Raw genomic sequence first — 60,948 nt, forward strand, 5'->3', positions numbered from 1 at the left:
TCGCAAACAACTAAATTATGCTTCTATCGCTCTGTACAACCAGAACCTCTGTTCTGTGTTTACACGTGCGAACATTAACTGGAAGGTGCATTATTGGTGCTGTTGCTCCGCTAGCAACGCGAGAAGCTAAAACATGCAATATGACACAAATTATTACGCACATATCTCCCTATCCGGCAAGAATAATATGCGTGTTAATATGCTTAATGGGCTGCACTTTTAAGTTACAACATCCTGAGATCGGCCACAAACTACAAAGACGCTGTCATAATACTGCACATCCGGGACCCCACGCGAAGGCAGAAGAAAAAAAACAACTGTATATTATGGGTGATCACTGCGCTAACGCTGCAAATGCTACATTTCTAGGGAACTAATTTCAAATTAGCAAAGTTACGCTACACAAAAATGAAGGTGGGAAGGTGACCACGTTATACAAAAGTCGATATAAAGTAGAGTCATGAAATTAACTTTCGAGAATGCGGTAATATTTGCATTAAAAATTTTAGAGACGGCCCCTGCTCACCTTTATTTATCTAGCAAGTTCGTGCTGCTGTGTGGTATTTCACTATTCTGTTTTCAATTGAGCAATTTTATACTTTAGGCACGATATCTGTACACAGAATTGGTTAGGTGCTTTTTCCGCCGCATTCATGTCATCATAATCATCATCATCATCATTTATTTTCCCTAAGGACCCCTAGGCGGGCACTACATAAGAGGGACAAGAATAAAAGGAATAAGAAACAAAAGGAACATAACATAATTGTTAAAAGAGCATTATAAAACGAAAAAGTGAACAATTATAGATGTATTGTTGCCACCGCGCTATATGAAGAAGAAAGTGGGAACACTGTTTTGCATACAAAGGTTCAACAATGTGAAAAAAAAATACAACACGTGCAGATTCGCTAATCAAAAGAGAGACTAACGAAGAAGATAAGATAAAAGCAGTGTTTTTAATTTATTTGAATCACGCTTATTTACAATTGCCCCAGAGTTCCAAATTCTTTCATGTGCAGATTTTTTCTTACTCAGTGGAATTACGTAACTTTTCCACCTTTCACAAAAGACGTAAATATAAGAAAACAAATTGCCTTAAAGTCGAATCTGTACGGTGTGCCTAAATAACTGAACACTTTTTCATTCACTGCGAAGCGCAATTCCCATTTAAACTTGCTTCAGAGAACTATAAAAACCGTTTTAACAAATTCGTTCACGTGCATTCTTTTGCTCACTCAGTGGGATTACGCAACTTTTGACAGTAGTTTTCCATATTGCTGACTGCTTTTGGAAAACGCGAATTTTGGATTACTATGTTAAACCTAAGGTGTTTCCCGGAATTTATTTTAGCATAATGGTGGTCTAACCAACGGACATTTAGGGAAAAAGAACTTTCCAGCAGACTGCCTTCCGCTAATGAGAGGGTGCCTATATTCGTCCCCCTTAGAGCTGTCTTTTTCTTTCCCTTGAAGATAGTGCCTTTCAGCAAAGGCTCAACGCTGTGTAAGTACCTGTGGAGTACCTTTCTTGTACATACCCAGGCGCGAAAATAGATCACTGATAGAAAATATCAGGGTAGAGTAGTTAGCGTACTATGCTGGGCCCACAAGTATTGTGGTATGAATTAATCCTCGCCTGTACACGACTCTTTTACAGTGATATTTAGCCATGTTATTTATAGCTGTAAGCGTGGAAAGCTTTTTCTCCAAAAGCCAGGGTCTCTGGCTCACACTGAGAAATCCGAAATGAGAACTCTGCTTGTTTTAATAGGGGGCTAGCCTTTACAGCAAACCGATGCACCAAATCCTGTACCAATGTTTTACCTCATTTTGTTGGGTTGATTTTCTTCTCGTAATCAGATGTTAGGTATTACACAAATGGACACCGAACGTCTTTATCTCCGGGCGAGTGGTAAGCATTGAGGCGCGCCAACGAATGCATTAGGAGCACAATGCTAAACCAACTTCGATTGACGAGGCGAAAACTTTCGCAGCTTAACCATCCAAACGACGTGTTTGTGGTGTGAGTCTTCAGTATGGCCGACCTCCTAACACCGAACGTAAATGAAGAAATGCCAAGCTGATCTGAGAGGGCGTCATAAATATGCGGAGATTCTACAAAGAGAAGCCGACGTGATGCAAAAGTGAATGGGTTAAAACCAGCAACAAGACGGAGAGATGTGGTCGCGATAGGCCAATGAGACACACCGCACAGCTGAGGATGAAGAATGAAGAGAACGAGAAGTAGAGGTAGCGTGTAATAGACAGCTACCAAGCATGCAAAAAAGAAAAAATATCCTTACTCACGACTTTTGTAATTCAGTAAATCTTCGCCGGAAATTTCACGTACATCTCACCATTCTCGATCCTGTTACACAGTTCAATAAGGCCTTTCTAAAGAATGTTTTAACTTATTTCAGCCAAAAAATAGGAAGCAATTTAAGTTTTAAACTGGCTTTCTCTTCACGCTCAAACATTCATCGGTGCGCCACTGCATATGTATTGTAAAATGGCGTTTATTAAGACACTGCGACGAAAGGAGCAATAGCCACAGCTCTGCAAAGCAGTAGCAATATCACTGAAAAATTGAGGAATTCTTTTTCGTCGGTAGAAGAATGTTCTTCGTCATTATAACTACCACAGAGGATATAAGGAGCCATCCAGGTGACAAACGGCATAGGCAAGTTGGTAGGGTCATGATGAGGTTTACGGCTCTGAAACAGCCTTGCGTGCACACCGGCGGAGATTGCAAGACAGTGTCAGTGGTGCCATCCCGAAGATGGCCAGGTATGTTCAATGATTCCGTGGAGGCCATGAAGTTTAGTACGATTTTTTGAGGAGCGACCTGGAGTATTGGATAAGTTCCGGAGCCAGATGAGGCTTCCAGAGACGTACAAAATCATGCCACGGCTGTGATGCGGTATTTCTGGCCATAATGAGCTTGGGTGTGATAGAGCAGGTGATTTGGAGACATTCTTATGCGTGTGGAGCTGTTATCGAAACAGTATTACACTCAGATGCATCAGGTTGGTAGGGGAAACTGGCATCTAATTGAGCAGAATGGTTCCGGCCGTAAAGAACATAAAAGAAGAAGCCTGTATTTGACTGTATTGCTGAATTTGCAGGCGTACGTGACATTAGAAAAGAATGAAATCTGATTTAGACCTTTTGGATTAGACGTAATTAGAGAGCATATCGCCGAAGATACAATTAAAGTGTTCTTTCATGCATTTAGTCTGCGGGTTATAGACGTTGCTGGTTCGATAAATAATGTTGCACTTGATGAACATGGTTTTCAAAACGTCAAGAAAGAACACTCGCCCTCTGTTACTGAGCTGAGGTGCACAATGGTGTTGAAAATAACGCCGCAAAATGAAGGTGACGTCTAACGTCGAAGACGATGTAAGTGCGGCAGATTCTTTATAAGTTCTCAAGTTATCAGCTGCGACGATGACCTAACGATTAGCAGCAACAGTGTAAGGAAGTGGTCCGTATAAATCAATGCCAAGCAAATCTCTGTAGAACGATGAGCAAAGGGTTTGTAAGATTCACAGGCATGGCATGAGCGGACGTATTTGACGACAAATTTGAACATTCCCCGCAAAAATTAACGAAGACTGGAGGCGGTTTTATACCTTGAGGTTTCTGAGCGGCCGGATTGTCGTTCAGCGTGGATGTAATCACAGCCTACAGGTGGCGTAGGTAGCGAGAAATAATTGAAGACTACTTTCGGCCATCTGCGCTGCAGTTTCGGCGATAAAAGAGAGTGTCCTGAATGGTGAAGCGGGAAGCCTGGGGCGCACAACACATGGTAAAGGCGCCGTAAGGTCGAACAAGTAATAAAGGAGAGAATCACGGGGTCTATTAGGTGCGCTAAAATTATGTCTCTGACGTGAAGCGAATGCAGAGGGGCTGTCGATTTCAACCGGAAAGGAACAGCGAGAAAGGGCATCGGTGTCTTGATGCTTGCGTCTGGTGCGATAGATGACACGGACTTTAAATTCTTGCAGACCAAACCCTAACTTGTGAGGTGGCGTGAGGGATCTTTCAAAAAGAATAGCTAAGAAAGTGTATGCTGGTCTATCAAAACGTGATAACAGCCTTCTAGTAGTTCGGCCGGAATTCGGTAAGGATCCAAACGAAAGTAAAACACTGTTTTCATTTGACTGTGTAATTAGACTGAGCCTTCGTTAAGGCGCCGATTGCCTCAACGATGACGTACTGAGCAAAACTAGGTTTTACCCCGCGAGTAAAGCGTTAGGGCCAAAATCACTGACGTCTGGGAAAACCTCTGGCGCCATCTCTTCATCTCCGCCAGCTCCTCCACCAAATGTAAAATAGCTTTTATTTCAAGCCAGTGCAGCCAAATACCAGCAGCGACTGCAGTCCGTGGATAGATATGTCGAGACTCCAGCATACAAGAAGCTATTGTAGTGCCACAGAGAAAACATCAAGTTCTTCGTGTTTTCAAAAATGTTTCTCGTCTTTATAATATATGTATATATGTATATATATATATATATATATATATATTCTGATCAACTAACAATTTTATGTAATTCAAGTATTTGTGAAATCTTATAGTATACCAGTATGGTTGGGAACGATAGCAAGAATTATATTCAAGGAATATAATTTTATTCTGGCAACCACTTTCCTCTACGAAGCAGTATGCAGCCGTATTTATTTTCACTTTGTTTTAGATTATGCTTGCTTAGGTGTAATCTTCCATCGCCACTTATAAAACTAGCAAAAATTTTAAAATTTCAGCGCGTTGAACAAGGCATTCAATGTCACTTACCTCTTTTAAAATAAAGTTGCAATTCTGTTACGAAAGAAAATTCACAAGTTGGTGGGACTATTATTGCGGACCCTGCTTCAGGTGACAGGTCTAGCATTTGCCATTTTAATAATATGCTGTTTTTTCTCTCTTCAGGAATAAATAACTGTGAACTAATTGTATTGGAAGGTCACATTCCCGGATCTGTAAACCCATTCAATTGCGAGAACAAGTACGACCGACTATGTAAAGGCCTTGCAAAACATCGTCTCTACGACCAAGACTGCTTGCTCACAGATGGAAGAAACTCGTAAGGAATGATAACCTGTCGTCTTCAGTTTAGACATGAAAAGAATAAAATGTTTGCAGTGCTTACTGCGTTTTTTTAGTCTACCTTACTTTGATGTAAGGGTAAGGAAAGAGGGTACTGAGATAATTGGAGCATTCTTTATGTTCTATAGGAGCAGGTAAAGAAGCACAACACCAAGAAAAGAGGTATGCGTCTTTATTGTCGTGCGGCGCCCTGGATTGTATCTCATGTAATGCTCATCGAAAATGCTATCACGTCACAAAGACGTTTCATTTTTTTGACTGGGAAGCGCACTCTTCTCTTCTTAATAAAATAAAAGCTTAGTAGTCAACTTAAATGCTTAGAGCGTTACTCTGATGTGCTCATTTACGAGTTTCGCAATATTTTGTGGTATTCATGGAGCTATTATCTGATTCATTCCACAGATCGCGTCGCGTACTCAAGTGCCGCTTGTTGTTTCATTCACAACCTATTCTGATGGGGCGACCTGGGCATGAGGCTTTGTGCCAGCTACGGTGATTTGCTTTTCCTTAAGAAGTTTTGCAAGTTCTTCAAAACGCCACAACGAACGTTCTTGCTCCCCACGCCCACACGCCACTGGCAGCTGTACGGGATACAAGTGTACCTGCCACCCGAGAAAGCAAACGAGAAGGTATGTGCACGAGCGTGAAACTGCTGAGGCTTAGTGCTGAGTGGTTAATTATCAGTTCGTTTCATTATATGTTAATTACAAGATTACATTTAAGATTCCCGCCGGCCTCTGCGTTTCCAGCTCTTTCACACTCAGTGGTTCACTTCTGTATTTTAAACCATTGCAGGGAAACTCTTTCGTTATCATTTGTTATCAGGATGTTAAAGTATTGAATTATTCTTACACTAAAGAAGGAACGAAACATATTAATAAGAAGAACTCCACCAACGAATTTGCAGCCCAGATCAGTTCAGGATCTCGCTAGAGAATAGATATTCAGGTCTAACCGAAGACGACGACATTAGCCTAAAAGCAATGAGCCGTAATTTCAGTGATATGATTACTGACTGCGCTGTAGAAGTAGGCGGTAGGACAGTTAGAGAGGATACTGGTACGCTATTGAAGGAGACGAAAGATTTGATGAAGAAGCGCCAAACTGTGAAAGCTTCCAATTGAGAGAAATATCAAGGCTAATCAATATTCACGAATATGCTGATATAAATAAGTATAACCTGAAGAAAATTGAACATGCTGTAACGAAGAAAGGAAGCCCTAAAGCTGTGAAGAAGAAGTTTGGCACAGGCAAAAATCAGATGTATGCGCTAAAGGACAAGGCAAGCAACGTGATCACGAATATGGACAATATAGTCAAAATAATCGAGTTCTATACTCATTTCTACGGTATCCAAAGTAGTCATCACAGAAAATGAGGCCGGCAATAGTCAAATCAGTCGGGCGTACCGCCAGTGAAGAAGGACGAGGTTAGAAAAGCGTTAGAAGCTATGAAAAGGGGGAAAGCAACTGGGGAAACCAGTAATCGAAATTTGTACTGATGTTTGCTTCAAACAGCACCTTCACTGAATACAACAAGACGATACTCGTTTAAGGTTTCTTTATAATGTCCTTCTTTCTATGTCGCAGTTTTAACACGTTTTTGAATGCTAACATCGCTTGGAGTTTCGCCGTTTTGATGCCATTAAAGGCTTTGTCTTCAGCGAATCATTTTCACTCTTGAAGATCAACACTCTGCCCTCAATAATGAACTGAGTACCTAAATGCCAATCGTTTGTTAATGTGCTTGCACCTAATCACAAAGGCTGGTCTTGGAAGGTCAGGTTAAGTTGAATGTGCTCTTAATACTCGCTTTCTGCGCGTTGAGGCGATGCAATCTTATTCCGGACATGAACGGACATAATATTTTGAGTGGGCTAGGCCTATCGAGCCAAGCGCCTTCCTAACAGCAGTTTCAAAACATTGAAAGCCGTAGAAATTTACTTTTGCATGTTAATTAGGCGAGAATGCGCTGTCTTGCCAAATAAAGTTCGTAAAAAATTTAATATTTTAAAGTAATAAAACTTTGTCCAACTACATGATCTGCCTCCCTGTATATTTCAACTCAGTAGCAACATGCTTATGAGGTTGCGGGGTAGAATTTATTTTACATTTCTGTATAAAATGAACTAATAAGTTGTCATATGTGTCTTTCTCTGGCAGGCTGATATCTTGGACATTGTGCACGCAGTATAGTGAAGATTTGTACTTGCTCTACGCATATTGAAACTGGTAATAATTGGTCATAGGTTTGTTTTTACTGCGAAAATTAGTGTCTATAAAATATTCATAAAGTACGCCATTGCCGGGAGCGAATATTTCGGAAAACTGTTAGAAGTACTTAGAAACAGGTCTTGTCTGTTCACTGCACCGTTGCTGGCCTCTGGATCATCTAGGATGTGCAGCATGGTGACCCGCATAATGGTTTGGAAATTTTACAGCCGTGTGCGTTTAAAAGTGTCCTAAGTCATATTTCAACGACGAGAGGCCGATCGGTGGCCGACCGTGGCATATCCAGATATTCACGAGACAACACCTCAAAATACCAATTATGCTATCCCGAATTAAGTTTAGGAAAATTCGCCACCGTGCGTGAAAAAGTCCTGATTTTGGGTGTGTCGCACCGCTCAGGTTATTTTCAATGATTACTACCCTGCTACCGATTTGGTTTATCATCAAATTAATGTTCCCTGGTTTCAAATAGGAGTCAGGATTTGGCCCGAGAATAGATCATCTGCCCTGTCATCTAAAGATGTCATCCTGTGCGCGACCATTCTGAATGTTTCAGAAACACTTCAAAAGTCATATAGCTGACTTGCTCTCATTGACAGCATTTTCTCGGCACTGAACAACTCTTTTCTTTGCCTAAGCTCAAAAAGTATTATAACGTTGTCCAGGGAGACAGTAAATTGCTATGGGCTAAACTAATAATGTATTTACAGTTATGAATTATATATATTCTCTATGCTAGCGATCAGACTTTCTTAGAGTTGAGAACTAGTAATGAATATGTTGTGCGCACCGCAAACGAAAGGACAAAAAATATAAACTAAAAAAGGCGCCTGTCTGTGTCCCAAAACAGAATTAACTGACCATGAAAAAACAAACACAGTGCACTTTGCATTCATCGCGCTCCCTGAAATGCTTAAGACAGACATGTAATTTTTCTATTCACAGGTTCGTCTGTTCATAAATATTATGGGAAGCCGTCCAGATGTTTAGCAGCGATTATTACCCCTTTATCGTCTATTACGAACACACGCATTCAGCCCGCCTCATGGAGTTACACTAGAAGAGGCGACTATTTTCTTCTGGATTTCTTCTTCCTGCAGCGGCACAGGCACATTTCTCATCTAGACAACGAGTCAATCGAAACAAATACTTCCTACAGGATTGCGCAGAAAGGAAGGTAACAGTATTGTGGTGCTACATTCCTGCCCCTACCCGCCGTGGTGGCGCAGTGGTTATGGCGTTCAACTACTGTTCCTAAAGACGCGGGATAGAATTCCGGTCTCGGCGGCCGTTTTTCGATGGAGGCAAAAAGCAAGGCGCCCGTGTGCTCTGCGATGTCAGTGCGCGTTAAAGATCCCTAGATGGTCGAAATTTCCGGAGTCATCCACTACAACGTCTCTCACAGCCTGAGTCGCTTTGGGACGTTAAAACCCACAAATCCAAACTCGACCCACATTCCCACCCCTAGATCACATACCCAGCCAATGACATTCAAATCGTTCCGATTGTGAAGATGACTCACATTTCACAAACTATTTTGCTTTCAGTGGGAATACTTGAAGCACTGAAAAAGTCTTTATAATACATTTACTGGAGCCAGAAAATGTTTATGAAAACTCGTTGCCGGTAAATTAGTTTCCTAGTCCCTCAAAAGCTGCCTTATAAATTGTTTGAAAGCGTTTTGAACATCGCAATAACCACACATATAGAACCCGAATTTTTTTTTCAATGCATGTGCATCCTTTAATGAAAGTATGCTCACTCACCGGTAGGTTTATCCACGTCTAGATTGAAGTTGAGGTGGTATTGAAAACAGTGATACCTGAATTTTATTCTGTCATATAAAAACGTTTTCCAGAAAACCTAAAATTTGATATATCCAAAGATTTGAAGGCTAGGGGCACCGAACTAGAACGGTGAACAATTTGATATCAACATCTTCTCAAGAGCCGAACGTAAGCAATTCTAACTATTTTCCTTTAAATGAATATTGCTTAGTAGGATGATATATTCGACAAATGTGTTATAAATAAATAACATTTTGTACAAAAACGAAAACACTTCAAACAATGTGCTCAGTTTGAATATGTAGTTGGTTTGTTTTGGTAGGTTTATGGGGTTTACCGTCCCAAAGCGTCTCAGGCTATTAGAGACGCCGTTGTGGAGTACTCCGGAAATTTCGACTACCTGAGGTTATGAAACGTGCACTGACATCGCAGAGCACACGGGCGCCTTGCCTTTCGCCTCCACCGAAAAGCGGCCGCCGAGGCAGAGATTCGATCCCGCGTACTTGGGAATAGTAGTCGAGCGCCGTAACCACTGCGCCACCCCGGCGGGGAGAATGTGTAGTGAATATACCAAACCGACTAGTACACTGCGTGTGCATGCAACAGCTTTGAAGCCTGTCAGAGACAGACAAAGATGTCAATATATTGGTTGATTTGGCAGGCAGAAAAGTCTTCTAATATTATCCCGCAAACAATGTAAGCGTCCGAGACATAAGGTATACAGGAATTAATCAAAACTACTAAGTTGTAAAACATAAAGAGATATATTTAGAGAGTCTATTTGAGAAGAGAGCATATTAACCTATAATATAATGTAAAAAATTAAACTTCCCTGTCTATCAATGTCTTGAAACTGATAGAAAATATTATAAACAGCGCGAAAACGAAGACGAGACCACACAAGACAGGCCCTGACTAGCAACTGATATTTATTTACGAACAGAACGAATTTAGAGGCACAAAAACAAGTCGGGCTGCTACCAGTCTGATTGAAGGTTGAGATTTCTTAACGCAGAATATGCGCGCGTGATAAAAGATGAAAACTGTCAGCAGAATATTTCTTGTTTCTTTCTTTGAAACAAAAACTGGGTGTCAAAACTGACGAAAAGGATGGAAAAGAACTGCAAAATCACGAATGAATGAGATGAGAGGTCTCTTCTTTATTAAGTAATCTCAACCTTGTATCAGATATTTTGAAGCCCGACTCGTTTTTGTGCCTAAAATTTTGTTCTGCTCGTAAATAAATATCAGCTGCTAGCCAACGCCTGTATTCTGTGGTCTGGTCATCGTTTTAGCACTATTTTATTATTGTCTATTGTGCACCAACTAGCCAGCCAATATTCTCTCTTGAAACAGTCGTGAGGATACCGCTGGGCAGAAAACGCCTTGTCCACTGTAGATTATGACTGTTCAGTGGGCTTTTGTTCAGAATATGGCTGCATCATGTCAAGGTACAGAGCGCAAGTCTGGAAGTGCATATTCATATCAACTCGAAATGCATAGCCCATACTGCTTTGTACTTAACGCAAAGTATTTTTTCAAAAATGTACAGCACAGCGGGTCTGCTTCTGAGCCACTTAGAGGGGCTTGTAATGCATTTTCGTTTGCGTGAAATTCCTTCATTTGGGCGCATTTGCCATTACTGTTATCCATTGCGGCTGTCTTCAGGCCAGTAATAGATGGAGCGATACTAAAACGGTGAGCGCTGAAAAACAACTGCACCACAACGGCAGGGCTTTCCTTACCAACACAATTTACAACAGCAGAAAACACAAATGCAATAGTTCCTACTGTTCCCATTTCTATCCCCATAAACTAGAGAAAAAAGAACCTTCTAGAGACAGGCAACACCATACATTACGATTCAGGAGCTACATGAGTGACTACTCCAAACGTGGCCCTGTTTTGTTTTAATCGTATTATTACGTTACGTTGATCGGTTAACAATTATGACGGCAAATAGCAGCGCTTTCAAGTATGAATTATTGCGCACTTTTCACCATTTATTTCATAGGCCACCCAAATATTGGCAGTTATGGCGAATTCGAGTGGGAGAGCAGGCACACTCGAGATTACTTCAGAAGTGCTCTCAGACAAGCGGAATCCCGTCAGTGGAAGAGCAGGAGTAAAATCACTGGCTTGCAATTGTAGAGGAGGAGAGCTTTTCCTCCGCTGAGAGCACACGAGTGCATTCCCGGCTGCTCCCTCGTCTAAAGCGAGAGTAGAGGAAGTCAAATGACATAAAGCGTCATATCTGCGCCATCGTTTTTTTTTTTTTTTTTGCTCTTGAGTCGGCGACGCTCAAAATGGCGGCTGCAAATCGTCGGTGCTCGGCGAACGAAAAACATTTCTCAGGTGCTGTATGCATGTTTGACAGTCGCCGCTGGCGTGGAAAGGGCCAAAGGAGGCAGATCGGCGCGCTGTGAGAACAAAGGCATACAAAACAAGCGGTTCTACACAGAGTGTTGTCCTCTTCTCGGGTTGCAACTGCGGCCACTGCGAGCAGGCGGAGAATGCAGGGGAGAGAAGTGCGCTCACGTGGTTGTAGCGCTCTGCTCTCGACACGCAGAGAGCGTTCTCGTAGGAGGGCAGTTACACCCTCGCTCGGCATGCTCCTGAACTGCTCTGTACTGCTCGGCACCTCTGCTCTCGTCCCCCCAACCGAGTGCGCCATCAGCCATACTAAACAAAAGAATGGGCTTAATGTCTCAATCTTTACCGAGATATTGTTTTAAAGTGTGTTAACTGATGAGCATCGGATTTTATAGATTTTATAACTACACCAGACATATTTGAAAGCCAGCAGATCCTAACTTGTTAGGATGCTAGTTAATATTATATAAATATAATAATAACTAGCATCCTAACAAGTCAGTGCGCAAATTTTCAATGCCAATCCTAATTAGTCGATGTGCACACAGGCCCAATATTAGCCACACAATGCAGGTATGGGCATATAGCTGAGGTTATTGAGGGGTCAGTGTTAATGGCCCCGTTCGTCATAATATCTGGAAACGTTGCAGAAGGCCTCGGTGTTCTTATGAAAAAATCACCGGCATGGGCTTTTGCGCTAGGAAGTTGGCTTGTGAACCTCTGTGTGCCTGCTGTTTATCGTGTTGTGTGCCTTAGGATCTGTGACATAGCCGTGTTGTCGTGCGCTGGCATCGTGGATTTCGAATTTTGGATCGGAGTTTAGTACTCACTTCGCCCTTTCACGACATTTGGATCAACATTAGTCCTGCTCTTGAGGCACGCAGATACGTTCGTCCTGTTTACTTGAAGCGGGTATCACGCACTATTTCATATAACTTGATACCCCGCACTGGTATGCAAACAGTAGGTACTGGATAGTAGCGGCTACAATAAAAAAAAAATTGAGGATGACAGTGCATTACGTGAACCAGTTTGAGCGAGGGAAGCCGTCAAGGCCCAGCACACACCACAACGTAGCGCTTAATTCACCCTATATGCGACTTTAAAAGGTAATATCACAGCTATCTTCCAGTATTTTGTGGCTAGCTCGTATTACTTAATATGAAAAAGATTAGCTTTTAAATGCAATCCTACTTACCAATTCTCAGGGAAGACAATCCCCAGGACTCATATTTACTGCGCATGGGACTGTTTAACAATGCTATAGATAAGAACGACAAAGTCTTACAATATTCCAAAGTTACCTAAATGTTCTATGAAAAATCAGACCATTATTTTCCTGTGCAAGGTTTATCTGCTCACACGTGAGCAGAAAAAGTGGGCAGGTCAAGGGTTGGCTGCTTATAAAATACCTAGACTATTCTCGTTAGCATAAGCATAGCAGTAAGTTAATAGGTCCTGAAATGCATCACATTTCAAAAGCGTCCATGAAAGCCAAACTTAATGCACTTGCCAGCAGGCTGTAAAAGTCTGAAAATAATGAAATGCACCTGTGGGGTGAAGTTATTGTATATATACTATTTTTCTCTAATCGAGCGTGCTTTGCGACTGCTTGGCTCGCTGAATATTAACTGCTCATGGGACATTATGGGACCGCTGTGTCTATCGAGAGTGTCCCCAAAGGTAACAACTGAATTGACATCGACAGATATGCTGATGTCGAAGCAGTCTTTGAGTGGACTGAGAAAGTTTTCAAGCAAAACAGGCGTCCAATGCAATTGCAGAAACACCTCGTTGCAGATTGGTACAACATCCGACGAACAATACATCGGTAGGAGCGTAGATTTGCTTCCAGGTAGTGAAACACCATGCGCAGTATCGGTCTTTTCTATAGTTACTGCGTCCCTACGCTGGCACAAATCGAAAACATCACCTATGAGAACATTAAATCAAGATAGACATGTGCTTCGACATCCTACGAGAATTTCAAAAGGTTTGATTAAACCGCGAAATATTTGTGCTAGTGAGGTATTTGTGATTTGTATCACGCAAATGTGAAAGGAACAATGCTTATTCGTGTGCCAAAATGAATCCACGCCAACCATAACTTGAAGAGGCCTCTTCACGTATGTTACAAGTTAATACGTTCTGGTTACGGGCTTCAAGCAGGTCCCTATGTTTCTGAGAGAGTTTCTGAAATGGCTAACTTCTATCTCACGCTTGGTCCTAGCCTTTCCAGACCGCATTGCTTCACAATGGCGCCTGTGCTTTATTCTCTTTCTGTGGGCTTCGAATGCCTACGCTGCAAAAAGGCCCGCGATACTTCGCTGCACATAGAATATTTAGGTTCTCATATAAATGAGCGATACGGCAAAAGAATGGTTTAGACTGGGATCCCAATTCTTCTCATTTCACGCCGGACGATTGGGCACCTAGGTGGATTGCATCTTGTTGGTAAACGCCTGCTGACACCAAACGGTTTTCGGTTCGATGCCGTCCGCTCCAGAACGCAAAGCAGGTTATCTAACGCAGACGCAGATCTTCGGTGTTATGGCATAATTAAAAGTTATTTTCCCAGTAATTTCATCGCAACATCTCAACATTGCAAAACATCAAACCGAGGTATATCTTATACACATATGGACACTAGTAACTGATTACATGCACAGGGTAGCGAATGCTGCACACTCCTGTAGGGAGACGGATAATATACCACAAAAAAACTCCTCTTCTGTACATACAGCCGCCATCTCCTGCCTTTCATGCAATTTTTATTGGACAGACATCGGTAAAAAAGAATGTCTCATTGCAACTCTGAGACGCCATTGCCAGCTATTTCACCCAAACCTCTGAGCAAGAGATTGTAGCACAAGTACTTTATAAATTGTGCTCAGTGGTATCAGATTACATCAGGTTGTCCCCTATCGAAGGCCAGTAACCAACCTAAAGGCGATGGTTCAGCAGTAAATCATGGTTCCTGAAAATGTTTCCAAGTACTCCACTTCATAAGGCTGAAGCACTAACTAGACGGATGCTTTATAACGATTTAAATTTTGCAGCGGTTGATCGGTGGCATCTTTTAGTCCGCTAAAAGTGGATTCAGTATAAGGTCTTTTAAAATGCTAAAGACAGCAGCACCGGGGAATAATAGCCTTATTTGCCTATTTAGATGCTATTGGTATATTAAAGAAGCTCTAGATTATCACAAACTTGATAATCCCACTATACAAGCACACTAGACTTCGGTCTTATCTAAAAAGGCATCCATCCATCTCCAATGACCGCTCTCTTGCCTAACCCTTCTTCCATCTCTATACCATATCCCCTACCCCATGAAGAGTAGCATGCAAGGAACATACGCCAGCTAAAATCAGTTGTCATTAAATAACCTTCTCTCTCTCTCTTTGTTAGCAATATCAGACCCTCCCTAATGTAAACCACGTGATTGTCACCAGGCGATCACTTCTTTTAAAAATTAGCAGCCGTGCTCTTATTTGTTTCACGTTATGTTTGTTTACTGAGGTCGAAGGGTAAAATAAAAAGCAATGGCAACGGACTTGCCCAAGATTTTATTCTAACCCACTACGACGCCAAAGAGTAAGCACTAGGCAAAACCACATCAACCTAATTAAAGGGACTACAATACGGCTAAGAAGGCCACTGATAAACGTTTTGAATGTGTAGAAGAAATGCTTGGAAAATCTAAATTCTTGTAACAAAGTCAGCTAATTATTATTGATATTTTAACACAGCGTATTTTTTTTATTTTCGCAGCGTGCTCGGTTCTCGCGTGAAGGTGTGATTTGTAACCAATCTGCCGTGATATATAAGTCACAAGACGATCACTATGTCATGGAAACTTTTCGGCGAAAGTTGTCTACTTGAGTTCTGCATTCACTGCATCTTTAACCCTTAGGCTTGGCGCTTCAGTTCGCGACATTAACCAAGAATGTGGTGGCACCTGACTGAAAGTGTGAGTCGGTGCCCAAGTGCACAAAGTGCAAAAAGTGGACGAGCTGGTTCAATTTAACATCGCACCGGTTGTGCAATACGCTTCAGATCATGTTTTTGGAGGAGCACATCAAATAGGCGGCGTCAACCTTCACGTACCGACAGACAACACAGAAACAGCATATTGTAGTCCCGTCTGCTCTTTGCAGCATCGATCATTTGTGCGGCGTCTTGATAAATAAATGAAACGTGCGTGAAAAGAGGTTTGCGCTCAGCTGCATCGCGAAAGTACACAAACTGGCAGCGGTTAAGAGCAGCACCGGATGCCACCAGGTTACCACAGAGATGCCATGTGCTGCAGCCGACGGCACTCCGGCCGAGCACGCGCTGTTGCCTGGTCATCGCTAGGCCTTGTTTGGTATCGAAGCAGAGGTAGGCGGCCGTTTCGAATCTACCTCTTCAATGCCTCTCAAGCGTGGTCGCTCACATGCTCCTGTAAGCAATTCTTGCATGTAGCTGAAGAAATCAGTGACAACCTGCACTGTTCAAATGTTTGCTGATATTTTGCGCTGTAGATTATAGCTCGGACGATGCGTACACATGAGATAAAACACGACACCACGTTACGTATTGGCCCTTTCTAAACGAAGTGTGAAAGAAATAAAAAAATACTGCACTACCCCTTTGGTAATCTAAATCCTTAAAATTCGAAGACAAGTAGTTCGTTCTTACCAGTATTAGGGTATCTGAAATCTCTATCGATCCTATTAAAATGAACAGCCCAGGCTCCCGCCGATGATCTCTACAGTCCATTAGCTTCTCATATGTGTGTTTTCTGTGCGCTTTACCTTTAGTCAATACTACTCTAGGTTTCGAGCCTTCAGCGTATCGCCGCGGTAGCCATGTCTTACCCACATGACGCTGTGATTTTGAAAGTTTTGAATTAACAATCTTTTAAAAATGTAATTTTATGCCAATACTTTTGTAGAACAATAATCTTCGTAGAAGTCCTATCTGTGTTAGCTGACCGATCAATAAAAACAAAATAAATACTAATATACCTTGATAACCTATAGACATTCTAAATTGAAATATTCACCTCGATTCACTTTAAAACAGTTCGCATTTTTGTAGAAGCCGCCGGCTCTTCTCGCACTTGGTCTAGTCATGCTATCCCATTAACCTTTGTGCAGACCTCCGTCCACTTGGTACACTACAGCGGTGGCGGTGTGTTTACGGCGCTTAACTTATGTATCCCATTATGCAGGATCTAATCTCAGCCAAAGGGCTGCTTTTTGATAGAGGTTAAAAGCAAGGGGCTGTATGCTGTAAAATGTCACTGTTCGTTAAAGAATTTCAGGTAGTCGAAATTACCGGAATCATCACCTACGGCGTATTCATAGCGTGGGTAATATTGGAACGTAAAACGCTAAATGCCAATCCAACCAAAGGCAAACCAGCTTTCCGTAGAATGATTTTATTTTAACAATAAGGATCTTTAACAAGTATTTCCTTTATAGCCGGAAGTTATTTTATCATGGGAGTTATTCCAGGTCGCGTGCAGTAATACATTTTCGTGGACATTTTTTCTTGATTTCTTTCTCATACTGTACTGCTTAACAACATTTTGCGCTTTCTGTGATACGAATATGCACGCGCTGATTGCTCTGAAGGTTTTTATCGCAAATGTCTATATATTCATCAAGAATTTCCTCCTCTATGACACGGATGGATTCTGATATAACTTCCACACCGCCGAATACGCGAAATATTTTGTCAGGTATGCCAAAATCATGCCTGAGGTTAAACAGGTTGAACGCCATCTAAGTTCTCTGCTTTTCAGTAAAAATCCAGGTATGAGTTGATAGAAGTAAGTACTGCCATACTAATAATATTGTTCGTTTGCGAACAAAGCAGCATTAGCAGATGGTCATTTATGTTATATCTAGAGAAAGGACGAAATGGTATTGAACTGGATTAATTCATCAAGTTGACATCTATTTTTTTAGAGAGGGGGGTAATGTAGCGTGTGCAACAGCAGCCGCTAGGCGGCTGCTCATCGAGAGTCTCGTGCATGGACTCGAAGAAGTGGCCCCGTGGCGTTCGAGAAGAAGCTGAAGTCGACTCCTGACACTCGGTGCTCTGGACCAGCTCTTCTGTGCCTGCTAGGTCAACCCCCTATTAAAAACCAACCTTCTGGTTACGGGCCTAAACGGCTACATGACAATATATCTATCTGAATAGCAGCTCATGCAGGTTTTACTTGAGTACAAAAACGCCTTCACGCTTTGCGAGTATTTAATGAAGTGTATGTTGTACCCGGGAGTATTATTTATTTTTTTATCACTGCAGTACCAGCTTTCCTGAGTCATGTGCATCTGATAACTTATACAGTTAGAACGAGGGGAAGATGGCTTGCACAGTATGAAAGAGCACTAAACAAGGGTAGTGACGGGAAGCTTCAGTTCGCTGGCTGAGCCAAGGTTTCGACAAGTGGTCTTGTCTTCGTCTGTGCAGAGCGATCATGACTCGCAGAGGTTTAAATATACGCTTTTGCTTCCGAAGTAGAAAATATAGGGATGGGGAGAGTGGGTGAAAAGAAAGTAGGTCAAGAAGTAAAACAAATAAACAGAAACATTTTTACTTTAGTAGTATTTCTTGGTCTTGAGCCGGTGGTCACGTCGTCTGAAAAACAAATAAAGCCGGTGGCACCAGGAAAACCTACAATGAGTGGTGTATGATAAGTTAGTATATAAATAAGGTTTGGTGCAGACAAGCGTTTCTTAAAAAAAAGACAAGAATTCCAAAAGATCCTGATAAACAATATTGACACATGCATTGGAGGTAGAGGAAGAAGGAGCGCAATCGAACGAAGTAGACAAGTTGAAGTGTCGGCAGTTCTTGGTGGCCTCGTTCGCTGGTTCAGCTGTCTCGGTGCCCTCGCTCAGCGGCCACTGTAGTCTCTCAGTGTAATACCTGTTACACATCTGGTGGAGTCGTGTTGGGCATACGCTTCCCGATCCGCGTACGCCTACGAGATATGAACACGGAGCTCACACCGGTTCATCAGCGCCCTAGCCGCCGCCTCCGCGGCCAGTCACCTGAATTCGGACCTCTTGATACCCCAACGAGGACGGCGGATCCTCGACCAACGGACCCATAGGAAATGGCCGCAGATAACAGGTCCCCGGCACCCATCCTGTACCACACTTCGCGAACACCGGCATCGTTTCGCGGTGATGTATACGAAGATGCGGAGGACTGGCTGGACACCTTTGAGCGGGTCGAGCGCTACGACTGCAGCGAATACCGTAAACTCCACAACGTGTTTTGTGCACTTGAAGACTCCGCTAGGACATGTTTCGAGAACCACGAGAGCAATATAATTAAACAAGGTTGACGACTGGGCAAGTTGGTCTTTGTTGTTTTCTTGCGTTCAATAAACATTCAGTTGTTAATCCGGCCTTGTCCTGTCCTCTTCTTTCCTGTGTCTCGTCCTTTGGCTGGTTAAAAAAAGAGCAATATGTCCACCTGGGAGACATTTCGCCGAAATCTCCTATCTACATTCCCCAACGAAGTTCGCAGGAAGAAAACAGAAGCTGTGCTTCACTTCTGCAACCACCTGACTAACAAAAGCGTCAGCATGCATGAGGAGGACATGACGCTCCTCTTCAAGTGTGCCGACCCCTTCATGGCAGTGGAGAAGCTTTGCCACCTCATTCGTGGGGTCAAGCAGGAGCTTTTAGCTGGTCTTGTTCGCAGTCCACCGTGTACTGTCGCCGAAGTCCGCACTGAGGCGACCACCATAAAAACAACGCTCTTGCAACGAGACCGGCGGTAAAATTGGCATGAAAGCACGCCTGGCCCCGCTGTTTCTTCGATGTCGCTAGGGTGCGATGTGGCCGCTTTACGTGACCTAATCAGGTCGATAGTCTGAGAGGAACTACAAGCCCTCCAGATACCTTCCAGCGCGCCTTCTACTACATCGCTGTCGGAAGTCGTCCGGGATGAGGTGTGCCTATGAGCGCAGACACAACTCCCTCAGGGCCCTAGCCAAACTGAGGTCAGACCTACCAATGCATCTGTCTTCTGCCGGTCACCTGGCTACGACGTCAATACCTGGTTCTGGCTACGACGTCAATACCGACAATACCACGACTCAAGTAGTGCAGCAGTGTTGTTTTGCCCGTGTGCCTGCACGACCAGCCTATCAGCCGCCACGGAAATGCGAAGTGTGGCGTGCACCAGATCGGCGGCCCCTCTGATACCACAATGGTGAGGCGGGTCATCTTTACAGGGCCTGCCCATATCGCCGAGTGGACCTGCGTGCTTTCGCGCCCGATAAACCTTGCCCACGGAACGGCGAACGACCATTCCAAATCGAAGCTCACCTGTCGGCCCTTCAGAGACCTAGGACATACGTCCGCTATGACTCTAGATCGTCGTCTGCTCAATGTTACCGCTCCTGAAGTCCTCGTCTAGACCCCGGCTATCCTGAGCGGCGTTCTCCCAGTCTACGTAGGGAAAACTAATTCCAGCAGTCTTCGGAGGCAAGGCCGCTGCTATCGGGAAAACGGCAGATCCTCCGCCGCCGATACGCCAAAACGCTGCTTTCTCACAGGGCAGGTTAACGACAGTATCCGACGCGCTACCTCTGATTTGTGTGTGACAATTGATGGTACTCACGCTATCGCTGTACTTCATACTGGTGCAGATTATTCCGTGATGAGTCATGCCCTCGCCCAGGACTTCAGCAAAGTTTCGACGCCATGGTTGGGCCCTAGCATTCGCACGGCTGGAGGTCACCTCATTTGTCCGGCCGGAAGGTGCACACCCCAAATATGCATCCGCGGTTTCGTCTCCGTCGGTGAATTCGTCGTCTTGCACAAGTGTTCGAGAGATTTCATCCTGGGCTTCGACTTTCTACAGGCAAACGAATCTGTGATCGACCTACATAAGGCGCGAGTTACATTTTCGACAAAACAAGCCGTGGCGCACAGTGACACAGAAGACCCAGGAGTCAACGCTCTGCGTATTGTCGAAGACGACGTAATGCTGCCACCACGGTGCACTGTGCTAATGTTAGTGAGGTACGACTGGTTTCACGACTACGAAGGTATTGCGGACAGTAACCCTTCGCTGTTGCTCGAGAACGGAGGGGCTATTGCGCGCGGTCTTGTCGACCTGAATGACGGCTGTGCGACAATTTTCCTGACGAATTTCACAAATGAAATTTAGCACCTCGCCAAAGGAACGCATGTCGCCTTCCTCCACAATGTGTATGGGTTGCCGAATCTGTGTCCCGTGGAGATGAATCTTCAAGACGATGCCGCACCACGTAACGCCCTTCAGAAGGTTAAAATCAACCCGGGTTTGTCCCCTCATCAGAAGAACCTTCTGTTGTCCCTGCTACTTGATTTTAAAGATTGCGTCGCGACGAGCTTCAAGGTCGGACGTACGCCGGTAGCCAAACATCGCATCGTCATCGATTCGGCCACGCCACCAGTTTGTCAGCGTCCATACCGTGTTTCGCCTAAAGAGTGAGAGGCTATTAGAATGCAAGTCGATGAAATGCTTGCAGACGATGTTATGCCGCATTACAAGTCCGTGGTCGTCCTGGTGAAAAAGAAAGACAACACATTACGATTCTGCGTTGATTACAGCACACTGAATATTGTTACTAAAAAGGACGTGTACCCAATCCCCAGGATTGATGATGCACTTGACCGACTCCGAGATGCCAGGTTCTTCTCTTTCTTAGATCTGAAAAGCGGATATTGGTCGATCGAGGTGGACGAGCGAGACCGCGAGAAAACGGCCTTCGTGACGCCCTACGGTGTGTATGAATTTAAGGTGCTCCCGTGTGTATTTTGCTCTGCACCCCCTAAGACACCTTTTAAGCAAATTGGCATACACCTCCTCGACCCTTTTCCGAAGTCGTCCACTGGAAAACGGTGGATTGCGGTCGTAACGAATTACCTGACATGCTACGCTGAAACCGCTTCACTTTCAAGTTTTACTGCTGCTGAAGTCGCCGAATTCTTTGTACACAGCATCGTCCTGCGTCATGGCGCTCCTGCAGCTAACGTTACCTACCATGGAACTGCATTTACGGCCCGCTTCAGTCAGGCTCTACAGAAGCTCCCACGCACCAGCCATAGACGTACAACAGCCTTCCACCCATTGACAAAAGGCTTGGTGGAACGCCTCAAAAAGACCTTGACCTACATGCTTTCCATGTATGTTGATGTCGAGCACAAAACACGGCACTAAATGCTTCCATACCCAACATTTGCGTACCATACCGAGCAACAAGAAACGACGCGGTTCACTCCGTTTAAATTAGTCTTCGGTCGCCAGGACACCACCTCCCTGTACGCTATGCTGCCCTATGCTATGCTGACAGTGAGGCTGAACTTGGCGTGTCCGCGTCGCCATTTATATTCAGCGCGCAGAATAAGCGCGGTAACTGGCCAGACTCCGTTTTAACCGTCAGAAGCAGATCCAGGCTGACCGCTACAACCTTGGACGCGGCTACGTTACCTACACCCCGGGTGACTATGTGTGGATCTAGACGCCCGTTCGTCGCCGCGGGCTGTCCGAAAAGTTACTGCACCGCTACTTCGGCCCTTACCTTGTCCGCGCCTATGCGAGGTAACGTATGAAGTGGCACCAGCCTCGCCAGCTCATTCATCGCACAGAAGTAAGCGCAGTGACATTGTGCATGTGGTGCGAATGAAGCCATACTACAAGCGAACCCCCGACTGACTTTCTGACTGCATGTCCGTGATGCCAGACTCGTGGTGTAACTCAACGCTTTTCCTCCCAGCTCTTCTTTCTGACAGTAACACCGCATCAAAGCGATGCTCCAGAGGACGGGGCAGTGACACGTACATTAGAGGTAGAGGACGAAGGAGCGCAATCGGACAACGTAGACGACGTTGAAGTGTGGGCCGTTCCTAGTGGCCTCGTTCGCTGGTTCAGCTGTCTCGGTGCCCTCGCTCAGCGGCCACAGTAGTCTTTTGTGTAACAATTGTTACAATATACCTGTAGGGGAACACCTCTCAACATCTTCATACCTGTAAGCATTCTTACAGGAACATCCCAACTGTCTTCTAGACATGTACGTTTATATGGCGTATGTTCGCGGGCTTTATGACACGAGAGGGCTAGAATCGAAATAAGCAAGTCTCAGGTGCCCTTCCCGCGGTTGTTCGGAAACGCCATCCAGATAAGGAAATATTTTTGAATATTGCATGGAAGTTTGAAAGTGCATCAACTAATATTTTGACGGCGCGTTCCCCAGTGATAAGTCTTAGTTCAATGTCAGGAGCACCTCCAGAACCGCAAAGCACACCAACCAAACAGCATCAGCCTGCAGTGTCACTGTTCAGCCCAGCTCCCAAAAAACTTCTTGGTCGGCAACATCTAGGATACACAGAGCAACACTATCCTCCTTTTCGCGGGGCAAGCACGACCGAGGTGCTAGCTGTCAAGGCGCAGGAATAGTTCGGTTAAAGACGAGCCAAGGATATGAAATGCCAAGGTAGGGAAAAAGCAGGCAGGATACTAGGCATGGGTGACTAGGGCGTTGGTTCTAGTAATAGCAGAAGGGAGTTGCTAGTTGCGTTTGCAGCGTGTAATAACTTAGCAATATGAATAACTTATTCAGCAAACGTGAGAACCTGAAGTGGTCATCGAAAAGTCCTAACTGGGAGACTTAGATGAAATTGACTGCATACTGTGTTCTAACCCCGTCATTATGCTGGATTTATAGGCAATCAAGAAAGTGCGATGAAGTAACCAAGAATAATAGGGTCTCGAAATAATCTAAATCTGAAGAGGGAACGAAACAGATTAGTAAAAAAGAAGTGCAACAATAAATTAGTGGTGAGGGGGTTGGCAGAAGAGTTCAGGATCTCGCTTCAGAATAGATATTCAGTTCTAACCGGGCATTACAACATTAGCTTAGAAGAAATGAACAATTATTTCAGAGATATCATAACGGAGTACGCTGTAGAAGTAGACGGTAGGTTAGGAAGAGAGCATAATATCTCCGAAGAGAAAGACTTGATTAAGAAATGCCAAAGTATGAACGCTTCGAATATTCTGTCTGCTCGTTTGCAGCTTGTGGCATTCAATTTATTAGGGCCACACCAAGTGTGTGGGAACAAAAGTCGTAGTATCCAAAATTATATCCATGTCGCATGTTCTCTGATACAGTGTCACATGGGGTCAGTCAAGTTGCCCTAATTCAGATTGATATGGCTAAAGCATTTGATAAGGTGCGTCATGAATTTTTGTTTGCTAAATTGGAGAGCGCAAGCATTGGGGATGTTGCTTAAAGGCAATGAACTATTTTATTAAGCGACCAATACAAGACTGATTGTTAACCAAAGCTTTACCCAACCTATTCTGTTTAAATCATCTCATCGACAGGGCTGTTCGATATCGTCTTTGTTACTCGCTGTATATCTTGAGAACCTATGCCCTAGTATATTTAAGAACAATGCAGCTCGTGGCTTCTCAATATCGCTATGTGAAATTGAGCTTTTTGGTTTACTGTGAGGCATAGCACGTTTCTGTTCTGATAAAGAGTGTGATCGAGATTTTGTGCATGACTGAGCGTTTTTGCAATAGTTCGGTTGCGTCTCTTAACCTCGATAATTCAAAGGGGTTCTGGCTAGGTCACCGCGGTACAAAACATAATTTTCTTGCTAGCATCGTATGGTACTCCGAATACTTACAGTATTTGTGGTTTTTTTGCATAAGTATCGCATAGAGGGCCTCCCTTGGATTCTCACATCTCATCTGTTAGGCGACAGACCCAGGTTCAGATGGGTAGGGAGATGTCTGTATTTGCACGAGCGCAAGTTAGCGGTGTCTTGACTTCGAAGCTTATATATGTTAACCAGGTACTGCATGGTGCAAGAAACAAGGTAGAGCCCTTGCATAGAACTTTTGCAACATTTGTATGGTGCTCTCAACGGGAGTAGGTCTTCAGCACTTGTTTGTTCATCAGCTTCTTTCAAATTTTTTCTTCTTTAAAATAGAAAACCACCTCTTCATCGCAGCCGAGTACATTAGATGTGTAAGTGCCCAATCGCCTAACTTGTTTGCGCCGACTGGTCATCGGAGTGAGGCTCCTTTATTGCATATACTTAATAAAATTGCCGACACAATTAACTTTTTCACCGTATGATTTTCTTTAGAATACCTATAAAGTCTATACAAAAAAACAGATTACAAAATTTTCTACCGAAATTGTTTTTTCTATATCAATGTATTGGCAGCCTTACCTCTCCTTTCTAGACAATACTGTATTAAAGCGAGTGCAAAGGATGTATATACGATAGGCACAAGGTCTCTTTTTTAAAGTTCACATATTAACCTTTCCCGCCAAAAAGTGGCTTTGTGCAAAAGGGACTTGTTTGTCATGGTCAGTGGACTGTCGCCTGAGTCTGCAGCCAGGAAGTCTAAATCATTGCTTTGTGTATTGCCGGGACGCAGTGTTTTTGACTCCCATGAGTCAGTGGACTCTTGGGACTCTTTACCCTGTGGAAGAGCCGCATGACAGATGCCGCGCGGAGCTACCACATTCGTCAATGTATTTTTTTTTAGAGAACAGTGTGCTATGGTGCGGGGTATATGTTGCACAGGACTAACTGCTATCTGGCTGCCTTTACGTTATGCATGTATGAGTCTCCCAGAATTTCGGTGTGTGGGTAAAGTAGAAACTTGATGCTGGTGCGGCCCCGTATGACAGGTTTCGGGATGCGACCTGGTTAACTCGGCTTGAAATATTTGCATGCAGTAAAGAAACAAAGACCGCACTGAAGCGGTCTAGGGCTTCCCTTTGGGGGTCATAGAACTTCCGAAGGCGTTGGTTTGAATACGACGCGATAAATTGTTTTAGATATTTTGTACTTGGCATGACAGGGAACTTCGGTACTTATGTAAAATCCAAATCGCGACTTGTGTTTATGAGTATTTTTGTACTTGCTCCCATTTCAATCCATTTTTTTTTTGTCTGAACAGCTTCATAGCAGGGCTAAAACGATGTTGCAAAAGTTGTCTTTATGATTCACGCTGTCTGTATGAATCGTTTTTGGTTAACGAAATGTATTGCTCCTTCCTCTGCCCTTGCCGCGGTACCGGGCGTGTCATGAACAATTTTGTGCGTAGAGCAGAGCAGAGGATCGGAATTTTAAGACAAGCCGGATTCACGTGCACTACATTTTGGAATAGCTTGATAAGCTACCTGTGAGCAGTTTGTTTTTTTAGATTCCTTGTTCCCATACTATTTTATTTATGTGTTATATTTATTTCTACCAAAAGTGCATGGTTCACTTCTTGTCATAAAGAAGATTTTCATTTTATGCAGTTAAAATAATGAAATTTTTGGCTGAGAAAGGGGCTTTTTACGCTATGCTCGAGAAGCTCTTCCTGTTTAATAGAAGAGGCAAATTTAGAAAATCTCGATTCCTGCAGTAACAAAGTGTAAATTCTAAGATTTTGGCATCTTGCATGCTGCCTGAAGAGAACCATCATTACTCCAATGCAACAACGAACAGGAGGCCAAGATTTGTTTTTCTTACTGAAAACTTTTTTGGGGAACAATAAGCTTCGGAAAGGAGAAAAGGTAGTCGGGTTCTCATTCCCAGACTGTGTTGGCGAACGCTGCTCGACGAGTGCTCGTTGCTTTGTGCTAGACGGAATGCCTTTTGGCTCCACTATAATAAATGACAGGCCCATACTACGTGAAATAGGTCCGTTATTTGAACACAAACATTGCAATGGGAAAACGAAGTAGCGTCCGTGTATTGTGCGATGGCAGGGCACGTTAAATATCCCCAGGGGGTCGCTATTGCTCCAGAGCCCTCCACTACGGTATCCCTTTCTCTCTTTCCGCTTTCACCCCGACCTTCTTTCCTTCTCTTACGGGGCGGTTGAGGGGAGAAAGGGCGAGGTGCGAATGGGTGGAGGGGAGAACGGGCGAGAAAGGATTACCAGAAAATAGCGCATAGTCTATAACAGTGGTGTATATCACGGTCATTACTGAGTGTGCGGTAGAAGTAGGCGGTAGGATAGTTAGAGAGGATACCGGTAAGCTGTCTAAGGAGACGAAAGATTTGATTAAGAAACGCCAGAGTATGAAAGCTTCCAATCCAACAGACCAGATCGAATTGGCCCAGATATCAAAGCTAATCAATAAGCGCAAGGTGGCCGATATAAGGAAGTATAACATGGACAAAATTGAGCATGCTGTAAAGAACGGGGGAAGCCTTAAAGCGGTAAAGAAGAAATTGGGCATAGGCAAAAACCAGATGTATGCGATAAGGGACAAGGCGGGCAACGTCATCACTAATATGGACAAGATAGTCAAAGTAGCCGAGGAGTTCTATACAGATCTCTACAGTACCCAAAGTAGTCAGGACCGTAATGAGATTGGCGCTAGGGAAAAGCAGTCAGACGTTCCACCAGTGACGAAGGACGAGGTCAAGAAAGCATTAGAAACTATGAAAAGGGGGAAATCAGCTGGAGAGGATCAGATAACTACAGATTTGCTGAAGGACGGGGGGGATATCGTGATAGAAAAACTGGCCACCCTGTATACGCAGTGCCTGGTGTCATCGACGGTACCGGAACCATGGAAGAATGCAAACATTATCCTCATTCACAAGAAAGGGGACTCTAAGGACCTTAAAAATTACAGACCAATCAGCTTACTGTCTGTTACGTATAAGGTATTTACTAAGGTAATCGCTAATAGAATCAGGACAACCTTAGACTGCAATCAAGCAAAGGATCAAGCAGGGTTTCGGAAACGATACTCTACTATCGATCATATCCATACCATCAATCAGGTGATTGAAAAATGCTCGGAATATAACCAGCCCTTATACATAGCATTCATTGATTACGAAAAAGCATTTGACTCAGTTGAAACCTCGGCGGTGATGCAGGCATTGCGAAATCAGGGGGTAGACGAGCCGTACGTGAAAGTGCTGGAAGATATATATAGTGGCTGCACAGCAACCATAGTTCTGCATAAAGAAAGTAACAAAATTCCCATAATCAAAGGTGTTCGGCAAGGAGACACAATCTCCCCAGTACTATTCACAGCTTGTTTAGAGGAAGTATTCAGAGACTTGGAATGGGAGCAGTTAGGGATACGGGTAGATGGAGAATACCTCAGTAATCTGCGATTTGCTGATGACATTGCCTTGCTAAGCAACTCGGGGGATGAACTGCAAATAATGATTGATGACCTAGACAGAAAAAGTAGAAAGGTAGGCTTGAAAATCAATATGCAGAAGACTAAGGTAATGTTCAACAGCCTCGGGAAGGAACAGCAGTTTACATTAGGTAGCGAAATACTGGAAGTAGTAGGCGAATATGTCTACTTAGGACAGGTAGTAACCGCAGATCCGGACCATGAGAAGGAAATAACAAGAAGAATAAGATTGAGATGGAGCGCATTTGGCAAGCATTTGCAGATTATGACTAGCAGCTTACCGGTATCGCTCAAGAGGAAAGTATACAACAGTTGCATCTTGCCTGTACTCACCTATGGGGCTGAAACGTGGAGGCTAACTAAGAGAGTTCTACTTAAGTTGATCACAGCCCAGAGGGCTATGGAACGAAAAATGGTAGGGGTAACATTAAGAGATAGAAAGTGTGCAGAGTGGGTCAGAGAAATAACTCAAGTTACTGACATTCTAGTGGAAATTAAGAAGAAGAAATGGACATGGGCAGGACATGTAGTGCGAAGAGAGGATAACCGATGGTCGCTGAGGGTGACAAACTAGATTCCAAGGGAAGGAAAGCGTAGCAGGGGGCGGCAGAAAGTTAGGTGGGCGGATGAGATTAAAAAGTTCGCAGGGGTCAAGTGGATGCAGCTAGCACAAAACCGGGTTAAGTGGAGAAATATGGGAGAGGCCTTCGCCCTGCAGTGGGTATAATCAGGCTGATGATGATGATGATGATGATATCATGGTCTGGAACCATTCGAGATTACACTTATGACTCACTCAGCTCTTTCACTGGTCCTTGAAACGTTTGTCTCTCAGGGCGGAGCTGCTGGGTTATGTCTCCATAAGTAGTCATCAGGGAAAAGGAGACCAACTCGATTGGGGCAAAGGAAGGCGGCCGAGAAATGCTACACATATCTCCATGTAATGTCTTTGTCAAAAGTGTAGAGCTCAGCGGGTCTGTTTCTCAGCTACTTCGTTCGCCTTATAATACATTGCCAGTATTGCGAATCTCTTGACGGTAAGATTTTTTGTCCTACCCTCTCCAATAGGAGGCACCTCTAGTAAGGCTAAATCAGCGTCACTATACGGTTCAGAAGCAGACCCGTTGGGCTCTACACTTTTGGCGAAGACTGTAAACCCTGGTAACCAAGCACCTATACTAGCTGCTTTCACAAGGCATATACGTGTGACCTGTACAAGGCGTTTGTGGGCTTGCGAGAGTACTGTGTTTCACTGAGTTCAAGAAGAGAATGCAAAAGGTTTCAGATGGATTTGGCGCTCAGGTTTCCGCAGAAGCAACCACACTTAGAGAGCCCATTGTCTCTAACAAGGGTCGATGCGTAATCATGCGCTTTTTGCAAGAGCTTGACATTTTTGTGCTTGACTTTGCCATTGGCTGTTGGCGACACTAGTATCAGGGGAGGCATTGAGGTTCCCATAGGTGAAGATGAGATTTATCACTGATTTGAAAGTTTTGTGCTTGTGGTGTCTATGATCCAATGCAGCCATTAGGGCCTCAGCCCACTAGATAAAGGTTGTGAGCAATGGAGTACTGTAAATATTTCCTCGGAAAACAGTCAAGTAGTGAGCTTGGCTTGTCCATAAAGCCGACTGTGTTTGTTGTGGCCGAGGCTGATTCGGTGGATGCAGTGATCTTTGCTAAGGATTTTTGAGTGTTCTGCCATTCGTTTTTCATGCATCTTTGGACATTTCTAGGTCTGAGCAAGTGTCTTACGAGACGCTATTATAAACATTTTGTCATAAATTTGCAACTGACTGATGCCCCACCGTGAATTTTCACTGGTTAAGGCGCATGCGTGCTGAACCCAAACATTCAGGTTCAAACCCGGGAACAAGGGTCGCTTTTCGATAGAGGTGAAATTTAAGGCGCCGTTTGATGTGCGACCTTAATGAACTTTGAAGATCCCCAGGTAGTCGCCATTCTTGTAGCCTTCTAATACGGCGTCTCTTATAAGCGTCTCTTACAAAGTGCACCTCGTAGGTTTACCTGAACTTCTCAAATGCTGTTCACAGCCCTGTTGAGATGGCTCAGTGCTAAGTCACTCGGCTGCTGTACCCAAAGACGCGAGTTCAATCCTGGGCACCTCATCTACTTTTTGATGAAGACCAAAAGCCGTGCTTATGTATACTGTGCGATTTCGGTGCATGTTTAAGAACCCGAGGTCGTCCAGCTCTCTACTTCGCTTTTTTCACAGACTCAGCTGCTTCGGGACCTTACGCCCCCAAACAAACAAGCACTTAACACAAATCACACAAGTTTGTCTACACCACAAAAATCTTCATCGCTAAAGTTAGCGCTTTACTCACAAAAGGAAGAATAGCGCGATTCACAGATATTGAATATAAGAATTTCCCTCTAGGTGCACGCAATAACGTCCCTTTTCCAAGCCGCAGCCTCAACAAGCTGAGCATAATAAGAATTGTTCCCCAGTTTTCTTTGGTACACACGCCTGCGCTTTTGAAATGAACGTTTCAATATCCGCCAAACTGAAGCATTTGTTTCTGCGTTGAGTAAAGCCCTTCATTTGACTCCAAACAAGTTCAATAAAGTTGAATTCACAGTGATATAGCGGCATGCGGAGAAGATCTTGGCAGTCATCTTGTATACAATGCCTGGACTGCTGACTTTTTGTGAAAACTCAAGTAACTGTGGCCTAACCACGTCAGAGTCCATGGGACCCCCTTTGTTCTCCACTAAAGCTGAATATGTGCTTTGCGCGATCATTTTGTAGTGGCCTTTCCATGTGCCGCACTCTGTTTTAGCTCATTCTTCAGGGCATTTATACTGTTGCTTGGGATGTTAGTTAGGATCTCCAGCGTGAATCATTTCTTAAAGTATTTTTCATCCGTCGCGTAGTGTTGTCAGCCTTGTTTCCTTTTTAGCTGAGAGGAAGTCCCCAGCTTCTTGGTTAAAGCCTGTTTAACTGATCGCTCCATGCATAAGGATGAATCGGACATCTTTCCCACAGGGTGCTGGTAGTCGAGTTATAATTTTTAGGAACGCATCGTGATGAGGACTACACATTTATGTCCTGCTAGACAGTTTTTCTTTTGTGCCCGCTATTCACTCAGATTACGTCCAGGTAGACGATGCACCTGCGCAATGCAAAACGTAATGGACAAGTTAATTCACTTCAATAAATATAGCCATGCCTATGCCATAGCAACGGTACCAGTTTTGGCATGAATATCACAGACAACATAGCGCGGGATATCGGACAAAATGTGAGTGTGAAATGTTAGTTATCGCAATTGTTTGGCTGTCAAATGATAGTCACGCGAATACTAATAGCTCCACCCTGTGCCCAATGGAAGAAAGAACGAAAAAAAAAAGCGGTGACGAAGCAGACAGGTGAAACTTTAGGGCATAATACCACGCATAAATTAACAGATGTGGTCAAGGTGCAAAAAAAAGTGAGACCGTAATGACTATCCACAGTCAAGCTGTCAATTTACAGGTTCCACCGTGTCTTCCAGAGCTATAGCCACCATTACACAACTTAAATAGCCTCCACAGGGTCTACATATAACTGTGCATGTTCATATAATTTCGATTCCCACTAAAAGTACAATAAAGATGCACATGTCAAGATACCTTGGATGATTCTATCCGAGGTCTCAAAAAGAGCGAATTTTTTTTTTCGATGTAAAACAATTTCGAGGAGGTGGTACGTCGGGATCTGCACCACAAATCGCTCCAGCCATTGCAACGCATAAGGCGAAGACAAGAGGAGACGCAGACACTCGCCGGGATTTTTTATTGCATAACATTATGCTGCTCTCGGAAGATCCTTTTTATTTTCTACTTTTCTTTTCTGGCATTTATATTTTGGTAAAACCTTTGTACCAATCTTACACAAGGTTACTGGCTAATGTCAAGAAAAACGCACAAGGCCAAAACGATTAATTTATACAATATTGTGCCAAAGCGCAGCCACGCATATTACTGCCTATCCAAGGATTATTATAAATTTCTGACTTATATAAAGCTTGCGTTTTATGAGAAACCTTGTTAACGATGTTACAGCCGGTTTTTTATTTTTGATACTGCCAAGCTGTTGTAAATTTAGCAATTAAAATCACAAATATTCCTTGGACGACCAGTTTACACTGTAGGATTCTGCATTTGTGTTAAAGTACTCCAATAGCATGACATTAGCATTCGGGTTTTGGCGTGACAGCGGTCCATATATTGCTAAGCATGCTTTATTAGCTTTTGCTTGCATATTTACTATAAACGAGGAAACCAAAAGTCACGAATTATACCCGCACAGCCTGCTTAACTTACTGCATACATAAATATGGTACAATGATTTGAGGTAGAAACGGACAGACCATTTCATTTGAATATATTCAATTCTGCAAATGACGATGCTATGATTTCTTTTCGTCTGAACTTGCTTTTCTTTTAGAGTGCTAGTTTAAAATATAATATTCATTTTAGCATAATCTGGGCGGGGTAATGCATGAAATAATTTGAGGTAGAAACGGACAGACCATTTCATTTGAATATATTCAATTCTGCAAATGACGATGCTATGATTTTCTTTTCGTCTGAACTTGCTTTTCTTTTAGAGAGCTTTATGGCAGTACTTTGTGGGGATAGAAAGCTATGTTCTTCCAAATTTCACGTAGCGAAAACTTGTACCTTGTCAGATAATGGGTAAACTTGAAGGAAATCGCAACCAAGCTAAATAGGAATACAATATTGCCAGTGAAGTGACATAAAAGTGCAGATGTCTCTAAAGTTCACACAAACATAATTTTTGAACAGTTAGCCTCACTGCTCATACATACTAATTACGGTATGCATTCTGCCTATTCACATAAAACCCTGGATGCTTGCAACGAGCGCTTTCTCGGAAAAAATGCAGATCACAATTTTATGGAATATAATAAAACAAAAGCAGTGCAAGGAATATCAATATACCAAATTTAAAACTCAGTCACATGCTCAGGGAATGCATATATATACAGGAGGTTTTCTCATGTACTACTACATCAGTGTTAGTACCGCTCTAATTTCATTGTCGAAAGCAATGAATTTTTTTAACCTAGCTTTATTTGCGACATTTGTAGCCATAGCTTTTGGTGAAGATGCTACCATGAAAAAACTACCAGAGGTAAGGAATTTTATTGGTGTCATAAGAAATCGCTCTTTGAAATATTTTAAACAGTTTTATGCCTTTTAAATCCCTTAACCATTGGCAACTGGTGATGCTCTTAGACTATGTAAAACAAACTCGCATTATTTCTGTGCGGGCTTGGAATTTATCGATAATATTAGGCATTACTAAAAAGTGCGATAAATTTATTATGAATAAAAAGGCTAGGCGCAAAACAAGCATGTTCATTCTCGACACGCTCTTTTAATAGGGATAATATCTGAATATTTTGTTTTGTATATGAATAATCCCAGGCCTTTAACTTTATATGTTAAGGGTACGTTCAATCTAAGCTATGTGTTCCCGTCGAACATTCAACTAGCAAGGCAGACTCTTGCGTCATCTTCTTTAGGCGAAGTTTTCTTTGTAAGCACGCTCTTTTCGACATAAGCTGGCCTTCTTTACGACAGTCACCGAGCGTTGGCGCAACACTACAATTATCCTCGGGAGAAAAAGGAGGCATCCTGCCGACTCATGACAGGGTCATAACAGCGCCTGAATCGGTCATTGTGCACCATTTCACGCCCGCAGCGACGCATATCCGATGTCGGTGCAAGCGGTACAAGGTCTGGCAAATAACACAATATGGACCGTGGTATTTGGTAGCAAGTTTGGTAGAGAGGCCGGAGGGGGTGACAGGAACCCAATGCTACACAACGGAGTCTGCGGTGTGTGAAGGAGCTGGACTGGTCGGTGCACGAATGAACTACTGTTGACCCTGCTTCTGGTTTGTAAATGATTGCGCCAACTGGCGACATTCTTCTGCAGTATGCTGCCGATTGAGAGACTGTGGTCGATTCGGAGGTGTCAGGGCGATAAGGGAGTACCGTGTCCATAGTTGAAGAGGTTTCACGGCCGTAGAGAAGGAAAAAGGGAGAGAAGCCGGTCGGGCTTTGTATGGCAGTATTGGCGTACGTGACGATTGGGAGAAGCCGGTCCAAGTTTGAGTGGTCGGACGCCATATACATGGTCAGCATGTCAGTCAAGGTGAGGTTAAAACGTTCCGTCATGCAATTTGTCTGCGGATGGTAGGCCGAGGGAGAACGGTGGACAATGTGCCACTGCTGAAGAAGGGATTCATCGGCCTCGAAAAAAAAGGCACGGACACGATCACTGAGCAATTCTTTAGGTGAACCGTGGCGCAAAACTAGATGGTGCAGGATGAAAGACGCAACGTCTAGCGCCGACACAGAAGGTAAAAAAGGTGTTTCTGCATAGTGGGTAAGGTGGTCGACAGTCACCATAACCCAACGGTTACCGGCTGGAGTGACTGGCAGTGGCCCGTAAAGATCAATACCCATACGGTCGAATGGCTGGCTGGGGCCGGGCAAGGGGTGCATCGGAACCGTGGAGTGGCGTTGAAGGTTTTACGACGTTGTCATTCCTGGCATGCGCGAACGTAATGACGCACGAAGCGGTACATATCGCAAGTAATAGAGGAGGCGAAGACGAGTGTAAGTTTTCAATACTCCAGCGTGGGCACACTGAAGATCGGCAAGAAATCCGCCTCATATTTCCGAACGCAGGTGCCGAGGAATGGCAAGGAGCCACTTGCGTCCGTCAGAAAGATAATTTCGACGGTAAAGCATACCGTCTCGGATGGTAAAATCACGAGCTTGGCGGCGGCGAAGCGTTCCAGAAGCTGGGCGCAGAGAAAGTGTAAATAGAAGCGTGAGAAGGGAAGCGATCCAAGTGTCTCGAGTTTGTTCAGTTGAAATGTCAGCAATTTCTAGTGAAGATGAGTCACCTATGGTGATAGCTGTCGAGTCAGAGCCGCATTGAAGAGGTGGCCTAGACAGGGCGTCAGCATCAGAATGCTGACGGCCAGTCCAGTAGGTGACCGGAATGTCGTAATCTTAGTGCCCGACGAGGACCACGGCCGGATGGGTCTTCAAGGGTGGACAACCAACAGCGTGCGTGATGGTTCGTGACAACAGGGAAGGAACAACCGCAGATATATGGGCGGAACTTTCCAATGGCCCAAATGATAGCCAAGTAGTCTTTTTCGGTTACAGAATCAATTTTTCGGCCTTTTCTAAGATGAAGCTGGCATAAGCAACAACGTACTCTGGGTAGCCTGGCTTTCGTTGTACAAAAACAGCGCCGACAGCTACACCGCTGGCCTTAGCGTGGAGTTCGGTAGGCAACCCAGAGTCAAAATGGCCGAGAATCGGAGGCGATACTAGAAGGCGCCGAAGCGTCGAAAAGGCCTCATCATAGTCGGACGTCCAAGATGAAGGAATGGCGTCACCGGCAACAAGGTCAGTCAGCGGCGAGATGATCGAAGCAAAACGGAGGGCGAAGCGACCAAAATACGAGTAGAACCCGATAAAATTACGGAGTTCTTTAAAGAATTTAGGCGTGGAAACTCAGCTACTGCACTGATTTTCGCAGGATCGGGACGAACATCGTCTTTCGAAACAATGTGTCCCAATATAAGAATCTGGTGAACCCCAAAGCAGCACTTTTTCAAACTTAGTTGCAGGCCGCGGGGTCAGTCAAACCTTTCAGCACACGCTCAGAAGGGTGCAAATATGACGTAAAATATTTTGAAAACACAACAGCATCGTCCAGGTAACAAAGACAGTCATGCCATTTGAGTCCGCGCAGAATTGTATCCATTATGCGCTCGAAGGTGGCTGGAGCGTTCCACAATCCAAACGCCATGATGTTAAATTCATAGAGGCTCATTGCAGGTGACAATCGACCAAAAAGCGCTTTTGTGACACCTGCCATGAGCACCTGCCAGTAGCCCGAGCGCAGGTCCAGAGATAAAAAAAAAATCAACACCTTGAAGACAATCGAGAGCATCACCAATACGTGGAAGGGGGTACACGTCTTTTCGCGTTATCTTGTTCAATCGCCTGTAATCAACGCAGAACCGAATACAGCCATCCTTTTTTTTTTCACGAGAATGACTGGAGAAGCCCAAGGGCTGTGCGAAGGCTGGATGACACCACGTTGAAGCATGTCATTAACGTGCTCGGTAATAATTTGACGTTCTGCAGCCGTTACGCGACAAGGGAGCTGGCATACCGGTGCGTGCGTACCGGTGTCGATGCAGTGAGTGATAACGGATGTTCGACCCAAAGATGTCTGAGGAAAGTCGAATGAGGATTGGAAGCTCCAAAGCAATTGACGAGCTGGTCGCGTTGATCTGCTGAAAGGCTGGTATCAATACCGTCAGAAAAAGAGAAGTGGGGTTTTCGTTGTGTACAGAAGCAGACAAGTCAATAGTATCGAGCCGAAGTGGGGCTGGGTTTTCTGAGATGTCATATGTCGTACCGTCATCGAAGAACGCCACATGACAAGTACGTTCACGACACGAAGAAGCGCTTACGGACAAGGAAACGGTTTAGAGACGTACATGACGCTGTAGCCACCACAGAAGGTGAGAAGGACGAAAGGCAGGACTAAGCAACGACGAAGATTAGCGGCATGAGTCGGAGTGAAAAGAACAGTCGAATCGGAATAGCAGGTGCAGGAAATGGGCACGAGGACAGTAGAGCAGGCAGGGACGTCAGTATCTTTGGCAACGATTATCTTATCGACGTGGAGCGGTGTGTTGGATGAGGCGGCAGATGGAAGCGGAGACAATTTGAAGCTGGCTCGGGCACAATCAATACTCGCATGGTGACAGGTAAGAACGTCGCAACTCAGAATAAGTGCGGGAGAGCTGTCATACAGCACAAGAAATTAGATGACGTGCAAAACACCTTGAATGATAATTCGAGCTGTGCACGCCACAAACGGTTAAATGCGATGTGAGCTGGCAATTTGGAGAAAACATTTCGAAACAGACGTCGTAAATTTACGAAGTCGGCGGCAAAGGATGGCACTTATACCAGACACAGCAGCGCCAGTATCCAGAAGCGGCAGAACTGCGATGCCATCCACAAACGCTTCTATAACGTGGGTCGGGGAAGACGGAGGACTTACCCAAATAGAAGAAAACACATTTCTTGCCTCCGGAACTGCGGCTATTAGTTTTTCTCGGGGCCAGCAGGAGAGCGTCGGCGCAGCGGCGAGAGGGAGCGACAGCGGGGAGATGGCGATCGGCGGGAGGAGTGGTCAGGATAAAATGAGTCTGTAGAGATATCCGCAGCGACAGGGAGGTGGGAAGGTACATAGTTTGAACTGTGCAGGCGGGGGCCATTGCAGTATGGCGGCGAGTGCTGGGGGCAAAGCTGTGCGATATGGCCAGGAGCACCACATGAATAAAAGATTAAGCATTTGTCAGAGGTCCGCCAAGGATTGTTGATCGGGCAGCGAGGAGGCAGATAACGAGGCGCCCTAGTACCAGAATAGGGCCAGCACACAAATCATCGCATTGATTACCAGATTACCTATGGGGCTGAAACGTGGATGCTAACCAAGAAGGTTCTACAAGTTGAGGACAACGCAGAGGGCTATGAAACGAAAAATGGAAGGGGTAACATTAAGAGATAGGAAGCGTGCAGATTGGGTCAGAGAAATAACTCAAGTTACTAACATTCTAGTGGAAATCAAGAAGAAATGGGCATGGGCAGGACATGTTGTACGAAGAGAGGACAACCGATAGTCGCATAGGGTAACAAAATGGATTCTAAGGGAAGGAAAGCGTAGCAGGGGCGGCAAAAGATTAGGTGGGCGGATGAGGTTAAGACGTTCGCAGGGGTCGAGTGGACGCAGCTAGCACAGGACCGGGTTTACTGGAGGAGTATGGGAGATGCCTTCGCTCTGCAGTGGGCATAAACAGGCTGATGATGATGATGATGATGATGATGGTTATCAGACAAACGTGTTTTAAGCTGTCCAGTTCAAGGTTGAGGCGCACATTGTTCATGTCAAATGTTTGTCAAAAACGCACACAATCGAGGAAGCGTAATATTGTCACGTCCTAGCCAAAGAACAGGACGATGAAAGCGACCGCAGGTCAGCAGGGCAGCAGCAGGACCCAGCGCGAGGGCAGCGGGGACACTAGAACACCGAAAAGATCGCCGCCATCGGCGTCTTCTTTCTTAACCGAACGCTAGCACTTTGTCTTCTTCGGCAACACTGCCTCCCTCCGAAAAGAAGCATCGTCCCGATACTAAACACAGAATGAATTAACCGCCGCGCAGAAGTACACATGGTCTCGGAACGTTTGCTAGTAAAAGGTAAGGTTCTCGATGATCACTGGTAATTCGGCTTAAGCCGCACTACGTGCACAATGTCAGCACGCCAAGAACGGCGTGAAAACGGTTGATTTGCACAGGGCAGCACCTCGCAGTTAGGTTCACCGATGCGACAAACTGTGTACGGCCCGAAATACCACTTTATGAGTTTTTCTGAAAGCCCTCGACGGTCCGCACCCAGACCTTGTCTCAAGGCCGGAAATTGTCATCACGTCTCCAGAGATTGTAGTGACGAGCATCGGTACACTGTTGCTGGCATATGTGAACTCTGGCCAGTTGCCGAGCTTTTTCTGCACGTTCGCATACTAGCCGAGCATCATCACCTACGTCGTCTGGCGGTGAGTGAGGCAGCATAACGTCAAGCATGGTGGTGACTTGCCTTCCATGCACTAGCTTGAAAGGGGACATACGGGTGGCCTCGTGGACTGCGGTATTATAAGCGAACGTGACATAGGGCAGTACCTCGTCCCATTTCCGATAGTCGACGTCCACGTACATGGCGATCATATCGGCTATAGTTCTGTTGAGCCTCTCCGTTAGTCCATTAGTTTGCGGGTGATACGCTGCAGTTGGGCGGTGGCTGGTGCAGCTTAGACGAAAGATCTCCTGAGTGAGTTGCGTCACAAACGTGGCGCCACGGTCAGTAATCAGCACTGCTGGGGCACCGTGCCATAGGACAATGCTCTCGATGAAAAATTTTGCTGCCTCGGCAGCCGTCCCCGACGAAAGTGCGCGGGACTCCGCGTACCATGTTAGATAGTCCATCGCCATAATAAAGTGCTTGTTGCCTGATCGCGACGTTGGAAATGGGCCAAAAAAATCCATTCCAATGGTATGAAACGGAGCCCTCGGTGGCTCAATTGGCTGGAGAAGACCCGCTGGTCGAGTAGGAGGTGTCTTTCGCCTTTGACACTCGCGACAGGCTCTTTTATATACTAGATTACTAGCGGTAGGATCGTCGTGGCCCGCTTCAGTGATCTTGCTGCGTAGGTCTTCCGGCACGACAAGAAGCCACGATATCTGGCTGCTGCCAAAATTCTTCTTGTACAAAACACCATTCGGGATCCTAAATGCAGAGAGAACACGCAGGAAACCCCGAGGTGCCCCACCTTCGTCTCCTGCGAGATACGCCATCAATTGACAAAGCAGCGGATCATGTCGTTGCCGATCTGCCATTTCTTCCGGATTCAAGACCCCAATTCAGCTGTATTCAGCATCCTCTGCGCCTGCTGACGACGGTCCCACTGGTGCTCTAGACAAGCAGTCAGCATCATCATGTCTTCTTCCTGATTTAAGTACGATCGTGACCTCGTACTCTTGTAGCCGAAGGCTCCATCTCGCAAGCCGGCGCGCAGGATCCTTAAGATTGGCTAGCCAGCACAGCGAATGATGGCCCGTACCACATGAAACGGAGACCACACAAAACAGGCGGTCGCACAGATAGGGCTGAAACTTGGCTATGGCCCAGGTGATGGCGAGGCACTCTTTTTCTGTTGTTAAGTAATTGCCTGCCGTTTTGGAAAGAGTTAGGCCTGCGTGCGCAATAACCCGCTCAGCTCTATCCTGGAATTATACGAGCACTGCCCCTAGTCCTTTGTTGCTGGCGTCCGTGTAAAGTTCAGTGTCGGCATTTTCATCAAAATGATCTAATATCGGTGGTGATAAAAGGGCTTGCTTTAGTTGCCTGAATGCTATCTCTTGTTATTCCTTCCACACAAAATCGACGCTGTCTTTCGTAAGGTGGATAAGTGGCGCTGCGATCTGGGCGAAGTAGCGAACGGAACTTCTGAAGGAAGCGCAGAGACCAAGAAACCTTGTGACAGTTTTCTTACCTGACGGCGGCGGGAAGGACGCCGTGGCAGCTGTTTTCTCGGGATCTGGTTTTACGCCTTTGTGGCTACCTATATGCCCAATAAACTTCAGCTCACCATACGCGAATCGACATTTCGAAGGCTTGAGCGTGAGTCCGGCGTTCCGTATAGCACGAAGAACAGCTTCAAGGTCCACAAGATGGTCAGCGAAGGGGCTTGAAAAGATAACAACGTCATCCAGATAAACTAGACGCGTCTGCCACTTCAGTCCGGCGAGCACAGTGTCCATGACGCGTTGAAATGTCGCGGGCACTGTACATAAGCCAAACGGCATCACCTTGAACTCATAAAGGCCATCCGGTGTTATAAACGCAGTCTTCTCTCGGTCTCGGTCATCCACTTTGATCTGCCAGCATCCATTTTTCAAATTGTTTGACGAAAATAGCGGGCGTGACGAAGCCGATAAAGGGTGTCGTCTATTCGCGGCAAGATGACAAATACATCCTTATTTGTCATCTTGTTGAGTCGCCTGTAGTCCGCACAGAACCGAAGGGTCCCGTCTTTTTTCCTTAAAAGCACAACAGGTGCAGCCCACGGACTGTTTGAAGGCCGGATGACATTGTCATGTAGCATTTCCCGCACGTGTTCCTGTATTGCTTTCCTTTCCCTTCATGGAACCTCGGTACGGCAGTTGGCGAATCGAGTGTGCCGCGTCATCGACAAGAATTCTATGTTTCGCGACGGGCATCTGGCAAGCCCTGGATGTCGTTGAAAAACAATCGTGGTAATGATGCAAAAGTTTGAGTAATTCGTGTGTCTGGGACGACTCAAATTTTTCCTCAATGCTAGTTGCAAGAATGTTTCTTCCTCGTGCGGTTCTGGTGAAATATTCCTCTCAGGTAACACAAGAACCTCACGAGCGCCACTTATCTCTTCTATATGGGCTGTAACTGCCCCTTTTGTCACGTGCTGCGGCTCGTTCCGAAAGTTCGTCACCAAAATGTTTGGACGTCCTTCCTGAACATCGGCTATTCCTCTCGCAACATCAATTCCCTTCGAAAGGAACATTTGTACACTTCCTTCCAGGAGGCCTTCGCCACATGCGGGAGTCTCGGCTCGAACAGGTTGAAATACTGTCTCATAGCGGTGGCAAGTTAACATGCTCGGCATCAGCATTAAGCGCAACTGGGGTGCTCTACGAAACCTACGCGATGAAGAACGTGCTCGGAGGGTCAACGTATTCTGCCGTACATCGATGATTGCGCCATATTCCCCCAAAAAGATCATTCTGGGAATAACATCCTTGGAGCAAATCTCTATGATCATAAATTTGGCGGGACATGTCTCACCGTGAATTTCGATACGGGCGCTATATTTTCCAACTGGAACGACGAGGTGACCTCCTGCGGTTCGTATCGGAGGCCCATCCGACAGGTGCACACTATCCTCCGATCTCTCCCCTTACCGTCTACAGCTCGTCTTCTCATATGGGCCGCAGCCCATGCGGCGCTCAGCGGGAACGCACAGGCGTATGCTCTAGCCCGAGAACTCAGCTACCGGGCGGAGCACCCTCCTCAGCCTGCCGCTTCTTCTGACACTCCCCAATGCACTCATTTACGCCTTGTTAGATACACGGATATCCTCCAGCATTATCGGCTCGAACGGTGTCTATACCCCCCTGCACACCGAGAACTATCCCGGCGCGAGGCCGTCCATTGGCGCGAAATGCAAACAGGAACATTTTCAAATACATGGCTATATAGCAAAATTTTCCCAAATCTTATTTCACCTAGTTGCAAACAATGCTCACAACCGGCCACATTCATTCACATGCTGTGGACATGTACACAACACAACGCAAACAATACAGCTACAGTGGATGCGTAGGAGTCCCTCCTACGTACCACCGAGCTCGCCCAACAGCTCCCGCTTATTTTGCGTGCATTGGAGGCCGCAGAGTCCCATGGGATCCCTGCTGACCGTCTCTAAGCAGTGCAACCAGTCTTTCGGCTGGTTCCCCTTCTTTGGGAGTAAATAAAGAGCTTATCATCACCACTGGGTGATCACCTTGCGAAGTCGGCGACTTAACTTTCCGCTCAACACCGATTAATAGGCGCCAGTGTCAACGAGTGCAGTGACCGCGTGACCATCGCTAACAACGCCTACATTACTAGAGGCCGCCAAATCATTTTCTTTTCCGCGTGTACCGTTGTTCGTGATGTAAAACGTATGTGGAAGCCCTTTCTTTTGGCCGAATTCGGCAACGCCACCTCCATGCGTCGCCACATTTAGTTTTTCCGACGAGGAAGGGGAGACACGCTCTCACGGCGAGACCCGTAAGGAGGCGTGGAAGGGCGGCGTGGCGAGTGCAAGCGGGATACACGGTCATCGGTTTGCATCAGCGATGAATAGCGGCGAGGCCCAGAATCCGTAGTCCGTTGGTACTGGTGAGGTACGGGTGGAGGCCGACGGAGAACGGCAGCACAACTTTCAGCCGGCTGTTGTTCTGCAGCAGCAACCATTGGCCCAGTAGAGATAGCTTCCAGTGTGAGTGCCGGTCGCACTTCTTCACGAACCGCCGTAACGATGGATAGTGGTAAAGGCTGCTCAGGAGCTGGCAGAAACCTCTAGAGCTCTTCGCGCACGACTTCTCGAATGATTTCGCGGACGTCGTTTAGGCCATCACCACTAAGACCAGACGAGGCAAGGCTCGAGACGTTGGGGTAAGTTCCCAGTCGCTGATAGTGGTTTGTTCTTGTGGCCAATGCGCGCCCAATGTTAGTCGCTTTGGCCACAAAACAGGGCTACTGTAATCGGCGGATCACGTATAAGTCTGCCGAAGATCTCGTTTTGGAAGCCCCGCATCAAGGCGCGCACTTTTTTTTCCTCAGTAGCTTGTGAGTCGGCGCGAGCACTTAGGCGCAGCACGTCCTCTACAAAGCTTCTCACATTTTCGGCAGCGCCCTGAATTCGAGCGTGAAGGAGATCTTCGGCGTGCTGTCGCCGGTGCTGTTTAGAAAACGTCTGCAGCAATTCGTTCTAACAGAGTTCCCGAGAGGTCAATGATTATTATTATTATTAAGGATATCTTCGGCGTGCTGTCGCCGGTGCTGTTTGGCAAACGTGTGCACCAATTCGTTCTTACAGAGCTCCCAAGAGGTCAATGAAGCCTCATGGTTCTCGACCCAGTAGCATGCCATTGCCTCCAGAGAGAAGTAGATGTTGTGAAGGCACTGTTCGGGGGTCCACCCGTTGTGGCCCGCAACCCGTTTTTAATGTTGAACTCAGTCTTCAACATTAACAAGGCCATCGCCACGAAACGCGGTGACAGTCCTTGGTGTCACCGGCACGTAGATGATCCGCGGAGCAGCCGCTTTGTCTGTTTTCTGCAGCTGGAAGGCCATGGTGGTGTTACCCCTGGCGGTCTTCCCCTCGGGCAAGTGTCCGAATTCCGCAGCTGGGCCTTGTTGACGTCGCTAGCACGGCTTTCAGGTTCAGTTCAGTTCAGGCGTTCAGTCGTGTCCGACTCTTCGTGACCCTATGGACCATGTCACGCCACGCTTTCCGGTCTCCCACTATCTTCTTAACATCACATAGCTTCATCTGCAATGCCTCGAGAATGCCATCTAACCATTGCGTTCGCTGCCTACCCCTTCTCCGGCGACCCTCAACCTTTCCCAACATCAAATCTTTCTCCAGCGACTCCTCTCTTCTCATCAGATGACCAAAGTAGCTGAGCTTTAACTTCAGAATTTGACCCTCCAATGAGCAGTCAGGGTTTATGGTCGACAATATCGACTGATTTGATCTTCTGGCAGTCCAAGGAACTCTTAAGAGTCTTCGCCAGCACCACAATTCAAACGCGTCAATTCTTCGGCGGTCAGCCTTTTTCACAGTCCAACTCGCATCCATACATCACAACTGGAAAGACCATAGCACGGGTTATACGGATCTTGGTTGGCAGACTAATGTCTCTGCTCTCTACTAGGCGGTCAAGGCTAACCATTGTTCTCTTTCCCAGAAGCAGGCGTCTCCTAATTTCATGGCTGCAGTCTCCTTCCGAGGTAATCTTGGCGCCCAAGAACAGAAAATCTGTCACAGCTTCCACTTCTTGTCCATTGATGCCCCAGGACTTGATAGGGCAAGACGCCATGATCTTCGTCTTTTTATTGTTCAGTTTAAGCCCAAACTTCTCACTCTCTTCTTGTACGCGCATCAGAAGTCTCTTGAGTTCCACTTCACTTTCTGCCATTAAAGTGGTATCATCCGCATATCTAAGGTTGTTGATACGTTTTCCAGCAATCTTCACTCCAGCTGAAGACTCGTCCAGACCGGCCTTCCTCATGATGCACTCTGCATATAGGTTAAATAGGCAGGGCGACAGTATGCAGCCTTGCCTCACCCCTTTCTCAATCGGAAACCAATCAGTAAGACCATGCCCAGTTCTGACTGTGGCCTCTTGCCCTTCATAAAGATTCCTGAGGAGACAGATGAGGTGAATTGGAACTCCCATCTCTTGGAGAGCTTGCCACAATCTGCTGTGATCTACGCAGTCAAACGCTTTCGCATAATCAATAAAGCAGAAGTAAATGGGTTTCTGGACCTCTCTTGCTTTTTCCATGATCCAGCGAAGGTTGGCAATTTGGTCTCTAGTTCCTCTGCCCTTGCGAAACCCAGCTTGCACGTCCGGAAGCTCCCGATCCACATACTGCTGCAGCCTTCCTTGCAGGATTTTTAACATCACCTTGCTAGCATGCGAAATAAGCGCGATCGTGCGGTAGTTGGAACAATCTTTGGCACTGCCTTTCTTTGGAATGGGGATGTAAACTGACCTCCTCCAATCCTGTGGCCACTGCAGGGTTGTCCAAATCTTTTGTCATAATGTATGCAGTGTGTTAACAGCGTCGTGGTTGAGGTTTTGAAGCAACTCAGCTGGAATACCATCAATTCCAGAGCTTGCCACAATCTGCTGTGATCTACGCAGTCAAACGCTTTCGCATAATCAATAAAGCAGAAGTAAATGGGTTTCTGGAACTCTCTTGCTTTTTCCATGATCCAGCGAAGGTTGGCAATTTGGTCTCTAGTTCCTCTGCCCTTGCGAAACCCAGCTTGCACGTCCGGAAGCTCCCGATCCACATACTGCTGCAGCCTTCCTTGCAGAATTTTTAACATCACCTTGCTAGCATGCGAAATAAGCGCGATCGTGCGGTAGTTGGAACAATCTTTGGCACTGCCTTTCTTTGGAATGGGGATGTAAACTGACCTCCTCCAATCCTGTGGCCACTGCAGGGTTGTCCAAATCTTTTGACATAATGTATGCAGTGTGTTAACAGCGTCGTGGTTGAGGTTTTGAAGCAACTCAGCTGGAATACCATCAATTCCGCTAGCTTTGTTCTTAGCAAGGCTGGCTAAGGCCCATTCAACTTCACTCTTCAGGATGCCCGGCTCGAGATCAGTAATCACAACCGTCCTATGTTGGGTTTGCACATCCGGGTCCTTCTTGTACAGTTCTTCTGTGTATTCCTGCCACCTCTTCTTTATCTCTGAGGCTTCAGTGAGGTCCTTGCCTCGTTTGTCCTTTATCACGCCCAGCTTAGCACAGAAGCTTCCTTTGATATCTGATTGTCTTATACAGAGCTCTTGTGTTCCTTAATTGGCTGTTGTCCTCAACAGCTTGACACTGTATGTTCAGGAAGACATTCTTATCTCTCCTTGCTATTTTCTGAAAATCTGCATTGAGAACCTTGTATCTTTCTCTTTCCCCCATACCTTTTGCCATCCTCCTTTCCTCAGCTATTTGCAAAGCCTCTTCAGATAACCAGTTTGCTTTTTGCATTTCTTTTGCTTTGGAACTACCTTAGTAGCAACTTCTTGTATTATATCACGAACATCAGTCCACATCTCTTCGGGCTCTTTGTCTTCTAGATCTGCAGCAGATTCTAAGAAGCTTTGGCTGCCTGGACTTAAGATCAGGCTCGAATTACGTGTAGGGCTGCGCTGCATGGGATTCGTACTCGGCGACTCCACCAAATTCCACGTCCTAGCCAAAGGACGGGGCGATGAAAGCGACCGCAGTTCAGCAGGGCAGCAGCAGGAACGAGCGCGACAGCTACGGGGACACCAGAACACTGAAAAGGTCGCCCCCATCAGCGTCTTCTTTCTTCACCGAACGCTTGCACTGTCTTCTTCGGCTAGAATATATCTGCCATTTCAAGCGGTGGAGGAACGCGTCTATAGTTATGTCGATACATTTGTTAGTATAGCATAGACAAAAGGCGATATAATAATAGGCGCCTTCACACAACTTCTGCGGAAGAATATAACGATCACACAGGTCGGTAGAACAGAAACAGGAGCAAGAGCAGAATGATGATTTTAAGCTTCGTCGCGGTCCTGCTTCAATAAATACCCCTTTAAAAAAATCGCTGTGTGTGTATCAAGCTCGTAACAATAGTACCATTAAACAGTACGTCACGTGTGGTGAAAGCAGTTTTCCCCTTGTCTTTGGGGACCGAGAGATTTTTAAAAGTCTGACCTCAGATAGGCGGATTAAAATTGACACGGAGAACAATCTATCGCATGATGGGTCCGGGGATGGAGATTCCTTTCTTTAATATTTCAGCATTCAGGCAACTACACATGACGCAAAATCACAATGATAATTTTATCTTACGTCTTGATTATACATTTCAAGGGCGAAACAAGGACAGCATAGCTTATGAATAGGATGTTGCGTTTTGCTGATAACACTGTAGTGGCCTCTGTCATATGTGCGTGGCACCAGTGTCAATGCGAAGCCGTGTACGATGAAGCGAATGTGCCATGAACCGCTGGGTTCCCAAAAGTAAATGATGGAATAGAACTTCATCAGCAAGGTCTCCAAAGCATCAAGCTGTTAACAAGTTTGATGTTTGGTGATCATCAGACGCAGATGTTATGCAGCGGTTGGAGCGGCCGCAACGTCTTCAGGTGCGTTCGAAGCAGAAGCCATAAAAGGGAGAGGACTCTTGAGTGCACGTGGCAAACCGTTATTACAGGCAAAATACAGGCTGGGAAGAAGAGGCAATGGCAAACATCCGTTAGCTGCCCTCGCCCGTAGATAATAGGCATTGACAAGCCAAAATAATTTCTTTATTGATATAGAATGTACCTGTGCCATCGTAGTCTCAAAGGTGTCGAGTGAAACTGGGGTGCACACTCCAGAGGACAAGCACCATTGCTATCCTTAGTTATGCAAAGCACATCAGTGCTCTTTTCGCTTCTTTATGGGTGCAGACGGAATGAAATCGTCGGTGTAGAATCAAGTGTAGCCTCACGCACTCGCAAAATGTCACGTAATCACGTAAGCTGTGAAGCAAGTAGCTCTGAAAACTTCACTGCGAACACACATTTCACTGAGCGACACCACAGCACTGCATATTCTCACAGGGCTGAACGGTTTAACTCCCGCTTCATAAAAAACAACAGTTTTGTCAAACATGAACCCAATGTTACGCCTTAGCTGATTTTTCATAGAAAAACTCATACCAGAAATGGTTGTCGTCATATCAGCAAAAACCATTGTCGCCAGACTATTGACATGCACATAAAGCGTATTTTATAATATAATAAAGTATAGAGGAATTTCTACTAGCAGTTCACAGTCTCCAGCCGCGACGCCCACTAGTTTTTGGTACAGGGAATAAAGGCTATCGCTAGGGCCATGGTGAAAAAACTCGGCGCGCAGAAAAGGTGCACTCGGACGCAGAGCAATGGTTGCGAAGTCGATTGATCTGAGCACATTTGTGAAATTTTGGGGATTTTTGCAAAGAATGATAATATAGGTCCCCTGAGGGGGAATGGATGACGTGGTGATCGCAGAGGGCCAGTTGGCAGCAGGGGTAATAAAGCTTGATGTTCCCTCAATGCAACTGTGGCATACGTGGGCTGTTCAGCCTTGACACTGTCCTGAAAAGACTCCGTAAAACCAAGGTGCATTAGGCAGTAAAAGCCATCTCCTAGCCTTATTGCACGATGCCAAAAGAGCCTGCACGTGGTGCGTACGCCAATTGTAGCATGCCTAGAGGCGAGCAGGGCGTACTGCATAACGATACAGATGACGATGGGTATGAATTATTTGAGGTAAACTGAAGGAACTGACGAAATTCAGCACGGGTATTGATTGAAGCAGGTGCAGAGCCCCTAAAGAAACGGAGTCTGCAAGCATGGATGGGGGACACCATGTAGAGCACTCGAACCAGTGCAGCTCTTTAGGACTGTCTGCCGCATCAGTTCAGTTCAGTTCAGGCGTTCAGTCGTGTCCGACTCTTCGTGACCCTATGGACCATGTCACGCCACGCTTTCCGGTCTCTCACTATCTTCTTAACATCACATAACTTCATCTGCAGTGCCTCGAGGATGCCATCTAACCATCGCGTTCGCTGCCTACCCCTTCTCCGGCGACCCTCAACCTTTCCCAACATCAAATCTTTCTCCAGCGACTCCTCTCTTCTCATCAGATGACCAAAGTAGCTGAGCTTTAACTTTAGAATTTGACCCTCCAATGAGCAGTCAGGGTTTATGGTCGACACTATCGACTGATTTGATCTTCTGGCAGTCCAAGGAACTCTCAAGAGTCTTCGCCAGCACCACAATTCAAACGCGTCAATTCTTCGGCGGTCAGCCTTTTTCACAGTCCAACTCTCGCATCCATACATCACAACTGGAAAGACCATAGCACGAGTTATACGGATCTTGGTTGGCAGACTAATGTCTCTGCTCTTTACTAGGCGGTCAAGGCTAACCATTGCTCTCTTTCCCAGAAGCAAGCGTGCGTGCTATCTTCAGTGCTATGCAGTGTTAAAACATCCACGAGCAGCAAAAACTTTGGCGTTAGCGACGCTTCTTCAGCATCTCGCATGTACAGACGTGACTGATGACGGTGGACTGGTAATGCTGGTTTGAAGGCCGCAAGGCAGCGACTTCAGCGAAGCTCCAGTTGCAGCTGTGCCAAACATAGAGCCAGGGATAGTTACCATGGTCTTTCGACGCAATCTTACGTCCGTAACCTCGTTTCAGTGACATCCTAGAGGACTAAGGAGCAAGGTACTGAGGCCAGCTGGCACCTATATGCAGGAGCCTGCACACAAGGTCGAGGTCCAGCAAGGCACGCACGTTTCGTCGCCCACGTCAATTCTCCCACCTCCATGCATTCCAAACACAGTCCAGAAAATATATATTTTTTCGTAAAACACTCAGATTTTCATAATATTTTCAATATTGCCTGGCTAGTATTTTATTCGTGGCGGATGGTCGATTAGTGGTACCAATGGGAGAGAATGCTTCAGAGGTGGGCGAGGTAATATTGTTACGATGCGGCAAGCCGGTGAACACAGGAGAACAGAGAGATGAGGCTCGATGGTCGCGAGATGACGTTTAATGAAAATGTTAACGGACGCGGGCTCTCCTACCCTCAACACTGCTCGCTTCTTCCTTGCTCGTCTGTAACATGACCTGTGGCCACCGAGCGAACGTCCCAAACGTGGACGAGGAAGCTTACTGATGTTTGTGATTCCATGGCATGATGATGGGCGGGTCTGGATGCTTGAAGAAGAGGAAGAAGGAAGAGTAGAATGGCTTGCCTGCACGATAATTCCCGATAAACCTTGGCCCAAGAAACACTCGAGCTATACGTTGCAACGACTCGATGGCGGAGGCCTAGGCACGCCCCGCATGGCATAGGCCGAGAAGGATGTCTTCAAGTGTAGTGGTGTCTTGGCTCGTGGGGTCTCTTGTCGACGCGTCTGGTCAGTGGGGTCACATATGGTCATTCGGGTCTCTTCTTGTGTCTAGAGGGCATGTGTGGCGTCTTGGGACAGTCTCTCTTTTGTTGTGTTTTGTGGTCGGGACGGGGGAAACGAGGCGGAAGTACGGCAAGTTTTTGCTGGGTCCGGCAGGCTGGGAAACAGCCATGCGATGCCTCCTAACCTTCAGCCGAAAGCGCAAGAGGTCGCAGGGCGCCGAGAAACTCACCAAGATGAGGGTGATGATGAAGAACCCAGCACCTTTACCAATGTTACGATGCAGCAGGCTAGTGAACACAGGAGAACGGAGAACAGAGATGATGCTCGATGACCTTAAGATGACGTTTAGTGAAAATGTTAGCGGCCTAACACGGGCGCTCCTGCCCGCGCCACTGCCCGCTTCTTCCTTTCTCTTCCGTAACAATATGGTGGGAAACCGTTTTTTGTCAGGACCTTAAGCTTTCTTACCACATTAGTGCTCCTAGATAATATTAATAGTTTTGAAGGTGTGATAGTTATCCAAGTTAAGTCGATAAAATATACCTGAAAAATTTGAGTTCTTTCACGACTGACCTTTAGTTTTGGCAAACCCCACTGGTTCTCAGAAAATTTGGTATAGCAAACCAGTGCCTGCCATTTAATTTCAATAAATTTGCTCAGATACTGGCAGGTAGCACAGAAAGATTCCAATGTGAGTGCGTAGCCAGCTCCAAAGAAAAAGGTTAAAGTAAATAGATACTACAAAAATGTCTTGAGCTTTGTATACTCCGATAGGTGTTTTGTCACCAGAAGCGGTTGCGCTGTGCTTTTTGCATGTAGAGTAGGACATCACAAAATTATTGACTGATTTCTAGTGTGTTCGAACTATTACCAGTTTGAACCAAGTTTTGCTGGGACACAACAATAAAGGCAATGTTGCTGTTTATGTCACGAATGAATCTCATCTTAATGGTTTTCAGATAGAAGAAAACAATATATTTTAATAACGTAATTTTTCACTAACCTTTTATGTAATTTCTACAGGTGAACAGCTAAAGAATGCGAAATAATTCGTTTTATTAAGTCATATTTTCTTTCTTAGGGGGGGGGGGGGGGGATTTCGCACTAATCTTTCAGATCAATTCGTCATGTAGACTCAAAGCAAATTGCTTAGAGATTACTTCGGAGATATGCTACCTGTTTGAGAACAAACATCGATTACCATCTGCTTGGAGGTGACGTACGAACTTTTAGCGACGCTTGCTGGGTACAAAATTGCAAAAAAATATATTTTTATTTAGATGGACGTCCAGGGATTTAAATAATCCTAAAAGAGTTCCCAGCCAAACATGATTTGCCTGACAGTGATGGTTACACTTAAACTCTATGTCTTTGCACTTCACCTTAGATCAAAAATGTATATAATTGCTTCAATCCCCACAGGCTTTACGGAGCGCGAGCAGAATATGGGTGGCTTTCCTCAGTAAGGAAAGCGAAACTGAAGGTGGAATATATCGATGTTTTTATCGTTTGTGGAGCTTCAGCGAAGGCACAACCTTTGAGTTCGACCAATATTTTAAAAATAGAACTGTATGGTGAGTATGTTTTTAAGACAACCGATTTTTCTGAATGAAAAATTAGAGAGACACTGAATATCCGTCTTAAAGGTGAATAGGAAGTACCTTATGCTTCGACTTTGCGTTTCGACAGCACATTGAGTTTTAATTTTATGCGATCTCCTTAAGTGTTCTGCGTACAAAAATGCCACCGCTTTGCCGGCTCTGTGCCTAGTTTCTTTGTGGCCTTCCTCCGCGTTTCGTTTATTTTCCAACATGTAAAATGAGAAGATTCTAAGTCATTAGTTTGTACTTATTTTAGTTTTCCTTTCTTTATTTTATGTTTTCTTCATTTCTTAAATATTTTTATTTCTTTTACCTCCAACCATGCGCTCCTTTCCTTCGAAAGCCTCAAGAGTCATTATGCTAAAAAAAAAGAAAGAAAGAAGAAAGATAGAAGAGGGGAAAGGGCTTCAGGAAGTCATTGAGCAGAAAACATAAAAGAGCAAAACCTATAGTAATCGATTTCGCGCTAAAAAGAGGGCCAAAATGATGAAGGCTCGCCTCGTGGCACCGAGACGACTCATTTTATTTTCTTCCTTCTTAAGGGAAGTCTTGTTGACAACTCGTGGACATGCTAGTTATGAGGAAGGAATTCTTTGTAATATTTTATATATACTTTAAAGTTGGCTTTGGATAGATAACAGCGCGCTGTTCAAATTTGCATCTCACACCTACAAGTTTCAGCAGATGATAAGCCGCCGGTTCAAATCCTTATCAGCTCTTATCTCCAAACTGAATAGGATAGGGATGCTAAATGGAACTGACAACTGTGTGGCACTACTGTGGACCGACAGCGAATATTAATATGTCACAATTTTATTCACAACCAACATGCATGTTTCCTTTACCATCATTCAAATTACGCAATGGCGTTGTCATTGGGTTTTTGGAGGTACGAGCTGTTTACACTTCGTAATAAAGCGAACTTTCATTGTAATGGGAAATCTTCATAGACTTTTGTAGTGCATTACTGGATTAACCTTTTAGTGTAATTCAAATCTAAAAACTGCCGTCCAGAAATAATTCTGCAAATACTAAAAGTAGAGCAGTTTGCTCAATGCAGTATAAGCGCAGTCTTTCTAATTTCTTTCATGGAGTATGCGTAAAATTATTCTGCAACGCGCGAACCTTTCGCTATATTAAGGACACATTTAGTATTGTGCACGCTGAAAAAACAACGGCCTTGTACTACTGCACGAGGTGACATCTGTTTTATGCACTGTAATGAAAACATAAGAGGAAGTATAATCTTATGTTTTAGGTCACGACAACCGCTAAATTTGCAACCAGCCCAAGGTATTTTTCCTGAACTAGCTCACAAGGAGCACTTTCATACTAGCCTCGCTAATTATATAGTGTTGAGAAGACCGACAAGAAAGCGAAGCTTATCTCTATCTTGCCTGGGGAAACAGAGAAGAAACTGGTTACTAATTACTGCCCCTAAAACCTGATGCAGGCTTCCCAGGAGCAGAGATTCTGCAAATCCTATCCGTAAGGAGTCTAGACAGCAGCATGCAAAAATCTAACTAGCGACCCTTTACGTACAGGACCCTTTATCGCAGTATTGCCCTTTCTTTAGGTAGCAACTTCTCAGCTCTTTCGTTGCTTGTGAAGAATTGAAGAAGCCTTAGGGTCTGAAAAAAGATGCACTTATGCTGTGCTCTCAATTTCGCTCCTTTTTATTATCACATTTTTATCCCTTCATTCCTTTTTGCTCAGTGAGGGGCAGCAAACATTAAATAGCTGCCTGGTAATCTCAACGCCCCTCAGTTTTCGTCTTCTCCAGACCATAGCTTGTTTCTCAAGGCGAGGGGTATGCACACGTTGCGCTACGCCGCCACACAACTATGATGCGAGGTGGGGGAGGTTCAGAAACCTTTCTTTCGTTTGGTTTATGAGGTTGAACTTTCCAAACGAACTCATGGGGCGAGAGACACCATACCAGAGAGCGGATGAAATTTCGACCACCTGGGATCTTTTAACGTGCACTGACATCACACACCCCACATGCGTGTTGATTTTCCTCTTCAGTTAAAAGCGACCGCCGCTGCCGGAATTAGATCCCGCCTCCTTGGGCAGAGGAATGGAGCGTGCTAAGCATTGCACCTCAACAGCAAGATCACAATTTGGTTGTGCATCAGCATTTATTTCTCCATTTGCAGATTATAGTGCGCCTAAAATGATCCGGATATGGGACAATATTACACGTCGTCATGCGTCAGTAGCACATTTTTCTACGAGGCCCGTAAACTGAAGGGGCCTGAAGTGGGCAGTGTTCCAATGTGAATTTGGGGTTGTCATCGTAGTAATGAAAGCGAGAGTCGGTGTCTAGTTCGTATGGGCAACGGAAGGTAGAATGGTTTGCAATTTTGGCACAAAGGAAGAGCAAATAAACTACATTGTCGACTAGAGATATCAGAGATATGTATCCTACATAAATTCTACTTTGTGTAGAAAACAATTTCATGAACGTAAATTTTCCCAGCATATTTTACAGAGGAAAAAGCTAGTTTAACTTACAGCTAAAAATGTGAAAGGTTCTTTTTCCATGCTTCTGAGTTCAGGTAAGTACCTTTATCAAATGCAGTGAGTTCAAACTGAACGTTATGCCTGAATATTTCTATGAGACATTGTATGAGCCAAGACAAGAAAGCTGCGCGGCCCTTGACCTCCGTATTTAAAGACTGTAATGACAGCGTTTATTTGCCGTGGTAGCGACTCCTCTTCCCGATCCTCGTTAGAGTGCGCACACTCCATACTCTCAAGCAGTCGCACAACGTTGCTATGCATGCTAGCAAATGCTTTTCCGAGAAAATCTTCAAAGATTGACATTCCAATTGCACAATTCTTAATTTGAGCTGTTAGCTGAAATATGTTGCTATTGAATAGCATCGTGCTTGGCCGCGAGACGCCAATGATGCTGTTAATGCTCATCACCTGCAAACCTAGCCATTCCACATGGACTCATGAAGTCGCACCCCTCGCCGGCGAGTTAGCGCTAGGCTATGTTAACTGGCACAGTTTTAGCTAACGAGGGCATGTGATGGGATACTTTGGTGTCAAAATGGGCATGTGGTATTATTGAACTACAATACAATTTGCCTTTCAGGAGCATTGCAGATCAGCAACCTGATTTTTTTTAAATATGCTGGCTAATTTGTATTACTTTGTAATGAAATTATATCGGGAGGTAATGCCTGTCAAAAATTTGTAAATACAAGGTGGAATGTCGCAGAAGGCTTGACTTGAACAGATAACACAAAAAACTAGCAAGGAGCAACCACATCAATGATGCAAGAATAATTTGTCGCGGAGAACTCTCGGAAGAGAAACAATACTCTCTGTTAATGTCGACCAATACGTTTGTGATCGAGCATGAAATGATGGAGCGAAAAAAACATTATTCCCAACTTCTAATTCAAACGACAGGTAATGTACGTATGCAGTATATTACGTAGTTCTTTGAGGGCAAATACACATCATTAGTTTGTAGAATAAATTATGAATAACACAGTGGTCTTTGTTTTCACGTCTCAGCGTTCAACTAAATTTCAAATAAAAATGAATATTTTCATTTCTATTCAAATCTAGAAACCTATTTTTTTTGTTCAAAAATGTACTAGCCACTTCAACATGCCGTATTACTTGTCAGCTGAGAACACTTGAACTTCATAATAAAGTGATGTTATATTTCATTTTGCTAGAGTAAATTTGTTATTTTTTGTCTTCTCTACTGAACGGCAATGCCTGCTGCTTTATGAAACATGCCGAACCTTTATGGTATGTGTCGCTTTTGACTCTCTCCGAGCCTACTGCACACATCTTCAACCATTTGCACGGGCAAGAAGGAATGATGTCGCCGCATCAACCGCAGCACCATAAAACACAACATCGCGACAGTAGATAGTGTTTATTGTGGCAGCCACTCTTAGTTCTGATCTCAGCATTCCGGCGAGTATCAGGACAAGTACTCACACTTTGTTAAAGTCATGGAATGCCTACAATAACTATTAGACTGAGTCGGGAAACGTACACTCAATCTAAAAGGCCATTTGAAGCACCAAGAAACATAAGTGAGGCAAGGCCAATAATGATGGTATATACTATATGTACTATATATACTACTATTTCCCACTCATCTTTAACCGCCCTGATAAATGAACGGAAGTGAATGGTGGCTAGCTTAGCAATTGCACATGCGCAAGATTTGGCCTTGCAGATGTAGCACATACTTATAGTAGTGCTTGGATCGTGTATAAAAGCCGAATATGGTGCCTGCCTCTGTACAGTATCTTAAGCGTATGCTCGCAACTTGTGTGACGCTCCCCAGAACGGGTATAAAACAAGCAGCAATAAAAGCTGGGCGCCTTAGTTCACATAGCAATGGTAATGATTTTTATTGGACACCACAAACAATACACGGTGTAAGAAGTGGTCGAATGTCACTGTCAAAGAGCTGGAGGGCACTAAACTATGACCTTGTCAAGCATCCGGGGGCATTAAATTTCACAGGTAAAATCAGTCAGTTTTGAAAACACCAGAAAAAGAATAGCTGCAAACAGCACGTTACACATAGTATGTGCAAGGAATAATAAGATAGAGCGCGTCTAATGGTTCACAATGCGCTTTTGCTGAGAGTGGCTAACGACAAGTTTTCAAGGCGCCGAAGAAATGATTTTAGCTCTGCCTTGGCAATGCAGCTTCGTAGTTTAAAGCGATATTTTGATTGTTTGCTTCTTATCTACAGTACAAAACTCCTCTCCATTGTAAGACTACAGAAGAAACACGCCAATTTTGTTGCATAATACAAGACCAATTATCTTCGCTAAGCCATGAAAGTAATTTGAAAAAAAAAAAACAGCAACAGGTACCATTCGAACACATTTGGGGACGTTGTATATATTTATTTATTTCATTTGCAGGCACAAGGACCATTTGTATGGGAACGTAGATGAGAATTCTGAAGGAAACACTGTCTTTCATGTCGAGAAAGTGCAGGGTGAGAGAAAAAACATGTGAATGTTTTATACTGGCTGTCTCGTGCAGTTGGATATGGTTGTTGTAATCATATTGTTGATAATTCAAAATATAGTAATAATGAAGATTGCAGTCGGCTGAAGTGATATTTAACGCGAAACCAATTCTGTACCTAAACCGTTCTGGCCACAACTTTCATGTCGATAAAGGGTGCATGACTGCGTTCGCAAAATATATGTCTTAGTTGAGCAGCCTCCACTACAGTCGACGACAGTTTCTGAACCCAGCCCTAGAAGTACCAAAATCTGAACACAGTTCAATGTATGACAATTATATAAGCATATTTGCTCCTCTTTTTTCCACTATTGCTCATTCACTACTAATGGCACCTTAATTATTATATTTACAGGTTCAACCGTCAGTGTTACTTTCGCTTTTTAAACGCGCAACAATTTCTGTATTGCTTCTCACTGCATAGTACTTATTCGTGTCAGCAAGACAGGAATAATATTTTGTTACATCGTCAAAAACGTATCACAAAGCGTAAAAGCCACAAAGTTCTTTAAATTGGGCCTTTTTGTTTTTAGTGATCACTTATATGTAGCTAGTACTTTTAAAATGAAAACATGGATTGGTTTCGCAATTGCTGCAGTTTTGTTCGGTCCTCTCAGCGAAGATGGCTCAAAGGTTTGTATACCACAAAAGAAGCATGAGAATATTTTAGCGAAATTTTAATGGTGTCACTTAAGAAGAATATTTAGACCGAAGGTCCGAATAATTTTTTTCCTTTTAAATAAATGTTTTACAACAAAATACATACACAAATACATAATTCACAAAAACCATTTGAACAATGTTTATGTGAAAAGACTCCATTTTGCTAGGCGTCTGAAAAAGCGATCTGCGTTGTTTTGTTCAGGGACAACATGGCGCCGATATGCCGTCGAGTTCTGGGATGCTGATAAGAAATGCGGTGTTTTAAGCTATACTGAGAATGGTGAGTAGAAAATTGTGATATTTTGCCGGAAATATATAGAGCATTACGGTGAAAGCTGCTTGATTTTGTCATCTACTGAATTGACTATAAAACTTGTTTTATAAAACTTTTATTGTCCTACGGTAAAAACCAGAAGGCTCACATTCTATTACGCTGCTTCCGAATTAGGTCTGAAATACATAGCTTATTCAAAATGCAAAACACCCATCCTCTTAACGTCGCGTCTCTTGCCGGATAACCTATTTTACGGGGACTATCACGATGACTGCGTCAGTGGCTCTGCATACAGTCTGCTGATCAGATCACGTGAGTGAATTTAAAGTGCAGTCTGGAAGAATGCGAAAAGGGTTCAGTGAATTGAAAAAAACGCAAATTCACCAAAAAGGTGCATACATCAAGTAGTACATCTTCCGTTTATGCAGCAGGGGCCTTCGAGCCTTTAATCAATGTTATACATAATAAAATGCAAATTCACTTACTTTCTTGAAAACTTAAGTATGCTTTACATTTCTTCTGTGACCGCAGTATGCGCAGGGCTACGAATTTCACCAGTTGTCCTAAGGGCAATCCCACTGTGCGGTTTTTATCACGCTGCTGATTACCAAACTGTGTAAACTGCGCTGAGACAAATATTATTGTTATTTGAATTGTGGCGCTTTCTAAAGAGGGCAATGAACGGGACTACTATGGCAATAATTCCTAATCCCTTATAGTGCGAAAACATATATGTTTTACAAATATATTACTGGATTGAAGGACCGTGCTGACCATGACTATGTGGAATTGTCTTTATAGCTTGCAGTAGTGACAACCATTTTTAAAAATGTATTGCGGAAAGGAAATAAAGCTTCCGGTGAATCATGACCGTGTTTACGTTTCCATACAGTATAGTGAACACAACTAAGAGTTGAGCCTCTGAGTTGTATTATTATTTGAGATGTCTGGAACATTCCATCGAATATTATCAATGATCTCTTTGCAAATTGACCTTCTGCTAGTCTGGAAAAAAAGTAAAACGCCACTGGTTCTTCTTGCTGTCCAGATAGCTTCTCCCCTGGAGTTATCAATCTGGAGCAGCAGAATTCAGATATCGACACGAAAATTTAAAGAAGCAAACTAAGTGACCGCGCTGAAATGGACGTTATTATCACCAACTTAATGTGTGAAAACCTTGAGCACATTTGCTGCTCCAAAATCAAGATAAATTTTACACATCAAATATTCTTATAATGAAGGCAGAAAAGGCTGAGCAACGAAATGAAGTTAAATGAGAATTACATGTTTCAGTAGACTCGTTATAACGAGCAGTAGTCTAGAATTCCCGAGAGAAGTAGCTTTATGAAGTAGAAGGTATAAACGAAATACATATAGGACAGCTAGGGGCCATACTTACATAACAAACAATTTTGCCATTCCCTGGCTTACTTGGAGATCACTGAATCATGTATTTAATTTCTGACTCTCGCTCGCTTCTTGATTAGAAATGTTGTCAGTCTATATCAAATGATGCCGAAAATAAAGCCATCTAATCAATTATTTTTGAAAATAGGTGACTACTTTCTTCGTCAAAAGAATTCAAAATAGGTCGCGACCAAATGCACAATTACTATTTTCAATATAAAAGAATGGAGAATTCCCATCGTCATTTCACTGTGACACAGAGTGCCTTTTTATCCAAATTTTATTAGAGGCTACATTTCAAACGTTGCTTCTTTAGAAATATCTTGCTGCATTTGCTGCGCAAAATTTTGCCTATATGTAAAATCGCAAAATACTTAGGTACAAAATTTCTTGCTCTAAATCCGCAATAAATGTTCACAATAATAAAAACCTTACATATTATCATATAGCCAGAAAATGCTGGGTTCCTTACCAACCTAGAATGGCAACCTGAAAGAGAATGCTGATGTGCATTAGTAGTAATCAAGCGAATTAGATCTAAAAACTGGGCTTTATTCGGTAAGCTGGTCTCAAAAGAACGTTCACTTGAGCTGTTTTTGATATAAAGTACAGTGCAAGAATGAAACAAAACAATAGTAAGAGTGACGCATGAGAAGCAGTCACTTCATCTGGTTTTTTATTCACCGCTAATGCAGCAAATGTAAAGCAAATAAAAGGCATGCGCGGAATGCAAGAACAAGCATGTGACATCCACCAAGCTGTTCAAGGAATAACATCTCACGTTTAAAAAAGCATACTGAAAGATCGGTCACACAATTCTTCCCTTCTTTTTTATGTGGAACGTTTCCGAACTCTTCCGCGACTTCGTATCTCTGCTCTGGCCAATACGCCTTTTTGGTATAGTCGTGATTGACGCTTCTTGCAGTGGAATCATCTTTTGGAAGCGGTTTTTTAAGGCTTTGCAGAGTATTCGAGAATATTTGGAAGCGCTCCAAGTGAAAAATAAAGGGAATGATCGTGTGAGCGATAGTTCAGTATGCGTTTCCAAAAGCGAGATCTTATTTCTTGAATGGTTTGGTTGATTTCAAGTCCGTCTTGCATTTTGCGCATGCCTTGTATTTTTTTTTTATTTGTTGCCTTGGCAGTGAATAAATGTAGATGAATGGAGCGCTTGTCCTGCATCGTTGTTATTTTTTTCTATCAGTTTTATGCTGTTACTTTATCCCTCAAACATTTTACTTTAATCATTACACGTAATCGTTAAGAAATGTCTAGGTTTGGGCTGCCTTGCAATTTCCTAATACAGCATGGAACACGATTGACAAAGTTTGGACGTTTCTTGTATCAAAACATCCCTATATTTATAAAAAGTTGATGTTTTGGCTGCTTACTTCTGATGTCCTGTTCCCAAGCAGAGGCGATGTGTCCTAGTTTTGTCCATGCTTTGGTGACACCTGCAAGCTTTTACACTTTTTGGTGCCTTTCCTCTCTTCAGGTGCAAAGAACTGTGAATTGATAGTATGGGAGAATTACCTTCCTCAGTCTGGTTACCCATACAGTTGCGAGACAAAATATGACGAAATATGTGAAGATTTTCCCAAACATAGTATTTACGAAGGCGACTGCTTGCCACAGAGGGACGAATTTCTCAAAGAAGAAAACGACCTGGCATCTTTACCATAGGCATGCTTGCGACAGAAGGAAACAGCCCAGAGAGATAACCTCGCATCGAGAGATTACGCATGCAAGCTACGAAAAATAAAAACGTTTGTTGTTTTTGCTTCATTTTTGGCTACTATTTTTTGCTCATGGTAAGGAAACGGACTGTACAGAAATATTTATTGCCTAGTCTGTGTTTTATTTGTCGTGCGCGTCTGAGCATGAGCCGGATGGAGTTTGGCATAAGAGCGACGTGCTTTACAGGCTATAGATTGTAGAGCTCATTGAGCAGAAAAGCCATCGACGTTTATACGGTTGTACATGTCGGTACTGCTTGTTGGAAATCTGTGACTGCGTAAAAAATTATGTCATGCTAATTTGTGTTTCTACTAATTATTGATTAAATGATATTTGATAGGTGATAAGGTAACAAAAGTAATTTATTTTAATATTTTGTTAACAAAAACAAAACTGGAAACATGGGATGAAAACATGTCAAAATGCTCTGAATAATATGCCAAAGATTTATGATAACTCTAAGAATGTAGTGTGTAATAGATGCAATTATAAAAAAAAATTTAAAAATGGAAGCGATATTGGGACTTGCAAAGCGCCAAATTACACAGAAAGGAAAGCGATGGCTTAACGGAGCTAATTAAGAATATGT

General features: G+C 44.4%; 1 protein-coding gene across 1 annotated transcript; it reads left to right on the forward strand.

Annotated features, from left to right (window-relative positions):
* Positions 1-32,701: 32,701 nt before the first annotated feature.
* Positions 32,702-60,407, forward strand: LOC146181564 (uncharacterized). The gene is made up of 5 exons (XM_084577900.1): positions 32,702-32,858; positions 51,072-51,223; positions 56,170-56,246; positions 57,144-57,221; positions 60,118-60,407. Exons 1-5 carry the CDS (start codon positions 32,724-32,726, stop codon positions 60,303-60,305), a joined length of 630 nt encoding a protein of 209 aa, XP_084434026.1. The 5' UTR covers positions 32,702-32,723; the 3' UTR covers positions 60,306-60,407.
* The last annotated feature ends 541 nt before the right edge of the window (positions 60,408-60,948 follow it).

Source organism: Amblyomma maculatum, chromosome 8 (assembly GCF_055883805.1).
Source record: "Amblyomma maculatum isolate TAMU_Amacu chromosome 8, ASM5588380v1, whole genome shotgun sequence".
Taxonomy (NCBI): Eukaryota; Metazoa; Arthropoda; class Arachnida; order Ixodida; family Ixodidae; genus Amblyomma; species Amblyomma maculatum.

Excerpts from the sequence above, each read along its gene's own strand:
- LOC146181564 (XM_084577900.1), top strand. The coding sequence starts at position 32,724 with ATGTACTACTACATCAGTGTTAGTACCGCTCTAATTTCATTGTCGAAA. Across the intron at positions 56,247-57,143 it reads TCATGTCGAGAAAGTGCAGG|GGACAACATGGCGCCGATAT; the intron begins GTGAGAGAAAAA and ends TGTTTTGTTCAG. Across the intron at positions 57,222-60,117 it reads TTTAAGCTATACTGAGAATG|GTGCAAAGAACTGTGAATTG; the intron begins GTGAGTAGAAAA and ends TCCTCTCTTCAG.